The sequence below is a fragment of the Zootoca vivipara genome, chromosome 7 (genome assembly GCF_965207765.1).
Source record: "Zootoca vivipara chromosome 7, rZooViv2.hap1.1, whole genome shotgun sequence".
NCBI lineage: Eukaryota > Metazoa > Chordata > Lepidosauria > Squamata > Lacertidae > Zootoca > Zootoca vivipara.
The window spans coordinates 79,709,708-79,781,796 of NC_142590.1; the positions used below are offsets into that span (position 1 = coordinate 79,709,708).

Genomic DNA, 72,089 nt, shown 5'->3' on the forward strand with positions numbered 1-72,089 from the left:
GCAGGCCACCGGCCATTGACAACGAAATTCTATTAAAGCCCAAATCGATGCATTAGTGCTGGGCTCCTCTGAAGCTGTTAAATTGCACCAAGCCCAGCCTGGGATTATTAAATGAAGTTACGTAATGGGAAGCTCTGCAATGCCGTGAGGCCTGGAGTGTGTGTGGGGGGGGTGCAGGCGGGCAGGGAGAGAGGGAATGAGAAGCAGCACATTTCAGTTTTGGGGAGAAGCGGCGCCCATTTCCAATGCAAAAGGCCTCCCCTCTCATCTTCTCGGCAGAAGCATGATTTGGGAGCCACAAAAAGGCTTTGCAAGGATCGCCAGCCTGCCTTTGAACAGCACACCGAAACCGAGCCCGTTCTGTTTGTTGCTCAATATTCCATGAGCAGCTTATTGTGCAGAACGAGGGTTCAATTCAGCGGGGAGACGTTATGAGCAAGCACCACCGAAACTAATGGGATTTGCACAAGAGGACTTGTATGGAGCCCCTGGAGCACAGCAGCTGGCTGAGAGAACGAGCTACAAATCAGGATTCCCTGGCTCAGGTCTTGCCTTTGCCACGAGATCACTAGGTGACCCCCAAGCTGGTCTCCCTTGGCCTCAGTCCCTGCATCAACAAAATGGGGATAATGAGGCTGACCTGCTCTACAGGTTTCTTGCAAGGATTACAGCAAGTTGTGCTTTCAACACTCTAAGGCACTAGATAAATGCCAAGTATTATTGTTATTATTGAATGATTAGCAGCACTCTCATGTGCAGCCCCTGCTCACTTCCAAAATAACTTCCTGTTGGATTGCACCCTAGATTTGCAAATAGTGGATGTGTTTTAAGAGTTGATAAATTAAATTCTGCTTAACATCATCAGCCATTTTTAACAGCTCGGACACCAGTTTCTGTCCTTTGCAGAGCAATCATCAATGCAGAAAACCAATGACCTTGCGAGAAGTTCCCATATTGCGTTAGTGGGCATGAAGCTGTCCAGGTTTAAAAAGACTGAAATGAATTGGTGGAAACCAGGTGCAAAATTCTCTGAAATCTTGGGGGAATCTTTTTAAACTTCCATGGGCTCAGGAATTAGGGACCTCAGTTCTGCTTCTGCTGGTAAACAATGGGCAGATACTTTCAGGTACAGTATTATGTACACCTTTTGCATTGTACTCCAATATGACATTCTGGGATTATAGCTACTAGGTATAATTCTCTATGTGTGGTGCCCCATTTGGCAGCTGGATAATGCCAACTTTTATTTTTTTTAATTAACTCTGTGAAGTTTCTAGTCCTGGTGGTTGCAGAAAATGTTAAGCAGTGTCTAGTAGTGGCTTAGAAATTAATAGAACCCCATTTGTGCATTCCATTGTAATGACAGTGGTGAGGGAACAACTGAATACTGCTCCTTCAGGGACAAGAGACCATGATTTAATGATCTTGGAACTGGGAAGACCCAAGGTCAAAACCCAGGTAACCAAAAAAATCTCACTGGGACACCTTGGGCTGATCATTCTCTTGCAACCTACCTAACTCATAGGATTGTTGAGAGGATATAAAGAGAAGGAACCCTGCGCACTGCCCTGAGCTTCTTGGAGAAAGAATGAGATATCAAAAATGCAATGCAGTAATACATAATTAGGGACGCGGGTGGCATTGTGGTCTAAACCACTGAGCCTAGGGCTTGCCAATCAGAAGGTCGGTGGTTTGAATCCCCATGACGGGGTGAGCTCCCGTTGCTCGGTCCCAGCTCCTGCCAACCTAGCAGTTCGAAAGCATGTCAAAGTGCAAGTAGATAAATAGGTACCGCTACAGTGGGAAGGTAAATGGTGTTTCCGTGCGCTGCTCTGGTTCACCAGAAGCAGCTTAGTCATGCTGGCCACATGACCTGGAAGCTGTACACCGGCTCCCTCAGCCAATAGAGCGAGATGAGCGCCGCAACCCCAGAATCGGTCACAACTGGATCTAATGGTCAGGGGTCCCTTTACCTTTTAATACATAATAATATTATAAGAAGATGTATAATATAATAAGGTTGTATAGGAAGAGAACATGTGATTCCTCCCAGTGCCAGCATTAGCTAGGTTGTTGTTGTTGTTGTTGTTGTTGTTGTTGTTGTTGTTACTACTGCTTAATGCCAAAATAGGTGTTTAAGCAGTTTCAAAGACTAAAAGCCAAATATGCAAGCATCAAAATATAAAATCCACAATTAAAGTACTGTACACAATAAAACAATGCCCTTAAAATGTGAACACCCATCTGTAAAATACACAAAGCAAACCCCATTAAAACATTTTAAAATATTTACGTCCAAAATTAAAATATGCACCTCAGGTGGAGAATCACCACACCCACTGCTATCTATTCACAGTGGGATCAAAGCCTTCAAGGGTTCCACTGCAAATAGCAGCCACTAGGAGGAATGATTCTGCATTGGGACCGTGGCAGCAGCAAAGGGTTAAAGCCTCCTCTCCTTATGTTGTGGTTGTGACTCAGCTTGCCCCCACCCCACCCCTTCCCACCATCTATTCATTAATTAGAAACAAATGACCCAAAGGCAAAACTAAGGGTTTAGTTTTTGAGGCTTGTCTAGAGTCAGGGTTTGGAAATACCTTTGAAATATGGCAGGGCTGGGTCTCTTGTATATGGGCAGAGCCAAAGCATTTGCACAGGCAGCCACCATGCCAGTTACAACACCACCACCACCCCACTGCCAGACCGTCATGGTTTGGTGGCCTTGGCTGTTTTGAATGCATCCTCAGCGAGGACACAAAGGTAGACCAGTGGGAGTCCTTATATGCGCCTTAAAAGAAGATACACAGGTAGGATCAAACTCTCAGAGAGAACTTATTGAAAAGCTGTCTACAAATTACAATGTTGCACTATTAAATTCTGATAATTTTGACTACGTTGCTCTCCTTTGGGAACATTTTAGGTAAACATTTGAATTAAGTGAGAATACACACACACACACACACACACACACACACACACACACACACACACACCCTTCTTGGTATATAAATCTGGATGAGCTGATAGTTTATCCATCATATAAATCAGGTCACACACACACACACACAATCATTGCCTCTTTTTTCTGTTGCCTGGCCTCAATATTATCACCCTGACTTTTATTCTTATTGGATACCATCAAAACATTAATTAAAAAACCAGTGATCAAACAGCCGAATATTTATGATTTGCATCCCTGCTTATTAACAAGTGGCATATTGATACACACCGTATATCCAGGCTGTTTACTCTCCCACACTGCAATAAAGCAGAAGGAATTGTCATCATCACCTACAGCCTGGAAAGATTTACTTGGAAACATGAGCTCCTTCCCTCCCCCCCCTTTTTTTTACTGGCAGTGCCTAAAAGAAAAAGGTGGGAAATGGAAGATTAAAGTTGTGCCTTTTCCCCTCTACCGCGTATCTTTTCTATAGGTAAGGTGAACTTGACCACCTTGCTGCGGACAGGTTCCTATTGGGCCAAGCAGCTCGGTACTCCTCCAAACGGTGTCCGGTTTAGAGTGCAAAATTCTGATGAGCTACCTAACCAGTGCTTACTAGTCAGTGCAATCTCGTGTGCACATCTGTATATGCTTGCTGCAAAAGAAAAGCTCCAAGATAACTCGAGGCGAACACCCACAGACAACATCCACAGAGCAGCATCATATATCTACAAACACTTCCACTGCAGCCCACATAGCGTGAGTTCCCGGAGCCTGGGGTAGGCGCACACATGCCGGAGGGGTGCGCATGCACGCACGGGGGAGTGGGCGGGTACACCAGGGGGTACATGCACACTGGGGAGGCTGACACGGTTGGAGCGGCCCCACCCCACACCAGAGCCAAGCGGGGCAGCGCTGCACCACCGGGGGGAACCCAGTCAGCGAACGCGGCACATGGCAGGCGTGAACCAGGCACCCCCATGCCGGTGCCCCCAGTGTGGCCCAGCTTGCGGTGCCCAGAACTGGACACAGTATTCCAAGTGTGGTCTGACCAAATTCAGAATAGAGTGGTACTATTACTTTCCTTGATCTGGACACTAGACTTCTGTTGTTGTTGTTGTTCTGCTGCATCACACTGATGACTCGTGTTAACCATTCTTTGGTTCTTCCTGCACAAATAGTCAAAGAAAATGAGATCATAATAAGTTATCTAGTTCTTTTGCGGTTTTCCCTGGTTTCGCACATCATAAGGAAGGGCAACAACAACAACAACAACAACAACAACAACAACAACAACAACAACAACAATTTATTATTATCATTATCATTATCATTATCATTATTATTTATACCCCGCCCATCTGGCTGGGTTTCCCCAGCCACTCTGGGCAGCTTCCTACAGAATATTAAAATACAATAATCTATTAAACATTAAAACATCCTATGACTCTTGAGTCCCTATGCTCAAAGGAACATAGGAATCTGCCTTATACACATACCCTCCAACATTTCTCCAATGAAAATAGGGACATCCTATTCCATAATTTTACTATTTATACCCCACACATCTTACTGGGTTGCCCCAGCCAATCTTGGCAAATTCCAACATATATAAAAACAACATAAAACATTTTTTAAAAGCCTCCCTATACAGGATTGCCTTCAGATGGCTCGAGGGTCAGATAATTCCATACCCTCCAACATTTCTCCATTGAAAATAGGGACATCCTAAGGAAAAAGCAGGACGTTCCAGGATCAAATCAGAAACTGGGTCGGCTTCTCTAAATCAAGGGCGTCTCTGGAAAATAGGGGCACTTGGAGGGTCTACACTGACTCACAGAGGCTTTTCAGGGTTTCAGGCAACAAGTGTCTCCTTGCCCTACCTGCAGATGCCAGAGATTGAACCTGGAGACTTCTAAACTCAAGGCAGATGCTCTACCACAGAGCTACAGCCCCTTCTCCATGGGGGAATCTAATCCAACCTTATGCCTATGCAGAAATCTGCTGTTATGGCATTCCTGACAGGTGGCCACTCGGCCACTGCTTAAAAACTGCAATTGAAAGACAGTACACCACCTCCTGAGAAAGTCTGTCCCACTGTAAACAAATTGTACCATCAATATGTTCTTCTAAACCTTTGACCAAAATGCCCTGGTTCTTGTCATTTGAACCTCGTTCGTTCAGGTCCTAACCACAGGAGTGGGGAGCAAGTGGTGCTGTGGTCTAAACCACTGAGCCTCTTGGGCCTGCCGATCAGAAAGTCAGCAGTTCGAATCCACGCAACGGGGTGAGCTGCCGTTGCTCTGTCCCAGCTCCTGCCAACCTAGCAGTTCAAAAGCACACCAGCGCAAGTAGATAAATAGGTACGGCAGTGACGGGAAGGTAAACGGCATTTCCGTGTGCTCTGGCTTCCATCACGGTGTCCCGTTGCACCAGAAGCAGTTTAGTCATTCTGGCCACATCACCCAGAAAGCTGTCTGTGGACAAATGCCGGCTCCCTCGGCCTGAAAGCAAGATGAGCGCCACAACCCCATAGTCGCCTTTGACTGGACTTAACTGTCCGGGGGTCCTTACTCCTTTACCCTTCTTTTTTTTAACTTACCCACTGGAGCAACAGAAAACAAACTTGCTCCAGGCCTTCAGATATTTGAAGGAGGCTGTCCTCAGTGCTTTTTTTCTGGGGGGACAAAGGGGTACGCATACCCCTAAACATTTTGTGAATCTAAGTTTGGCCTCATTGAGGGGCAGTATTTCAATATGAGTAGGAAAATGAGAGTACCCCTAAACATTTGGGGGGGGCACTGGCTGTCCTTATTGTCTCTTCTGCCCCATGGTCAACTCCTCCAACCTCTCTGCTTTGGGTTTGGCCGTCCCTACCATTAGGATGCGGGTGGCGCTGTGGGTTAAACCAGTGCTCCCCAACCTTTTTATCACCGCGGACCAGTCGGCGTTTGATAATTTTACCGCGGCCCGCTGAGGGGGGGGACATTGATTGTTTATATATTATATAGATTGTTTTGATTTAATAATTTTAATTTAATTGTATTTAAATGTTCCTTGGGCGGCCCGGTACCAATTGATCCACGGACCGGTACCGGTCCGTGGCCCGGGGGTTGAGGACCACTGGGTTAAACCACAGAGCCTAGGGCTTGCCAATCAGAAGGTTGGTGGTTCGAATCCCCGCAACGGGGTGAGCTTCCGTTGCTCAGTCCCTGCGGTACCACTCTGGAGGGAAGGTAAACGGCGTTTCCGTGTGCTGCTCTGGTTCGCCAGAAGCGGCTTTGTCATGCTGGCCACATGACCTGGAAGCTATACGCCGGCTCCCTCGGCCAATAACACGAGATGAGCGCCGCAACCCCAGAGTCAGTCACGACTGGACCTAATGGTCAGGGGTCCCTTTACCTTTTACCATTAGGCAAAGTGAGGAAATCTCCTCAGGCAGCAGACTCCTCATTCCCCACCGACTACCCGGCCACCCTCAAGTTCCATTGTCGGTGTGGGAGTGGCATTCAACTGCCAACCTAGTCAGCAATGGTATGTGGAGTAGGAGATGCCTCAGGCGGCAAAATGTCTTCAGCTGGCCCCGATTTGCTTTCCAGGTGCCCTTCGCCATCTAAGTGCAAAATACCGTAGTATCCCCTGCTTTTATTGTAAAATATTCAAAGGTATGTGGGTATTCTTTGTCAACCTCTCAAGATATTCCTAAACTCAATTCATGCCCTTAGGTTGTTAAAATCCATATCTGGTGCTAGTTTTTGCACTTACTACTACTGCAGAATTTACGAAGCCCTGCTTATGTGACAATGTATTCATTATTTTAAAAGCGTGTTCAAGATTAACACATCTTGTTTCCTTTGAAATCTGAAAGGATATTAAAAGACGTTCTGAAAATCAATAAGTTAACATATTAATGCCTCCCCAAAAGCATTTACAGGAGAACACTGTTAGTCAAAGATATTTCCAGCAGTATAAATGAAGGAGAGCTATCTTTTTTCTTTATTACTTAACAATAAATAAAGCACCATATGTACTAAGATATTACTTAACAATAAATAAAGCACCATGTGTACTGGGATATAAATACTCTAAGCAAAATTAGACTTTTACAGCAAATGTTAATTTCACCTTCCCACACAAATGGATAAAAAAATCCATCAACAAGAAGAATGTCTATATAAGTAAAGTCGTTTTAAAAACTGCTTTAAAACTTATTTCCCTTTAGAATAGATGAGAGAAAATACATGTGATTCCTTGATGTAAGGGTATTTGCATAGTCTGACACATGATGTTGACAATTTGCATTTTAGCATACTAATGAACCTTTTACCTTTCTGAATTCCAACTTCTGTTGCCATTAAAAACATTTTGTCTGACCCCTTCGTTTCCCAGACTTCTGAAAGTTTCAGTAGATGAAAAGACTGGAGGGGAAACCTTCAAAGCTGTAATTTTCTGACAAGAGAACGGATGTTAATTTTAAAAAATGATTACCAACAAACATTATATTTAGATTTTAAAAAAATAAATCTTCCAAGCACCCAATCAAACAAGAAATTAATATTTGCAGGAAGGAGATTGAAATTTGTGAGCCATAGCTTATTTTTCCAGAGAGCTTGGCTCTGGAACTATATGTGCCTCAAGGTGTAAGGTTCTATATTGCAAAACAATATTTGTTGTCGTCTACAGCATAGGGGAAATGTACACCATATGTTTAAAGCACATCCAACTCACATTTAAAACACATGACTTCCCCCAAAGAATCCTGGGAAATGTAGTTTCTTCAGGGCACTGGGGATCAGAGCTCTGAGAGGGGTAAAACACATTTCCCAGGATTCTTTGGGGCAGGCCATGTGCTTTAAATGTGAGTTGGATGGGCGTTAAATGCATGGTCGGTGTGAATCTGTCCAGCAGCAACAACAATTTAAGGACTAGAATGGGGAGGATGAGAATTCGGGGATAGAGCACATATTTTGAGGGCAGAAAGCATCAAGTTCAGGTGGTAGCATCTCCAGTTAAAGAATCAGGTGGGTGACAATAGTCAAGACTCTTTCATGAGAGACCCCTGGGGAACTTGCAGTGGCTAGAGTGTCAGATTAGGAGCTGGCTAGACCTGGGTTCAAATCCCCCACTGGACGGCCCTTGAGCCAGTCAATGCCTCAGAGCCTAATTAACCTCATGGGGTTGTTGTGGGGATTAAATGAGATGGAGGAGAACAGCGTACACCACCTTGAACTCCTTGGAGGAAAAGGTGCAATATCAATGCAATGCAATGCAATCAATCAATAATACAGTTATGCCTCTGTTTACGTAACCCTCTGGTTATGTAAACTTCGGTATCTACGCACGGTAAACATGGAAATGTTTTACCGGGTTTCGCCACACACGCATGCACAGAAGCAGTCCTCGGGTTGCAGAAATTTCGGGATCCGACTGACCTCCGGAACGGATCCTGTCCACAACTGGAGGTACCACTGTAATTATTAACAACAACAACAACAACAACAACAACAACAACAACAACAACAACAATGTTATGAAGGTTGTAAAGCAGGATGGTGTACCTATTGAATATGACTCATTAATTGTAGATACTATCTCAAGGCTTTGGTGTCTGGACCTCATTGAGCACTCAGGACTGCTAAATCCAGTGTAGGCATTCTTATCAATGCCCCTTGTTGCACAGGAAAGTCTCATAGTCAAGCTGTTTGAGTTGCATTCTGCAATCCCCCAAAGAACAGGAGTGAAAACTCAACGTTGGCAGAAGAATAAAAATAATTTTGATTCAACAGAATTATTTGGAGGTTATGCTTTATCTTTTGCAATATGTATATATATTCCCAAGAAGATGATGTCGTAAGGGCAGGACTATCTTTACAGCAGAATTTTGAAAATGAACAGTCAAATGCTTTGAGGCTTTTTTCTTTTTTTAAATGCAGTTGGTTTTAATCCTTTTTTCCTTGCATCCCAGAAAAAGAGAGAGAGACTAGCAAAGGCAAAAGTTGAATGACTTCTGGTTCAAGCCCACTAAAGCGTTTGGGAGCTTTGCACTACTGTTTCCAGTTCTTGAAAGGCAGCCGTGGGGAACCCATGGGCTGACAGATGTTGTTAGGCTACAACTTCTATCATCCCTAGCCATTGGTGATGCTGGCTGGGTCTGATGGGGGCTGGAGTCCAACAACATCTGGAGAAGCACAGGTTCCCTACCCCTTCTGTAGCATTTGATGTCCTTTGTGGCAGCCGAATAAATGTTTGCTGATGCATTCTGCACCCGATGGGTTGTTGGGGGCTGGAGAGGAATATGTAAGGGTATTATCACGTTGCCTTCAATAACTGTACAGTCCTTGTACCTGTGTACACAATAGCTGAGCTCTCCAAACGAACAAGTGTGCACTTTTTCTTTCACACAAACACGTGAAGAAACAGCTTGTGCCTGTGTTCAGCATAACCTGTGAGCAGCATTACCGTCAACCATTGAATGGCAGTGACTGAGGCCTCTTCCAGATGACTTGCTCATTGAGCATTCATTCTAATTTGTTCATGCAATGTTGCATCAAGCAATTTTGATATCCCATACTTTCCTGTGCATTTCCCCATCACTTTCCTTCCTGCAAAAGCCCAATTTCTACCTTTTTTTGGGGTGTGTGGCTTGGTTGCACAAGAGCACTAAATCCACTTTAATTGCCCAAATTGAATTTACTTCTATGACCGTTAGGTCCAGTCGCGAACGACTCTGGGGTTGTGGCGCTCATCTCGCTTTACTGGCCGGGGGAGCCGGCGTACAGCTTCCGGGTCATGTGGCCACCATGACTAAGCCGCTTCTGGTGAATCAGAGCAGCGTTTACCTTCCCGCCATTTACCTTCCCGCTGTAGTGGTACCTATTTAACTACTTGCACTTTGACATGCTTTCGAACTGCTAGGTGGGCAGGAGCAGGGAGCGAGCAATGGGAGCTCACCCCATCGCAGGGATTCGAACCGCTGACCTTCTGATTGGTAAGTCCTAGGCTCTGTGGTTTAGACCACAGCGCCACCCGCGCTGAACCCCACCTGAAAAATAGCAGGAAGCACCCTCTGTCAGCATCACACAGCCCATACTGTACAGCCCATACTGACAGTTGCCATCCCACCAGCAACTCTTTGCATACGTGGTTCTTACCACCCCCTGTCTCCCCTGCCACTGTCTAGCATTTGCTGCTAAGGACTATTTCCCTCATTCCCACTGATCATCCCTCCACAGTGGGAAGTTATGATCTACAACATACCACCTCACTTGTACCACTAGATCTCCCTGTAGCCTGTTGCGTATATGGAATTGCTACTTTTATTGACAGCAGAAGCCAGCCTGATCAAGTCCATGTGTGAGGCTCTGAACTGGGACAGCTGCGCCAAACACCATCACTCCATAATACAACACAGATGATGTATCTTATCTCGACATATTGGCTGTGTACACATTACCACTTACTCTGGCTGCAGCACGCTCCCACCCCGGGTGCGCGAAGCTGAGTACACATGGGTTCAGCCACAATCCATCAGTATCCTGTAGCTTCTTGATAAATACTCATGCATGTGCAGACGACAGCTTCATTGAATTGGAGTTGGGCTCAGGGGAAACCATCAGGTAATGGGGATCGTGGGAAGACATCCCTGCCCCCTTTCTGGTGTGAACAGCATCCTTTTTTCTTTTCTTTTTTTAAAAATGGCTTTTCACATGCACGAGAGATGAACTTGCTGGGTTTCAAGCCACTAATGTGTACATAGCCATTGTCTTCTATACGAAGCTTCACAGTTCTCTGTGATGCAGAACACTGCTTCCTCCTTTAAAAGCTGGTCTGTTGATCAAACTGTTGATACTCTTAAAAGTCATTTACATTTAAAATGACTGAGAAGTCACTCTGGACTCAGCTACATTAGTTAAAAAAACAGCATTTTGAAGGCATTATAAACATGTAACACCAGATGGCACTGGAGAGCAAAAAAAATTATTTGTGATTTTCCATAGCGTTTTTCTTTTCTTTTGTTATAATGATTTAATTTCTGACTTATTGATAGCATCCCCACCCCTGTGTGTAGATCCACCCTCTATCTCCAGGGCAGTTGAGGCTGGATGGAAGCGTTATGCTTTTCGCACCAGGCGCCTCTCCAGTACTTTTTCTTAGTGAAAAAAGCTTTTCAGCTGGTTTTACTAGAGAATAAGAAATCTAAGTCATAGGCTCTGTTTGAGTTGGCATATGGACCAGGCTTGGGAAAACAGATTTAGTGCTGCTCCCGACGTGCACTTTTTATTGAGTCCTTAATTCTGCAAATTGTATATCGTTAAAATGAGCCAGCAACAACAACATCAACAAAAATGCTTCTTGAAAATCCCAACACAGATCCATCCATCCCAAACAGGAAATATATGTTTCACTATTCAGGGATGGGAAGGTATGTGTGGAATCCTTTCAAAATATCCCCACCTACCAGGCTGCCGGGGAAGGGACAGATTCTTCTTGAAAGAAATCTGAACTAATCTCTTGAAGAGCACTTCTGAAATTAGACCAAGGTCCTTCCCACCCATTTTATAACACTGTGACTTAATTAACAAGGGGTGGGGCTCAAATTCGAGAGCAGAGTCTCAGCTGAGAAACTGCCATTTAGTTATGCCTCTGTTGTAGAAAGTCCTACGTGGAAGTGTTTTCAGTAGCTCAATGATCCATATTATAGGCTGGGAGTGACTTATGAATTGACGTGCTCCTATGTTATCTGCGAATACATATACAATGTTAGAGGTAGAAGAAATGCTTTGAGTCACATCAGGGATACCCAACTGTTGGTCCAGGCACTGAATCCAAATTCCCAGAAAGATCTTTGTAGTTGTCTTCTGGAGACTCAGAAAATTTAAATGGAGGTGTGTTGTTTTTTTAAAAAATGCACAAATTTTACACAGATTCTTCCTACTATCCAGTAAACAAACACCACATTTCTTTTTGGGGTTGTATCTAATGCCACGGGGCAGTATAACCAACAAAGTTATGGGTCTCCAACTCCCTCCCTCCCTGACCATTGGCCATAATGGTTGGGGTTGCTGGGAGTTATAGCCCAACATTTGGAGGGCACTACATTGGCTACCCTAGTCCTAGCGAGGCCTAATTTCATGGTCTTTACCACAAAGGGGCAACAACTTTATTACCATGGAGCCGTGAAACGGGCCCGTTGTGAAGCAAAATTCCCTTCCAGCACACACTATCTGGAGGCCTCTGAGAACACAGAAGTTCATCATTCTTACCCAGCAACAGACAAAGCTTCTTGCTCCCCATTAGGGTTTAAAGTTCAGTGTTTGGATTTATACTTCAGTATAGACACAAACGGCGGCAACTTGAGTTCAGGGTTCTTAACCCTTGCATAACCTCTCATACCATATGGCCTTTTGTCAAGCACATGGGTATATCGCACGTAATTATTTTAAGTTCTTTTATTTCCCTCTACCCTCATCTCGTTCTTCATTCTTGTCTTAAACATCTCACAGTATGAATCATAAAATTAAAAAAACCCTTTCTTGTTTAAAACAACAGAGCCTCGCTGGAGAAAGCCCAGTAAAAACAGTCAGTCCTTTCCAGCGGGGCACAAAACGCCTGCGGTCTTGTCAGCCAGCATGTTCTCTGTTGCACCTTCAGGATGCTTTCGACGACTTCTTCGGGCAGTGCTGGTAGAAGAGTGAGTTCTCAAAAGAGCAGTCCTCTTTGATCAGGTGGACAAGTCTGGGCCGCTCTCTCTCTCTCTCTCTCTCTCTCTCTCTCTCTCTCTCTCTCTCACACACACACACACACACACACACACAGAGAGAGAGAGAGAGAGAGAGAGAGAGCTGTACAACTGTCCCACCCAAGACTCCTTCCACACCCCCACTGAGAAATTACAGCAACTGTACCTGTAAGAATGTTTTGGTGTGTCTGCACTACTTTTGTTACAAACTGCATGCTGTATAGATTATATTGCTTGTATAATTGGGGCAATGTGTTCAGGGTGGAACGGGTAGGGTGGAGGGTTTTGCGGGGAGGGGAGGGGGCAAAAGGACCGGGAAGAAGGAAAAGCAAGCTGCTTTCCTGTGTGCACTGCAGCTTGGCTGGGCGGGAAACTGAAGCCTTTGATGCATTTTTTATACTGTACATATTTGTATATAATTAACTATATTGCCATGTTAATGAACACAGATCCGCCCCCCCCACGCCCCCCGGTCGCCTTATATTTGCTTGTTTCCATTTCCTACAAACCACAAAGTCGGGGGGGGGAGAGAGAACACCCCACCCTACCCTTCAACAAACCCTGGGCCATTCTGCCTGCTCTTTCCGTTTTGTCACAGTTGTGTTGTTTTCTTCGCTCATCATCTCTTAATTCCGCCATGAGGAATTGAAATGGAGCTTGCAGAGGAAGGATGGAGAAAACAAGCCTGTGTATGCATGAAACCTGCCCGGTTCTGGGGACAGGAGGGGAAATAATGATAATAAAAATAAAAACGGCGTCCAAGTTTCGCTTTGAAGGCATGCTAAACCCCCCATGAGAAAACTCATACTCATGTACAATTACCCTCTTTGTATTTTATCTAATAGTGCCTGAATTTATTTTATTTTATTTTCCTTAAAAAAGAAGGGGGGGAGGGAGGGAGGGAGTCTTCTCCGAAGAACAATTCGTAATTGTCAAAATTTGAAACATTAGCTTAATTTTGTTTTCATGACCTCACAGTCCTTCTTCTTATTTATTTTGTAGCTGTTCTAATGGGCCCCAAGGCCAGAGCTGACATTGTAGTACTGTTCCTCCACATTAAGGATGTTTTTAAAATTACGAAGATTATTGAGCCAACAGGCTGTTTTAATCAAAACCATGTTTCACTTGTTTTTGATGATTATGAATGGTCCTTACAGTTAAAATAAAAGAAAGAAAGAAAGAAAATGAAACCATAGGGCTCCCACGTTTAGGAGTACAGCACCACCTAGTGTTTGCAAATAAAATCATCTTGGATCTGAATCTTCCCAACATAAAATCTTTTTTTTCCTTTTCAAACCAAGGAAATTGTGTAAGAGTAGTGCCCTGTTCAGCTATTATAGGTGGCAAATCTCTATACACCTGCGCTACAGCCAACTGAATGGGATTCAACAATATTTTCTAATATGCCAGCAACTTTTGGAGAGGGCAGGGTCGATTGCTTGGCAGATTCCTTACAGATTCTTCTCTTTTTCTTTTTCTTTAAAATGCTTTTTACAAAACAAAATTATTCTCAGTGCCGATAAATCAGACCCAAATTTATCTAGGCTGCCTATTTGCAGGAGGACCCGTTTTCCCAATTAAAAAAGAAAACCCCTGACTATTGACAGAAGTATTTCTGCATATGATTTCAGCAGACTGTTCTATCGAGGGAATACCGTAATATGCAATGACTTTGCAGCCTCAATTAACTTGGAGGTGGGTAAAGGTCTGTAGCTGGATCACCGAAAACACACTGGGGTTCCCCTCCCCACCCACACTGAAAATAAAATTGTTCAAGTTCTACTGTAGCAATTAAAGTCCACACCAACCTGCAGATCACACATCTTTAACCATTGCGTTCAGAAAGAGGAGCAGTAATTCTCATACTATGCATATAATCCTGAATGCCTCATTTCCATTAGAAAAGGTTTCTATACATATATTATTTACATTTTTTTAAAAGAAACATAGCAATTCTTTGCTCTGTGGCAGGGGGTAGAGAAAATAAAACCCACATCTCTTTCTCACCGCAGTTATTGGAAAGCAACCATTCCCATCTGAAATGTTATCATAATTTGCATCAGGAAACCCAACTGCAGACATTAAGGGCTTGGGTGTGTTCAATTATGATTTTGCTGGAGGCTGTCCCTCATTTTAATGCCTTCCTCATTGAACTACCTTTCTGAAATCTAGCTGATACGGTTTGCCATAGACATGCTTCGCAACATCATTTGCTTTGCAAATAGCTTCATTTCAGTCAAGGCAGGCTTCAGTTTTGGCCAATTGTAAAATGGAAATTTGAAGAGGGAATAATAATTAAAAAAAAACAGATGCACTTAAAAACATGAAAAGAATTATTTATATGATAAAAATATATTTAGATTTTCAAAGCACAAGACTGAACAGAAGTGCTCTTTTTATGCTTTCTGGAGATGTTAAAAGTCTTTATACATCAGGCTTAATAAATCTGTAATGACATTTGATGGATTGATTTCTCCCTCTGTGTGTGTGTGTATTTTTTTCCTCCGCATTAGAGACCAGGGAGGGGAAGGGAGGGGGTTCATATGACCTCAAGAGGAAATAAGCCCCACAGACAGTAGCTCTTTCTACAAGAGGCTTACATTATTCTTTTCCCTGCGGTTCTTGTATTTGTGCAGTAACACCAGACATTTCGCAGGCCTCCTCAGATATCAACCTTATATATATATATATATATAAAAATCTTAGAAATGTCATGGCCACTATTTTCAAGTGCAGGAGAGGGTGCACCATCAAAAGAGCACAGGAGTTATTTTGCACTTTGGAAAGAAAGGCTTCACAAAAAACTGTCTCCAAGGCCAATATCGCACTCCAGCCAGCGTTTACAAGCAGATGACTGAGCGCACTCACCATCTAGAGCACAAATAGAGAAACACCAGAATTTGTTTCTCAAAATGAGCTCATGCACATTGGGGAAGGGTCATCACTCAGGGATACAGCAGCTGTTTTGGGTGCAGAAGGTCCCTATTGCATGTTGTTGAAGGTTTTGTCCCACACTGCACAGGAGACTGTTCTGTGGTGATTTAAAGGAGGACAAGTCTTTGGGTTTAGTTTGTTCACAATAATATCCTTGGGGAATAAACAAAATTACTGTCAACTCCAGCATCTGCAATATGTTACATTGCACTTTGGTGTTCATGTGAATGAACCATACAGATATTCTCACACGCACATGTTTAACTACTAGAGACTCTGGGGAGGGAGCTGGGCTTTGCAGAATGACAGCTCCTGCAGCTCAAAAAGGTATCGCAGGAAGGTGGGGAGAATAGCAAACAATATCCTGGAAAAAACAAAAATACTGCTACACTTTGCCGTTCAGATATTCCAGGGGTTCCTCCTTTGGAGGAAGACCACTGGAGACTTGGAGAGGTTTGTAATATTTGAGTTTATTTACAGTTATACGGGTTGAGAGTAAGTAGAGAGGAACAGCTAAAAGATACCAGCAAATAGCTGAATCCATAACCCAACACCAGATCTCTAGAGGTGCCTAAAAAGGTAAAGGGACCCTTGACCATTAGGTCCAGTCGCGACCGACTCTGGGGTTGTGCGCTCATCTCGCATTATTGGCCGAGGGAGCCGGCGTATAGCTTCCAGGTCATGTGGCCAGCATGACAAAGCCGCTTCTGGCAAACCAGAGCAGCACATGGAAACGCCGTTTACCTTCCTGCTGTAGCGGTTCCTATTTATCTACTTGCATTTTGACGTGCTTTCGAACTGCTAGGTTGGCAGGAGCTGGGACCAAGCAATGGGAGCTCACCCCGTCACTGGGATTCAAACCGCCGACCTTCTGATCAGCAAGCCCTAGGCTCAGTGGTTTAACCCACAGGGCCACCTGGGTCCCTTAGAGCAGTGTTTCCCAACCTTGTGCCTCCAGCTGTTTTCGGACTACAATTCCCATCATTCCTGACCACTGGTCTTGCTAGCTAGGGATTGTGGGAATTGTAGTCTCAAAACATCTGGAGGCACAAGGTTGGGAAACACTGCCTTAGAGGTGCCTAGCATCCCAGAAATTTAAGTTCCAAGGGCCCCAAACTGCTCCCTTCCCTCTCTCTGACACTCCCTGACTCAAATAGTAGGAGGGGGGAGGCTTCCTTGGGGGACCTTCCAAGTATTTCCTAGCCTTTTAGAAAGCTCCCACAGGACATTCTGCCAAGGACCTCCTTAGTAAAAGATGTGCCTGGCTGCTTTGCCAATGACTATTAAGGAGCATTAGCTGTTAGCATGGCCCAATAAGCATATCCTGTCTTCCCCTCTTCCAATCTATAGGAACTGCAATTTCCCAGGAGCATTTCCCAGAAAATCAGGACTAGACTGCCCATGTGCCATATGTTACAGAGGTCAGTCCTCTGTTTGAAGGACTGTCCAGTCCAGATCCAGTTTATAGATAAAGAAGCATCAGGCACAAGACCGCAGCAGAAAAGCTGAACTTTTCCATCAAGGGAGCCCTGGGAGACCAGACTAAGGTGGCACCCTTGTGCCTTGGTTATAGTCTTCCCCACCATGGTGAGATGGAGTGTATTTCTATTTAGATTTTATCAGTTATTTCTATAGGTATGTATAAACTGCCACATACAAATTTCATCCAAATGAAAAGTGTCCTCTTGCAGGGTGATTGCCAAAAGTGTTAGTCAAACACAGATTTGACTAGCATAAAAAGGGACCCATGAAATAGACTGAACCTTATCGGATGAATTCCAGATGGATTTTTGCCATATTGCATTCTGCGTGAACAATATTCACCAACAGGAGAAAGAAAGCTGCGTTAAGAGGCATTAGCAGTGCCGTTTGTGAATGTGGCCTGTGTTTGACTCGCACTTTCCCCATCCCTTCCTGTCTTTACTTATAAAAAAAACCTAAAAAAGACTCAAGGTAACTCGCTGCTCTGCTACCGTACTCACTCTTTGTTTCTACATCTCTTTTTCCTTTCTCTCATTTAGATTCTCTGACCACTGCGGACTTGGGTTATTTATGATGCAATCTATGTAAGCCACTGGATTGCTGTCACACAAATTCAAGGATTGTAGGCCATAAACCAGCCATGATTGAGACATCAAGTACTCTCTTCTCCCCTGCTCTGCCCCAGACGGATGGCCCTGTTTAACACTTAGTTTCCCTAAGCACTCCCTCGTTTCCTTTAATGTTCTCTGCGAATTGGGCGATGCTTCACATCCTGAAGTTCTGAAGCAGAAGCCAATACTCTGAAAGGAATAATTTAAGTGTGAGTCCCCCCGCCACACACACACCTCCCCTTCTCCTCACTGGAGCAGTAGCAGGTACAGAGGCTTCCAAAGCCCTCTCGTCAATAAATAAGAAAGATAATGCTTGTTGTAGCCTGCAGGGCAGTCTTTGCCAACCCAGTGCCCTCCAGGTGTTTTGGAGCACAACTCCCATCGGGTCCACCCAGAATGCCAATCGGGGCAGTTCTACTACGAAACTAATGAAGCTTAAGCTTCAGGGCCCCTAATCCTGGGAGCCTGAAAAGAGACTTTAGTCCACTTTGCTTTTAAAAAAAGAAGGGTTTAGTAGACTCTATTTGTGTCACTTAACTCAAATTGATCAATTCGGGTTGTACTGTATATATTTCAAAAATCCCAAAGTCTGAGAGTCAATACCACAGATGTTGTAAAGGTAGAGCATTGTGGTAAAGTGGTTGTTCTGCTGTGGCTAATGTATCCCCCCCCTCCTTTTTTAACAGAGGTCAAGACGCTAGAGCAGTGGTTTTCAACCAGTGTGCCGTGGCACCTTGGAGTGCCTTGAATGATTGTCAGGGGTGCCGCAGGCAACACTGGCCTCCATCTCTCTTTTCCTCCTTCCCTCCTCTGATGCCCTGTTGCATCTCTGCCTCCCAAAGGCTTGTGTGGCTGTATGTTGCAGTGGCCCTGACTACAAGCTCCCCAGGCGAATGGTGCCTCTGGGGCTGGCCAAGGGGTGTTGGTTACCAGGAATGAGGTGGCCTTGGAGTAAACAAGCAAGTGGGTGAGGGAGCCCAGCCAGCCAGTGTTGCTGGGAATGTACAGTCAAGTGGGAGGCCAGCCAGCCAGGCAGGCAGTGCGCTGGCCTTTTTTGCGCTTGCTGTGTGCAATGCCTGCCTGGGAGTGCCCGGTGCCGAAGGGGAGCCTTTGCACCATGTAGGCCCAGCGACACCTGCTGCTGCCACTGTTGCCTCCCAACATGAGTAAGATGCTAGCCTCACATTCACCTTCAGCCAGTCTCCATCAAGGAGGCACCTCTATTGAGGGCATGGGGTGGTGGCTCAGAGACCAGGGGTAGTGGATGCGGTTGTCTGGAGGATTCACAAGGAGACATAACTGGGCTTCTGAGGCTCTGAGCAAGTTTCCCCACAGGGGAGCCACAGAAATAATGTAGTTAGTCAAGAGAGACATGGGCTGAGAAAAGTTGAAAACCTCTGCCCTAGAGGAAGAACAATGAGTTGACGAAAAGTGCTTAAGTGGATACCAAAAACGCAAACTCGCAGAAAAATTGCGATCTGTTGTAGAAAAACTCCATTGAAGAAGATGACAGTGGTTACCCAGACCTCATTGCTGGTTGTGAAGGGGCCCTCATAACAGTTTGAGCTTCAGGGCCCTTGAAATGTCAGTCCACCACTGATGCCAATCCAGAACCCCCACTGGTGCAACTAAACAACACACCATCTCTCCCCTTGCTCCCTCTCCCAACAGGTGGCAGTGACTCTGCTGCTGGGAGGTCAGGTGCACAGCTCTGGCCCTCCCTGCCAGCTGCTCAGGGCCGGTGCGTCCATTAAGGCGAACTAGGCAGCTGCCTAGGGCGCCAAAATGGAGGGGGCGCTGACCAGCCTGACCGCCGCCTGCCACCCGCCGGTGCTGCCTGGGGCCGCCTCCACTGCGCCTCTCAGCTGTTGAGCGGCTTCAGGCTCATGCTCCGGAGGCGCGTGGGGAGCGCGAGCCTGGAACTGCCGCGCCTCTCAGCTGTTCAGCGGAGGCAGCCCCAGGCCCGCGGTCCCCGCACGCCTCCAGAGAGCTGCCTGAAGCTGCTGAGTTCGGCGCCCCTGATGGCCAGGCACCCTGGCGCCTTGCACTACCCAGCCCGGGCCTAGGGACGGCCCTGGAGGCGCCCTCTCCACTCGCTCACTCGAGCCGAGCCTACCCCTCCAGCAGCTAGCACGCAGAGATCAGGCTCCAGAGGAAGCAGGGGAAGGCTGCGCCAGAAACAGGGAAGGCCGCTAGCTGACAAGGTAAAGAGATTGCTTTTTACCCCTTCAGCTCACCAACAACCAAGGAACTCTCTTTTTATTTATTTATTTTATTTTTATTTTTTCTCCTTTTTATTTTTTTCTATTTTCTATTTTTATTTATTTATTGCTACTGGTCCTACATGCATACCCCCTGCCCATGTTTGTGTTTCTTGTGCACATGGAAGTGTGGGGCAGCAACACCTTCTGCCGGCATGCAGCCCCTAGAGGTTTCGCCAAGGATGAATGTAGCCTTTGGTCCAAGTAAGATGAGCGATCATGGGCAGACCAGCTCTCCTGGTTCACCCCTGCAGCACCAGTATCCCCACTGCCTCATTCTCTCCCTCCCAGTAAGTGGCAGCAAACTTCCTGTCAAGAAGTCAGTAGTAGCCCCTCCTTGCTACTACTGCTACTCCAGAGGAACAGAGGATAGGAAACGGATTGCAGAGGCTGGTTGGAGAAAAGACAGGGCAAGCTAACAACAGGTTGAGCTAGGGGGAAGGCATAGCCCAGAAGTCATGACAGGAAGAGCTCAGTTGTTCCAAATGAATTACAGAGTGCCCTGCCAAACAAACAAAGAGAAGCCTCTTTCACAGGGGGAAGAAAACCTTTAAGAACTTGAAGTAGAGGGTCTGGCAGAGCACAAGCACAAGCGCGCACACACACCACCACATACAGGTTTTACCCTTTTATGCCATCAAGGAGATGAAATGCTTTTCGGAAGAGCTGTGTGATTAAGAGGAACAAAAGGGGAAAGACACTTTCAAGCTCACTTTGCAGCCCTGAAACCCACTTCACATACTCTAAAATACTCAATTTATGGTCCATTTTGAATCCCCGTTGGTAATTTACTGCCCTAAGTGCAGAGGATATTTTAATACAACCCAGTTTTCCCTGCTTTTTACTAGCTCCCTCCCCCTTGTTGCTCTCCGTTCTGTGGAGAAGGTGAACAAACAAATATTTCAAGAGAGAATCCAAGGCCGTGTTTTTAAGTGATACGGTCTTCTTCTATCTCCCATAAGAAAAGGGAAGTCCCCCCTCTCCTCTTCTTTTCTGTTAACACATTTCTCTCCTAGAGAGGCTGCTGGGTTGAGAGTTCACAAGTTTAAAAATCCGATTAACCCAATTTGCAACATTGCCTAGGATTTTCTTTAGGTTCGTTCAGATTTTTGAGAAGAGTGGATAGCCCTAGGGTTTCTTTAGGTTTGCAGGCATTTGATGAGATATTATTTGCTGGGCCTCTCTGCCCAGGGTTGTTATCCCCACCTGTGGTGGCTCCTCCTTTTCATGCACGTAAGGGCAAGATCACAAGTGATTTGTGACAGCTGCTAGGATCAGTAGTCATTGCATGCTTTCCTGCCCACTACCTCTGGGCAGCATATGTCTACCCTAACAGCCATTTGCTGGTATTCAACTAAATATTTGCACTAACTCAATGGCTTTCCCTCCTCGCCTTCCCAGGATTGCCCCCAAATCTGCTCTGGGGGGTGGGGAGTGGACTCCTAGAACAATTTAGGGGTGCACGGAGGAAGGAGAGGAAGAGAACAAGGATAAATCTTTGGAGGAAAGGTGGGTTTGGAATTAAATAAAAAGTGTATTTTGCCTCCAGACTACTCATTCTGTTCCTGTTTAATTTTGCGCATCTTTTCTCCCCTGCCCATCTTTACAAAGAGAAATGCCAGTTCCCAATATAGTAGAAGGAAAAAATGGAGAGAGGAGATGGGATACAAACAAGCTGTTGTGCAAGTAGAATGAGGTCCATTTGCACAATGGGACTTTCCTCCCCCCTCTTTTTCCTCCCCCCTGCACATCCTAAATCCGTTCGGGATGGGGGTGTTTTTTTTGGGGGGGGGGGAGCCCAGAACAGCTTTACGCATGTGTGGGGAGACTGCAGCAGAGCAGGGAAGTCCCATTGTGCAAGTGAACTCACGGCACTCATGCATACCCTGCTTAACATGAAGTTTAATTCCACCCAACATAACAAGATTGAATTTGTGTATTTGAAACCCCCTGTTGAAGCAGCAGGGAGATCCAAAATGTATTGGATATTAGTATTGGATATTAAACTTTCCCCCCTACCCCTTTGGTTTCTGATCCTCTCCCCACAGCCCACAGACCTTCATTTCAAAATGATTATATATATATATATATATATATATATATATATATATATATATATATATTGAGAGAGAGAGAGAGAGAGAATGAATATGATGGTGGTGCTGGCATTTCCTTTCACTTTAAGCTTTATTGATCAGCTCAAGCAATATATTAAAATTGTTCAGAAGTGGCATGCATTAATTAATTCTTCAAATCACCCTTCGAATCAATCAGTATAGATTATATCAAAGATTAATATCATCAGTACAGATTACAGTATCGCAAACAGCCCTATACCTCTGAACTGCCTATGCTCCTTTCGCTGGTTAACGTCCGGCCAGTTTAGCCCTGTGTGAGCTCTAAATGGCTCAGCACTTCAAATAAAAGGGAAAGGGGAAATATCACTGAGTAGTGCTTGATGTGTGGGGAGAAAGCCCCTTCTGTGCTCTGCTTGCTGCTAGGTGGAGGTAACTTTGCAGTTGGTATCTAAGCACTCAAGTTAATATTTTCCCATTCTTTACTTTGTGTGCATTTCAGGTGCTAACATGAGCTCACACTGTCACCTTGTGGTCGCATGACTCACAGCACATTTGAAAACCAAAACATGCTGCTGTTGATTTTAAAAGGAATACTTAATCCACCTAAATCTCCATGGAACAAGTTAGCTAAACTAGAGAATATTTAGCTGGGATAGGTAATTAAATAACCGGGCTTAAATCAGGTTCAGAATGGGTGACAGCTACAGATTTTATTAACCTGTTTGAAAGCGTTTTTGTAACTCTCTCCTTAAGAGAGAGGAAGGAAATTGAACTCCTCTAACTTTTGCATAGATCATGTGAGAAGTGGAAAATTTGGGGCATCAATAGTTATCATTTTAGGTCTCTTGTTTCACCTGGTACATTTTACAGGACTCTAGTACCATCTTAAAATAAGCATGGTTGTCAGTCACCTGGCAGATTATGAGACAAACACAGGGCTCTCAATCCCCATGTTTGTCTCATTTTGCTTAACAAACTTTATATACTGCTTACTATGAATTTTAAAGTGTTTTATTTATTTATATTTATTGCATTTATATCCCACATTTTTCAAGGCGGTCTCCCCCTTGTTTAACCCCATCAACCCTGTGAGGTAGGCTCGATTGAGAGGCAACGATTGACCCCAGGGCACCCAGTTAAACTCATGGCTGAGAGTAGAATTTGAACCCTGGTCTCCCAGGTCCTAGTCCAATACACCAATCACTACTCTGCACAGGCTCTCGTGCTGCCACACTGAATGACTGGTTCCTTGCATGTGCGGAGGAATCATAATGCTAGTATGTTGAGGGACTGAGAGAGCCAATTGATGGGGAAAGAATGAGGCAGGGAGCTGTGGCTCATGGGTAGAGCAAGCGTTTTGCATCCAGGTTTGGTATCTCCAGGCAAGGCTGGGAGGAGCCCCTGTAAACCACCTGTAGGAAATCTACAACATATAGACCAGTGTTTCCCAATCTTGGGGCTCCAGCTATTTTTGGACTACAAATCCCATCATCCCTGACCACTGGTCCTGCTAGTTAGGGATTATGGGGGTTGTAGTCCCAAAACAGCTAGAGACCCAAGATTGGGAAACACTGGTATAGACTGAATTAGCCAGCAAAACTGTTTTTGATCAACACCACTCACTCACCTGACATCAGGCAAGGGATATGTAGTCTTGGCACACATGTAAAGCACACAGCTTAGAGCGCACCACTGTTCCTTTGCAGCAGAGCTCTAAATAGCAGCGCTAGTTAAACTTTGGTGCAGAATGCAAGCCCCATTTTCAGCAGGGATGCAATCCACCTACTGTCATGTGGCAACCAATGTTTGTACATATGCCCACTTGTTCCGTTTGGACCATAGAAGGCCGGTCAACTTTTTGACCCAGCCTACCGGCTGAAAGTGGTTACCCAGCCCCTGGTGCAAACAATACTGAAGCACATGAAGCAATGGGCTAACAGCTTCCTATGTCCCCAGGTGCTTGTCTCTTCCTTTACAGGAGTCTCTCTCCCCCCCCAAAAAAACTGGCTCTTTAACCCTTGCCTCTCCCATAGAACCTTGCAAGTAAAGCAGTTTACATCATAAATATATTTACGGCACCTGAATCTGTAGTCAAGGCTCAACAGAACAGAGACAACCACACACCTGGGAGTTGCCACTGAGCAGGGGTGACAACAGGACTGGCTCTCTGCTTTGGGGGCAGCCACTCCCTGCTATCCTCAAGCTTTTTGTTTTTAAAGCTGCCCTCCAGGGATGAGGAGCCAGTGGTTCACCAGCCGATCTTTGTCTCCCGATTCCCATCAGCTGCAGTCAGAAAGGAGCACAGGTCCCCCATTCCTGATTTATTGTAAAGCTGCTGTGGCAAGGCTGTCAGGGGGTGAATGGGAGTACTTGCCTGTAGTCTGGTCTGATTTGGCATGAACTACTTTCATCTGTTTGGTGTGAGCATTAATCAGGCAGTAGTCAATGCTCACGGTGCCAATACTTGCTTTAGAAGAAACTGATGTGTACACTTGTAGTGTGTGTAAAACTGCTTGTATGAAGCAGCTCTTGGATACAGTAGTCACATTAGTCCTCTGGGTTTCTTTTTGGCAGCGATCCAAACAGCTGCAAGGAGACCTTCTTCACCTGAGAAATATGCATAACCAACTCCAGCAGAAGCAAAAGCCTCTAGGAAGATTTTGCTTCCCAAATTGCTACCTAATTTTGCGAGGGTGCCTGTCAGAGACAAAAAGCGATACTTTCATGTTTCTGTATGGAAGAGATGTATCCTGTTTTTTTTAAAGCTACTTTAATGTACAAGTTTGTGGCCTTTTGCTGATCAGACATGCATGTTCCATTTGTGAATCACACTCGGAAGAAACTGCAGCGGAAGCTTCAAACTGCCTTTGTACGATACGGATTGGCTCATTGCAACCCCAATAAGTTTTTCAATCTTTTTTCCAGCTGATTGTACTTTAAAAAAAATGTGCCAAATTGCTTTTTAAAAAATATAAATATGTGCTTAATTCTTATTTTTAAGGCAGATTGCCTGCATGGCACACAGGAGACACAAGAACCAAATCTGCATTGGAATCACAGATTATAAGATTAACATCATAGCAAAAGTGGGAGGAAATCAAACTCAGCTCCATGTGATAATTCTTTTGAGACTGCTCTTTTTGGATACTGTTTCTTGGTACTTGCCTGGCACCTTCATGACATATCTTTATAATAATAATTTATTATTTGTACCCAGCCCATTTGGCTAGGTTTCCCCAGCCACTCTGGGCGGCTTCCAACAATATTAAAATGCATTAAAATGGCACACATTGAAAACTTCCCTAAACAGGGCTGTTTTCTAAATGTTAGGTAGTTGTTTATCTCTTTGACATCTGATGGGAGGGCATTCCACAGGGCAGGTGCCACTACCGAGAAGGCCCTCTGCCTAGTTCCCTGTAGCTTTGCTTCTCACAGTGAGGGAACCACCAGAAGGCCCTCGGCGCTGGACCTCAGTGTCCGGTCAGAACAATGGGAGTGGAGACACTCCTTCAGGTATACTGGGCCGGGGGCATTTAGGGCTTTAAAGGTCAGCACCAACACTTTGAATTGTGCTCGGAAACATACTGGGAGCCAACGTAGGTCTTTCAGGACCGGTGTTATATGGTCTCGGCGGCCGCTCCCAGTCACCAGTCTAGCTGCCGCTTTCTGAATTAGTTGTTTCCAGGTCACCTTCAAAGGTAGCCCCACAGAGCACATTGCAGTAGTCTAAGCGGGAGATAACTAGAGCATGTACCATTCTGGCGAGACAGTCCACGGGCAGGTAGGGTCTCAGCCTGTGTACCAGATGGAGCTGGTAGACAGGTGCCCTGGACACAGAACTGACCTGCGCCTCCATGGACAGCTGTGAGTCCAAAATGACTCCCAGGCTGCAAACCTGGTCCTTCAGGGGCACTGTTACCCCATTCAGGACCAGGGAGTGCTCCACACCAGCCTGCCCCGTCCCCCAAGAACAGTACTGCTGTCTTGGTCAGGATTCAACCTCAATCCATTAGCCGCCATCCATCCTCCAACTGCCTCCAGGCACTAACACAGGAGCTTCACTGGTTCCGATTTAAAAGAGAGGTAGAGCTGGGTATCATCCGCATATTGATGGACACCCAGCCCAACCCCCCGATGATCTCTCCTAGCGGCTTCATGTAGATGTTAAAAAGCATGGGGGAGAGGACGGAACCCAAGTGAGAGCCCAGGGGTCTGAACACTCATCCCCCCACCACTTTCTCGACACGGCCCAGGAGGAAGGAGTGGAACCACTGTATAACAGTGCTCCCAGCTCCTCTAGACGGTCCAGAAGGATGTTATGATCGATGGTATCAAAGGCCGCTGAGAGATGCAGCAGAACTAGAAAACAGCTCTCACCTTTGTCCCTAGCCCGCTGGAGATCATCAACCAGCGCGACAAAGGCAGTTTCAGTCCCATGATGAGTCCTGAATCCCGATTGGAAGGGATCCAAATGGTCTGCATCCTCCAGGCGTGCCTAGAGTTGTTCAGCAACCACTCTTCAGCAAGACAATCCTCAGTAATTCTCTTGCTTTAGTCCTCTTGCAGCATGACGGTTCAGTGCTTGGAATTTTTTATGCAACCAGCGTTCAAACAAAAACCACACAACCACCCAGTAAAATTTTGTCTGTCTAGTGTTCAGAAAGTGAAACGAGGACAAGAGTATTTGCAAAAAAACACACCAAGTTGTATTTACATCCACATGTAATAACATATTCCACTAAACTGAAAACACATCATAAATAAAATGACTTGAATGGTGTCTACAGCCTGACAACTTAAGGGAAGTTCCACAATTAAAACAAATCAAGAGTGTAGGAAATAAATACAACAAATTGATAATTTGTACCAGTATACTCATTGCTATTGCAAAACAAAAACAACCCAGTAGTATCCCATAGTTAATACTGATGGGCAAAACCTACTTTGGAGACCAGGGCTGCAATCTACAAAGCACTGCGGCTGCAGATCTCCTGTTTGTTTTGACAGGGCTTGCATGGAAATGTTTGGGTGTACAGCTGCAATTGAGGGCATCTCTTGTGTTAACTTCACAATATATGAGCTGCTTTGTTTTGTGCTGCAAAAGGAGCACTGGAAACTCCAGACCACGGGGAAAGGGTCAACCCACACCATGACTCCTGACCTCACCAGTGTCTCCCCTTCCGGAAACCAACCCAGCAAGTGCAGGACTTATATTATTTCTGCAGGGAAGAAGGAAGCTTGTGCTGGAGCAGCTCCTGTGACATAATAAAGGTAACACGAGAGAGATGTCCTGAGTCAAATTTGAAAGTGTTCTTTGTTCTCTTCCAAACTGAAGAGAGACAAGAGTTTTAGAACTGCACCAAAACAAAGAGGAAGAGGAAGATTCTTTAAAAAACACACATACAAACTATAGTTAAACATAGCCCTGGTCTTTTATATTTTAAGATTCATTACTTGAAAAAAAAGGATACAGACAAGTTATTTTACACATCCTATAAGACTCGTTGAAGGGTAAGGCAAAAATAGAATAACCATCTTCCACGCAAATTTATCTTCAAAAAATAGGCTATAAAAGTGCAAAACTAGGAAAACAAATCTAGATTTTATGTACATATGGCTCAGCTTATGAACAGGAAAACGGTAAATTGTGTACAATTTCCTGATACACAGCACTTCATTACATTGCCAGTTTTACAGAGACATCAAAATTACATATCCCTTAATACACAGGAAGTAAGAAATTAATTTAAAAGGTCTCAAAGTTGCATATGGGGTTGTGGGGGAATCGCCAAGAAAGTCTGTGTTCTGCCGTTTTACATTTGATAAGAAACACACAATCAACAGTGCAAAAAAATATTTTTGAAACCATTTGTTTCCTGGAAATGTTTGACATCCAAACCCAAAGAAAAGAATGAGTTAGTCATTAAAGGCTTCACATGCTGTATCATCCATATGCACAGCACCATGGCTGATAACAAGACAGCTCTTCCATTCATTATTGTCATGTCCAATGGAAAAAATATTGGGTTCACACACACACACACACACACACACACACAACCCAACAGTTCCTTGACAAGCCTATCAAACCAACTTGGGGCTGCACTGCATGCACAGCACACAGTTCCAAATGTAAAGGAGTGGATCCCTAAGTAAAGCCACCACCATTCCCCTTTGCTTTGGTGAACATAGCCCTGGGCACACTGAAATGTGAAGGCCATTGCCTTCAACATGGGAAGGCCCACAGTTGCTCCATATACGTAGATCTGTGGAGGACTGGGGTGAGGTGGGAGGGGGAAGCGAGACAGGCCTTCAGTCGAAAGTAACGGCAGTGCACATGGCATTATATTCTGGCCCCAAATGGACAGGAATGTTGGGGGTGGGGTGGGCGGTGGGGAGTGGAATGGGACTTCATAGTACCACGTGGGAATCTTTTTCCCATGCATACAGCCTACATGAATGGGTGGGTCATGTCCTTGCTTTGGCTGCTGGACAAACAAGGAGTACTATATTTGCAAATATAAAGTTTTGTATCTGGTACAACAAGTTGCATCAGGGTTCAACAGGAATGTTGTTTTCTGCTTCAGGCATATGTACAAAGTATTTTTAAAGCTATGCATTTTTGCAATATGATGCATCTGTGGAGTCAAAACTAAATATTTAGGAGGAAGAGGGGTAAACGGAATCTCTCTCATGCAAGCACAAGTCCCTCTTCAGTAATAGCTTGCAGGCCAGAAAGCATTTTATCTGAATTGTGACTGCATGCCAAGGATGATGAGACGTGTTACTCCCTATTGATAGAAAATAAAGTACACGGTTTCTTTAAAAAGATTGTGGTACTTGTGTTATTATTCTTGCCTTATTCCAGCTGGTATTTAAACTCTGCATAAGATGAAAACAAAAGTATGTTGTTCATTTGGAAACATTTTCAAAAATGTACATAGGTTAAAGCACAAAACAAAATTTGACAAACTACTACCCTTATACAAAAATAATCCCAGTATTTAAACCAGACACACTCAATGCACAGATTTACCTGAGGTGCAAAGGGTTACACACAGCTTCTAAATTGGATCTCTTTTCAGCAGCACTCAAGTATGCAAAAATATACTTTATATTGAATATTTGGTCAATGATAATTCTGAGAAAAAATATTATTCAAGATCAGGAACAGATGCATTTGCCAGTTCTTTGCAAGCTAGTCTTGAGAAGACAGTGTTTAGGTCCACAATGTACAAATGGGGTCAGACCTTCCATTACAGAACTGTAGTGTTTCTCTCTATACAACAGTACAATCACAGCTTAGTTTGGTAGCTTTCACCATTCATTATTCTCAAGAGATGAACTGCAAGGGAAATCAAAATTTGCCATCTTCATACCTGGAACACACAAACAAAAAGGGTTCTATGGCAATGACTCACAACAGATACAAAGTCGTGTCACTCTTCGTGACCCCATGGACCATAGCATGCCAGGCACTCCTGTCTTCTGTAACCACTTAAAAGTGATTACATATGTAGGAAAAACTATATTGAACTTTAGGCTACAGATTATAAACTCTGGTGCCAGAACATGGAAAATAGCATCCCCCCCATGGCAAATTCTCCCCAATTACATAAAGGAATGCTTGATCAGTGACACATTTCCATTGTGTTACCTATTTTCCCCCACTCTTGCCTTACAAGAGTTATATCTTAGTTTTAGTGCACTACCAAGGACCTGAATGTTCCAGTTAAATGGCCTTAACCACATATCCTCTTGTAAACAAGTCAAACTAGGAGGGTCAGACAAGGTAAATGAAGGACTTACACTTAGAAAATGAAGTAAGAAAACATTTCCAGGAAGGTGAGGAGGGGAATCTTCAAGTGAATCATACACTATTTGAGATACGTCAACACACAAACATTGTTGATACTTAAAGAAGTGTGGATACTTAAACTGTTAGGGTCAGCAATATAGGACAACCCTGGCTGCTGGAATATCAAAGCTACTGGGCCAAAGCCATTCATTCAATAAGCCCAGTAAGAGTGCTTGGTAACTCAGACTCATATTTACATAACAGAGCAAATCCTCTCACAGAGCACCCTTTTCTCCTTCAAATGGAGAAACCACACAGCTTAGGACTGCGCCCTAGGTCTGGAACAATCAATTCTCATGACTTTTTTCTGTTCCTCCTCCCAATATGTGAATTGTGGGGAGGGGGAGGGATCCTTATTCCTGAGGTAAATTTTTAAAAAAGTTGTTTACCATTCATTGCAGCAGAATCATGTTCTCTTGTCATTCAGTCGATTATGTGTATTGCCAATAAGCCTCTTGTAACCTCTTTTCTGCAGCATGGTGCTAGACAAGTGTTGATACGACACTGGCCTTTTTCCTAATAATAATAAAAAATCAGCACATTAGGAGACATTGCCAGTAAGGCCAGAAATAGCCACAAAACTAATTTCAAGAACTTAGTGAAATAACCATGGCATTCTTCCTCTGCCCTTGCTCAAATGCATAACTTGTCTATAAACACACTTTTTGCAACATTTTGATTGTTTTCATGAATTCAGCTGGATCAATCTTGAATGCAAAATGCTGGAAGAATTACTTCAGCCGATGATAATAATCTGCATACCTCAACGTAACACAATGGTCAGGACCCAATGAACCATGGAGCTTTTTTGCATAAGCTTGGGGGGGGGTGGCTATACAGTAGCTTTCCCCTCAAAACAGCACCAACTCCTTTTGAAACCATGAAAACATGAATCCAATTGTTTTAAAGCTGGGTGGGAGGTGCAAAAAAAAATGTTACAAGACTAGCACAGGTTCCTTGCACAAGCCAAATCAAGCTCCCATTTTATGTACCCATTTACCAATTTGTTTCCACAAGACAACTGACTTGCTAGTTTTATACCCAAATTTGGTGGTGGCGGGGGGACGGGGGACTTGCGCTGGAATAATAACCATGTGAACGCAGCCTTATTGCAAAACAAGGCAGCATGTTTGTAGAACTGTGGGTTCAAATCACCTAGTGAAAACCCTGGCCTGAGGCAGCAAAGCACTTTAGCTGCTGCTTGTCCCAACTCTTAGCATACATAATTTCCTGAAGTATTCAAAACAAACTCTGTAATAATCTGATTGAGACCACTCTGGTAAAGAGGAATACAGAAGCTGCACAAGAGGGATTTGAACACATGGAGAAAGCCTTGTCACCATTACAGGCCATGAAAATGTAGATGCAGGCACTTCCCACATGCTTCCTTGTGCTTTCTTTATTACTGTACTTCACTGCAGCCAAGGGAGAGTAGCAATTATATCACTAATGTAATTCAGGAACTGCTCCTGTGACATACAGCCACAGTAAGTCCATACCATCCCAGAGATAAAGCTACATGAGCCACTACCATACTACCGCTTCATGTGGTGTATTAGTCACATGATTCAGGCAAGTGCTGAATCAGCACATGGCATGACTGGAAAAATCCCCGGGGTCCTGTAGCTGTTGGTGGCATCCCCCTTTCCTTTCTTAATTTGGGTGGGGGGACCTGTGAAGGGTCCTGTGTGTGGGGGGGGGACCTGTGAAGGGCCAAGCAGCTCCAGTGTCGCCATCTTCAATAAACCCAATGCCCTACGCAAATGTGTAATCCCTCTGCAATTTCAGTTTGCAGCTCTGAAGCATTCTGGGGAAATGAAATCTGCGGCTGCAGCCACCTGACTGAACCTAGTGCTTCCCTGTGCTGAGGAAATATTCCAGGTACCTGGGGCTCCACTACTTTCAGTACTGCATGGCCCCCAACTGCTGTCTGTTCCCACTTGTCCCTGTCGCTGCTCCCCTTGCACCTGGAAAACTATTATTTCGGGAGGGGTAACAAGGCAGCATTTTAGTGAGAGTACTTTGTCCCAGGTACTCTCCAGCCTTGTGCTGGCCCTGGATCTAAGTCCAGGTTGCACATCTTGTGCTAAAGCTTTTTTCTCTGAGTGGGCATACATATACAGGCAGTGACCATTTTGTGTGGGGGTTCCATTCCTGGCCCCCAAGTGCACATAAGCCCATCCTGGATTCTGGATTCAAACAACCCATACATTACTGGTCACGTCAACTGGACATGCGCAAAATGGTCACCACTTGAACCTAAAGACTCAGGCCAGCAGGCGTGGTCACCAGCTATACACATGAATTTGGCATGTCTGCAACCTTCTCCAACCTGGCATAGGGCATAACTCTTCTTTCTAGCTTTAAGAAGTTACAAAGTTTAGAAAAGGAAGCAGGGAGTCCCACACCTAGCCTCCCCCAACCCGCCCAGTGCTGTATAACAAAGGGCAGGAACTAGGGCTGTTCTCTCTCCCTTAATTTTTAATTAATTGTTCTTTTATTCTGCCCCTGCCCTTCCTCCCAAAAGAGCACCCAGGGTGGCTGACATAAAATCTACATGCACAACAGTTTCTGCAAAACAGAAACTATGCAGCTTGAAGGCAGCTGCTCTTAGCAACATGCTGTGTGAAAACATAGTGGGGTGCCAAATCCCTGTCTTCTGGTAATATAACCGCTCAGGGAAGTAAAGGAGGCAGTACGTGATCACTCTCTTTTTTTTTTAAAAAAAGAAATTATTACTGGCGATTGGTCAGAAAAAGAAAAACAGAGTGACCTATCTTACAATGTCTGCATGGGAAATTTTTGGGTTCACAGTGGAAGCCATGTGTTGATCTCCTCTGGGGCAGAAGTCAAAATATCCCACAGAGAAATCCAAGTTTTAACCATAGTTGTGATTGGGCACCACTTTGTAGCAGCAAGTAAATATATGCCTGCTATCCTATTTTCCCCCAGGTACATTTAATAAGCCCAGGATTAATGAGACAACAGCAATCACATGCAAGTTCTTAAATACACACTGAGGATTAGATAAATGGCTGGTAAATTCTAATTTTTTGTGAGCAGTGCAGTCACTTAAAACATGATAATTTGATTCAGCAAGCAGAAAGCATTCGTTTGTTTTTAAAGTGCTGAAACACAGTGTGAATACCTTCTTTTGAAGAGCTGGGGACTTGGCTGCTACTTGATCCACAGGAACTGTAATATGGCCCAGGACCATATGTTTCGTATGGCTTCAGAATAGTCACTGGATTTATAGCATCTACTTCAGAGCTCATGAGCCCTTGTTTGGCTGGGAAGAAAGAGGCAGCAGGTTTGGTGTGTGAATATTCCTGAGGTAGCAGACCTGCATATCTGCCTGCAATATGTAATCTGCCAGCATCGTTCCCTCTCCGAGACAGCGTAGGGTCAATCTGTTCCGGAGCCGAAAGATTAGGCCTCGCTCTTTTAGAAGGCAGTCCATCAAATTCCAAGTTTATATTCCCTGCAGGTCTGTTACTGAGAAACTCTATTCCTCGATTGCTTGACCAAGCAGATTCGTTCAACGGAGTCTCAAGAGAGCCATTTATGTTGCTACTTGCTATGCCTAATTGAGAAGCCAAAACTCTTGCTTTAGGATCCAGCTTTTTCCCTCTATCCTGTACAGGAGTGCTATTAGGGCTGTTGTGGGTTTCATGCTGTTGTCTCGAGCTAGTAATCTGACCTCCAATCACTTGCAGTTTGCATGATTTCAAGTTACTTGGTGCCGAGCTGCTAGAGTTCAACCCTGAAAAAATGGGTGCTTTGCTCCGTAGAGTGGGACAATGTTTAGCCTTCTCCACATGCAGGGATTTTGACTGGGTAGGCAAGGAAGACTTGATTTTCCCAGGGTTAAGAGGCAGAGGGTGCACATCCTTTCCCAGAAGATAAGGTGGGCATCCAGTACGTCTGGCTTTAAGAGCTGCCCTATTTCTGATACTATTTTTATTAGCAGTGTTGGGATTATTGGGGGGCTTATGCATCAATCGCCGGTGCATTATTAGAACCTCTGGATATAGTGTTCGGTAAGTACAAAAGGAGCAGGTGCTGGTTGCTAAGGAGCACTGAGAAGCAGCAGTTACTGAAGCATCCAGAGAACAGCCAGTAGATAAATTTAAGGGCTTTTCTTGAGCTATTAGTCTGCATTTCGAGTTTTCTGAAATGTCGCTTAGAAGAGCCATATTTGTTTCACCTTTCACAGAACCAGAATAAATCACACTTTCTGGCAAAACAGAATTCCTTTTCTCAGACCTATCAACGTGCTTGTTTTCCTGAAGCTCTATTTCAATTTTTTCCAACTTGAAGTTTTCAAGGCATGGAACTGATGCACCATCATTTGAGCCACCATAGTTTGTACCTTTATTTGTGTCCTGAGTGATATTGTTCAGTGCAGTCTGAAAAGAGGAAAGCATTTCTTTCTGCTGTTTTACAGGTGGGCCTCCTTTAGCATCTTTGGCATCTTCCAGGAGCCTTTTCAGATTTTTGGTTTCCGGAGCACAATCGCCGACTGGCAAAAAGCCCATCTCCTGAGAAGACAGCAAACCTTTACTGTCAATTTTCACATCTGCTGCAGCTTCTGTTTGCTTGTCCTTGTGGTGTCTCTCCAAGTGATATCGCAAAGATGTTTTCTGGGCTGCTGCATACTCACAAAATTCACATTTGTATGGTTTTTCACCTGAAAGAGTTGCAAACGAGAAGTCAGAGTTATTTCCCTCTGCTAAAAGAACACAAGAAGGGAATCTATTCTATCCTTCCCCATTTCCACTGAATATGCTGGGGGAATCAATATTTTGCCAAAATCTAACACTGGAGATTCACTAAGTACTAAGATCTCTGATTTAGAGGGAGTTCCAGCTGCAAAAATATTAAAGATGACCATTTTGCTAAACAGAGGGGGAAAGTAAGGCTAAACAACAAAGCATATAGCCAAGGATGTTAATCCTCCCTATAGTTGCATACATTTTCAAGAGGTTCACGTGTGTGAGTCTCTTGGTTAATCAGGATTGAGATATGTAGCAGTAAGCAACTGAAGCTGAACACTAAGGAGTGCCATCACATCCTTCTGGAATAGCAAAAGTATGTCAAGGACCTTCACCACACTCCCCCACCCGCAAGCAAGTGGCAAAGCAACTTGAGAATTTCCACGTCCTTCTACAAGCTATATCTTTGAGGTGGGCTCTGAGCCATCAATGTTGATGAAGATGCTTACATTCCTGGATTGATGCTTACATTCCTGGAGTCAAAATGGATGTGTAATAGCCTCTCCTCCCAACACACTTACAGCTTCTAGCACTGAACATCACAGTTCTCTGGAGTTCACTGAACACTACATACTCTGGAAAGAGACTAAAATCTTAAAAGGCAAGCAGCAGTGCTCTCTTATTTGTAAATCCCTAAATTTCCAATATCCTTTCCAGTTGGCTCACAATTCTGGAAATTTGGAGTCAATAGGAGTTAACCACCTCATCTGTCTAGAGGTCACAAATTTGGAGTTAACCACCTCATTTGTCTAGAGGTCACAACTAGGGGCTACTGTATTTCCTCAACATGCAGCAAGTTGATTCTGGGAAGTGTATCAAACACCAAAGCTGAAATTATCCTAATCATGAAATTTCCTTCAGTTCAGGGACCAACCATCATGAAGAGAGTTCAATTCATTTTACCTGTGTGAGTTCTGAGATGAATATTGAGGTAATAGTTTGAGCGGAAATACTTCCCACAATAGCTGCATTCTCTAGAGGCGCCAAGGTTTTTAACTTTTGCCCTTTCTATGCCATCTTCGTTCTTATCTTTGGACAGAGGAAGAAAAGAAAAAACACACACAAACCATGTTATAAAAGTGAATACAGTGGTACCTCAGTTTTCGAACAGCTTAGTTCCCGAACAACTTAGAAATCAAACACTGCAAACCCGGAAGTCAGTGTTCTGGTTTGTGAACTTTGCTTTGGAAGCCAAACCATTTGTACCGTTGTGCTGCTAATTTGCAAAAAAAAAACCCACGTGATTAAAGCTTCAGGCCTTCCATTTTTACTGTTGTGCTGCTTATTTGCGTCCCCGCCCCCATTGTAACTGAAGCCTTCTGTTTCTGATTGCAGTGTTCTGAGGTGATATTTGGTGCTTTTGTTTTTGCTACTTTTTGCGTTTTTGTTTGTGTGGCTTTTTCGTTTTTGTGACTGTGGCTTGTTCTTCCTTTTATGGGACTCTGACTTGTGACTTCATTTTTGTGACTTGTTTTTGTGACTGGAACACTTGTTGGGGCCCTTTTAAAGGGGGAAAACAGCAGTAGCCACCAGAATGGAGATTAAATACGTTTGTTTGGGGGTTTTGTTGGCTATTACACACACACACACACACACACACACACACACACACACACACACTTCGGCTGGGTTATTGAGCATGCAATAGCAATATGCATGGTTGCTGTATCCCGGCTCCACCCTGAACTAGAAATAATGTTAAGTGGCATGATGTATGTGGGCATAATGAGTTTATTATACTTGTGTTGCTAGTTCAATAGATGTACTGGAAAAACAAAATTTAAAGTTAGACTTCCAAGAGGAACAAACCCAAGTGCACTGCACAAGTTGAAACAAATCTACTGAATCTGTGGGGTACAAATATTATTATTTATTTATTATTACTGGATGTACAGTATTAAAACCAACCCTATGGGAAGTATTTTAGTTCAACAGTAAACAAAATTTTGTTTAAATATTGTAATGCTAGTGTGGGACACCTTCTTAGTTATTTGCTTGTATAAGTCTTTCATAGTATTGGAACAGAAGAATTTCACTTTTTTAAAAAATGAATTGTTTTTGAGTAAAAAAAGTTCACCCTGACAAGTGCATGGTTTTCTGTAATACATTTAAAGGAGGGAAATCTTTTGTTATCTGTTCATCACAGCAGGTTCCAGTTCTTCATTTGATAGTCATATAAACAATTTTCTCTCTCTCTCTCTCCCTCCCCCCCCTCCAGCTTCTACATGCAACTCCCAAGACATAACACTAGAGGGCAGCAAGCACAGTATTATAATCAACAAAGGGCGTTTCAGGTTCTTTCTAATGCCATTGCTTAGAGGTGCAATTTCAGTTACGGCTGCAGAATGGTGGTGCACACAGAAAACATGGACAGGAAATGCACCTAGTCATTTCATAAAATAAGAGTCATTTTTATCTTCTCAAAATTTTCATATTTTAAAAATTAATGAAGTAGCAACTATGCACTAATGACACAACAACCTAAATGATTATGAATATATATGTGTGTGTGTGTGAATGCGCGCACATACAAACTTGTCCCTATAGTGCTTGGAGCTCAGTACCAGTTGGCAAAGAATTGAGAAACAACGAAGTTTCTACAGGTCATTCAGCCATCAACAGAATGGCTAGTGCTCCATTCTACTATCCTGAACTACAGGTCTGCACATTGCTAGAAAGGGCAAGTGTACATGGAACATGCTGTACAAATAGCATTACTAGCAAAAATCTCTTGTCAGTAACTTTTTAAAAAATCAATGTGGTTTAGATAATGTATATGTGAACAAAACAAGTGAGCTAAAAAGGAATCAAACTTCTTAGTAGCTCTTACCTAAGGTCTCTATTAATCCATCCTCTGATCCATCTTCAGAGCCTCCTTCCCCTCGTTCTCCTACTCCATTCTCATCCACAGTCCCGACATCTGTAAGGCATGCTCTTGGCTGTTTTCCTTCAACAGAGCTGGCTTCTAAGTCATTCTTTCGGTCTCTCTTATGTACTCTTGAGTGAAGGACAAGCTGGTGGTAAGTTCGAAAGGCTTTGCCACACTCTGAACAATGTGTGGGCTTGTCTTTGTTCTGGGACAATTTTGAATCCATCTCCATAGAAGGCACTTCACGGCCAGGATATTTGAATTTGTCTTGTGGTATATTACCAATCGCTGTGAAACTTCCACTTTTGCTTGCCTTGATCTTCCCTGTGCTTTCAATCTGGCTCGCTTTGTTTGCATTCCAAATTTCCCCAAGCTCTTCTTTATCAGAAGAGGAGTCATCATTGTCTGTACTTCCTTCATGCCCTGGCTCTTTCACTTGCCCATGGCCAGTAGCAATTTTTCCTTTGGTAGCCAGTTGCCATGCCTGATATGTACTGAATGGATCTAACTCTGCTATCCATTTCACAGGCTTTTCTTGCTTTTTATTGCTAGGAGGCATGCATGGTTTTAAGTTTAAAAACTGCAAAAACTCTTCCCTGGGCGATCCATTTCCTTTGTCACCTGGGTCAGCTTGTGAGCCATCATCACTGGCTACTGAATCTTTGGTATGTACTTTACTGTGCTCAATTAAACTTTCCTTATTCTGAAATAGGAAGCCACAAACCATGCAGATTTTGTAAGGTGATGTAATACTCTCAGTTACTTGGTCTTGTACAACCTCATTTATGGTTATAGGACTCTCTGATCCTTGAGGTGTCTTGCTTCTAGAACCAGGCTTACCAGTATGTGTTCTCATGTGATTTTTGAGGAACCATGGCTCCTTAAATCTCCTCCCACAAACACTGCACCAGTAAGTGAAAGAGTCCTTGTGCTTTCTCATGTGGGCCTCAACATCATATGCCTCCTCAAATGTTTGTCCACAAACCACGCAACTGAAATCTTGGCTATCCTTTTCATTGGCATCTGAGGGTGGCAAATCTGTTTTCACTTGTCCTTTATCAAGATGGCTAAGGTATTCCGCTTCTACACGCAGAACTGCTGGTTCACAGAGTGTTGGCCTGTGCTGCATTAAGACATGCTTACCAAGATCTTCTGGATGCTTGAAAGTCTGATCACAAAACATGCAATCCAAAGGCATGCATCCTTCCCCTTGCATTAAGAACTTGTCTTGCAAGTTCTTGTACGAGATTGTGTTGGCCCCTTTTATAGGCATAGTGGCATCATTGTTCTCCATACGTGAACCAACAGTACTTGCTATGCCATCTGGTCCATCCATATATGCTAAAAGAGGTTGAGTAGGCATATTCCTTTGAAGATGTTAGCATGGATTATAGGCGTTTTTTGCGTTGGAGATTAAGGCCACTTCAATGGCTTCCCACCTGTTTACTTGCAAATGTCCAAGCCCAGAGGACCATCAAGAGATGTTTGTTGAATGTTTTTGCTCATCGGTAGGGGCAGAGATCCTCACGCAATACAAACTATTTATAAAAGTGTCCCATCAGTTCTCTAATGAAGGTATTGGATTGTTTATGCTCTCCGTGAAGCCTTTTCAGTTCATTTAAACTTCAAAGAAACTAGCCTGCATGTATCTCCACATGTAAAAAAATTCAGATCTTCTTAAGCCCAAAGAAATATGGAAATTGTTTAGCAGCACCAAGAAATTCACCACCTATGGAGAGAAGATTTAACACACAAACATTAACTAAGGAAACATGGATATAATAAAATACTTTTGTTTAAAAACAAGAGGTTAAACTAGTATATTTTATATGATTTATTCATGTTTTATATTGCTACCAATATTCAGATTAAGTAATAAACTACTCCCTTAAGTCACCATAGATAACCAGGAATGTCAGGGAGGAAAATGTATGGAATTCCATAAAATAAATTACAGCTTAGAGGAAAATATGTGTATTACTAGCATAGCTGCCAAGTTTTCACTTTTCTCGCGAGGAAGCCTATTCAGCATAAGGGAAAATCCCTGTAAAAAAGGGATAACTTGGCAGCTATGATTACTAGGCGTCTATGCTGGAGAAAGTGAAGGTCATTTCTCCCCACCCAGCATAGAAATGCAGCAGGGCTTATGGAAAAGGGACAGAGTGAAGCATTTCTCCTTGTCCAGTCTACTGCATTTATGAGCTGGCAATAAAGGAGGCAAAGCCCTTTCGTCTGGGACTAGCACAGAAATCAAGCAGGAAGGCAGAGGAGCAGGAAACACTTAATGCCTCCTCAGCCAGTCTGTTGCATTTCATGGCTTTTTACTAGCCTGATTTTTATTCATAAGAGAGGTTGACCATCTATCTATCCTACCAAGCTCCTCTTGCGGAGTTCAAAGTGGGTAGGTATTTCTTTTGTCTTTTTTTTGGCATGCTAGTAACTTTTTATGCCTAATGTTTAAGGCTGTCTTATAAAAAATGACTTCTTCCTTTTAAAATTATTGCAAAACACACACATTTAGTCCAAACAACCTTATTCTTCCTAGATGTCTATGAATACTCATTTAAAAACAACTGCAACTACAGCTAACAGTTTGCCCAGGCAAGTCTAAAAAACAATTTTGTGTATTCCACAATTAAGTAAGTATAACACAGCTATTGAATTCAGATTTCAATACATAGTTATCTTTAAAATGATGCAACCGTCAAAGGAAGTTACTAATTTCTGCGAGGAACCTGCCCTAGGGAGTTACTGTTTAACACTCACATCATGCTTTTATATTCATATGGAAGAAGCTGCTTCAGTGAAAGAAATCTAGTAAGGATTGTTACTAAAGTTCTTTCACCTCCAAAATCCCAGGTCTACATTTTCATTCTGGCTGAAAAAGTCAGGTGAAGCAGAATTCCATTCCACTGTATTACATCCAAACAATTTAGGTTGTTTTATACGAGCCCTCACCTTGCAAGAATGGTTCAACTTTTAAGATTAATTTAAAGTGTGAGTAAAGCTCTTATTCATGACTATAGCCAACATCTGCTGTGGATAGTGCCCATCTGGCAGCCATTTTGAAGCTACACTGTCTGCTGCTACTTCATCAGGCAGCCAACTCAGCAAATGGAGTTCCTACCCTTTGGATTACTTAACAGCACCATCAGCAGCAGACCTACCAGATAAGAGACTAAGACTACGTTAGCCCTAAAATAAAACTCTTCTGAGCAGCTGTGTTTTGGTGATCCATTCTAAGTAATAACATGTTTAAATCTCAAGTGAGAAGCAAGTAGAATAAAAAAATTATTCTAATTTCATTGGTCCAGCACACCTGGTAATCCAGCTTTCAAGGCACACTTATCTCTGATTTAAAAAAGAAAAGAAAGCTCAACAAGTTGTACAGGGCTGCATTTTGGCAGAAATAAAATGGCATTTCAAAGTACTTCGGCTTAATTATTGTCTAAATAGCCCTATAAGATGGGTCAGTATTATTATCACCATTAAATAATGTATTTAAATATTTATAAACTGTACTTTTGTATAAAAAGGGGGGGTGTATGCCACACAAAGGTTACAACTATAAAAGCAAATAAATGGAGAGAGTGGAGGGGCAGAGGTTGGAAAGAATGTCTTCCTGGAGTCCACCTAATGAGTTCATAATGACTGAACAGAAGACTACCAACTTGTCCCCAAGTCACAGTCACCACAATACACCAGCATATGCCATTTAACAGGGACCCCTTTTATCCCTATTTACTAGTATTTATACACAGTTCAGCTTTCTATTCCTCTCCAAGATGGGGAGAGGAGAGTTTTGTGTTACTTTAAAAAGCACCTGCACCCCCTAATAAGACAGGGGTTGGACTAGATGACCCCCATGGTCCCTTCCAGTTCTGTGTTTCATATTCTTTGTAAACCACTTAAAGATGTTATTTGCAGTTAAGCAGTATACAAACTTTGTTAAATAAAGTGAAATGCTGACACAGGACTGGCATAGACACCACAATGTGCAACCACACTACACAATGCATTCCCTCCAGGTTTATGTCTTCACTCACAATCCAAAACATATTAATAAGAAATGCTACATTTATATCACACATTTCCTCCAAGGAGCTCAAGGTACTTGGTTCTTTCACCCTTGCTTCATCCTCACAACCACCCTCTTAGGATATGAGAGTTTGACCCAAGTCAAGGGTGAGCTTCATGACTTGACCAGAGATCTGAACCCATGACTCCCAAGTCCTAGTCGAACATTTCTAAGCACACCACCACAGATTAAACCAAGAGATGTCAGTTGTCAATAGCATTATGTCTACCAAGTATTGTGGATGGGGAAACTGTGGCCTTCCAGATGTGGTTGGACTCCCTGGATTGGCATGGATTGGTGAATGAAGTTTTAGTCCTGTAACCCCTTGAAGAACACAGGTTCCCCATCCTTGTGCAGCTAGAATTTATTTGTCAGTACTGTATTAAAAATTGGTAGACACTGTAACAATTTCCAAATCTAAAATGACCTTGCCAAACATGCAGGCACACCACAAATTCCTTGTGGTTTGAAATCCAAATGTTCTAGTTACTACAGAAGCAACACCCAAGGCACCTGGAGTTTCACAACTCGTTTCAGTGTCTTCTGAACCCACAACTCATAAATCCTTGATCAGATTTTCCACATGGGGTACTGGATGTAACTCTAGGGTTCAGAAGCTCCATTCTTGCAAACAAAGAAGTCAGCATGACAAGCCAAAGCCCTTTAAAACCAAACTGCCACTTCAAAAAGTTAGTAAAGGTAAAAGTAGAGGACCCCTAGATGGTTAAGTCCAGTCAAACGTGACAATGGGGTTGTGGCACTCATCTCGCTTTCAGGCTGAGGGAGCTGGTGTCTGTCCATAGACAGCTTTCCAGGCAGGGGCGTTACAATGGGGGGTGATGGGGGCAGTCCGCCCTGGGTTCCACTCTGCGGGGGTGCCACTTGGCACCCCCACCCCCGCGACTCCCAAGCCAAGCCTCCAGCCTCCCGGTAAAAAGTCCACATCCGGAATTTTTACCGGGAGGCTGGAGGCTCGGCTTGGGAGTGGCAAGTGACACCCCCCCGCCGCACGGATTGGAGTCACTGGGGGGCGGTGATACCCCGCTACATAACACGCATGTGCAGTGGGATGCTGCGCATGCGTCGTTACGTGGCGGGGTATCGCCGCCACCCCACGCCTCCAAAGCCACGCGGCTCCAGCTACAAAACTCCAGGTAGAAGGCGCACCCACCGCGCTGAGCGGGCTTTTTACCTGGAATTTGTAGCTGGAGGCACGCAGCTTTGGAGGCATGGGGGCGGCGATACCCTGCCACATAACGATGGATGCACCGTTATGTAACACGCATGCGTCGTTACGTAGAGACGCTGCGCCCCCCGGGTGCATGGCAATTTGCCACCCCGGGTGGTGCGGCGCCTCGCTACACCCGTTTCCGGGTCATGTCGCCAACATGACTAAGCCGCTTCTGGCGCAAACCGCTTCATTTTAACACCGAGCAGATGACAATTCATAAAGAGAGAAGATATGATGAATGAAATGATCAGACAGTGACCCCAGATCCTCTCCCACACTTTCCAGACAGGAAGCTTTTAGGAGCAGGAACTGAGCTTTTTATGCGGAAATGACACCCAAGCATACCACGGACTGTACTGAAAATTGACCATAGAAAATAAATCAACATGAAAATTTATTGTGGCTTCAGGATCCAGTGTTCACTTTAAGCATAGTAAACAGGCTTTGGAGAATGATAGAAACCAATGGGAGGTGTCAATCTATATTTGGAAACAGAACAGTCTACAGTGTAGACGGTATACAAAATAAGGAACAAGACTGTACCTTTTTTAAAAAATAATGTTTGTCCACAAAACCACAATTAGGATAAATTTGGATCATCTTCTTCCCTCATATTGTTGATCATTCGCCCATGGAAAAGCTACAGAAGTTTCTTTCTCTAAAGGGAACAGTGCCAAACCACCATCACCATGCAGATAGGTTAAGTTGTTCCTTTTTAAAAACCAGGGAATTTGAGTTAGCGTACCGTATTTAAAACTACAGTATGCCTACTATGTGTCTACTTTCAAGTTAGGAAAGAGTTTGCCTATCACTGGGAATCAAGGCCCACTGAACCTTCAGCAACTATGCTAAGCATCAAGGGTGTGGAGTCAAGATCCGCAAGTTCTCTGAAGGTAGAAGTTCACGTCACTTCATGATGGGAAGTGGCAGAAGCAGCAAGAGAAATCAGCACTGCTTCTTCCTCTCCATAACTTAATTCCAGTACTGTACTGCAGGAGCCTCCAACCCCCACACAAAGGCCTTTGGCACGTATAGGGGAGGGGAAGGGTCTTTCACTTTACACCATGATTTGGAGAACAATAGAAACTAATGCGTTCTAGGAAATACACAAGAAAGGGTGGGTGAGCAGATGGAAAGGAATCCTTGTGCTGTAAATCCTGGGGGTATGATGAGTTGCCCATGCATACATGACATCTGGATTTCTGGACCCACTTAACCTACCTATGTGAGCTTTTTCTACATTACAGGGTCAGTCATGGGAATGCCTTGGGATCATAACCCAAACTGAAAAGTTTCCATGCCCAACTCACTGTATGATGCCCATAAATGTGTGTTTTTTTTAAAGGTGCTATTCAACTAGCTAGAATGGATATAGTTTTGAAAAAAGTTTCACTGCCCCATTTTCATCATACAGTATTCCTGTGTGCACACAAGGCACAGGATCATGCCTATTCCTGTCAATTAAACTCCTGTGTAATACACATTTGTGCGCATACATAAAATGTAGTATGTCTGACATGAAGCTTTTAAAAAACAGTTTGAACTGCTCCTTTTTCCTCACAGGGAACCAATCATTCCTAGTGGTTTTCAGACATGTATCTACAGCAATCCTGTCCAACAGCTAATTCTTGTTTTGTAAAGATTTCCCTTGACTTCACAGCTAACAAACACTTTCGTATATTGAATTCATGTCTGTCCTGTGATAATTGCACATTAAATTCATCATGTATTTAAAAAGCTACCAGCAAATCCTAGTAATGAAAAATATCAATATTTTCTTAATTACTTCATCCAACAAGGATAATGGCTGTTTTTTGTTTCTTAAGTGCAACAAACATTGGCAGATGTGTGCTATATTTTCTCTCTGTACACCAGTCAACTGACTTTTCTTTGTGAACAATATAATTGTGTTTACAGGAATTACCTTAGAAACCATTCATGTCAGAAGGCCCTTAAATCTTAAGCTAGATGCAAAACTACATTGCTCATATTTCTCCGATAGCTGAACAGACCTCTGTGTGCTTCTTTTTGTTGAATAACATGAGCCTGAAAGTCCTCTGCGTAATCTCATGTCTACCATTTGTAGGGCAGGGGGAAGGACAGAAAGAACAAAAATACCTTATGAATTTTCAATTCTATTTGACAGTATTCAAATCTATTTTCTCCCTCACTGGTTGTTAAAAATTATACATACAGTATATGAAGATACATTTTCTTATTCTGATGAGAAGTTACATTTATGCCTTTTATTAACATAATAGTCCAATTGCTAGAAGGCTTTAAATATAGGGTATTTTGTGAAAACAGAAGTGAATCCAGACTGTGGCATCTTCATAAAACATAACCAACTATTGCAGACCACTCCTGTTTGAGAGAGTTCTACAGAGCAGACTGCATTTCTAGTGTAGCTTAATTTTGACCTGGCATTGCAGCACTTCCAGTTTCCCTGTTAAGTGTTAAGGGACCTTGACACCACAATGCATCTTGCAAGAATAATAAGCTTTAATGAAACAACAGCAGTTTTACATTTTACTGTTGCTTCAGTTTAATGAGGAAATATGCTTTACCTCTCTATACTCTCTTCACACGACAGCCTTCCAGACCAAGGCCATTTAGTGCAACATCCTGTTCTTACAAAGGCCAACCAGATGGCAATGGGAAACCTGCAAGCGGAATCTGAATTCTCTCCACTTGTGATTCCTACCGGTAGCAACAGGTGTTCAGTTGCATACTACCTGCAACAGTGGAGGAAGAACAATGGCATTCTTGTAGGACTTCACTTTTTCATAAAAAAGGAACACGGAAGTTGCCTCCTGACCATTTTCCTTCCCTGTTGGCTCCTGTATGAACAGCAAGCAAAGCAGCTGGCTTCAGAAAGCAAAATAGCTGGAAGTCAACTCCCTTGTGCTTCTCAGCAAGAAAAGATGAGGCTACTTTGGAGTGAGTAGGCAGCAGCCAACACTCCAAGTTCTGGGTGGCTTCTGCACAGGTGCTGACTCACTGAGATGCCATGTGTGAACAGAGCAAGTATCTACAGTATATGGATTCAGATGTTTAATTAGAAGTTCAACTGTGTAGATAAAGAATGTCAGTTGGGAAAACTCATCACATTAGTCGAACACTCAACTCTGTTGTGTATTAAGGCTCTGTCCTTATTAAACAAACTCCAAGACCAATTAAGAGGCATTTGTAAAAAGGTAGCCAAATTGCAAGGAACAGTACAACAACTTCACACAGCTCATTCAAAATTCTTGGTGTTCCACACAAAAATGGAACAAATGCAAACTGATAATCTATTTTGCACTCTGCATTGGATGAGCACACGATCATCTATTCAAATTCCTGTTTAAATTTGAGATGCTACAATTTTTAAATACCTGATTAGTAATCAGAATTGAGTTTCTTCTTATAGAAAAGAAACAAAGAATCTTCATATCATCATATAATTTTTAAAGATCTATTTCTGGGTAATGGTATCAGAGAACATTTGAAAAACCACTTGAAGTAGAAGTTTATAAACCAACTGAAAGTTTTCCTTCCATTTTATCAACCTAGTATTTTGTATAATAACATACCTAGATTGTAGGTATGATCCATGATTCAGAGAAGGTATCTTTAAATACACACAAATAAAAGGGAGAAACATTTAAATTGGATTTTGTGTATTAACAGCCTATGATTTATTTATGGAATATATGCTGCCCAATGTTGGAACTGTTTAACTCCTGTGTATGTATAGGAAACAAAGTATACTTGATTCAAAAGATTAAAATCAGTAGGACACAAAGCATAACTATTTTGTGAGAAAAAGAACTCCCTACATATTGTTTCAGCTGCAGAAGAGATCAAAATAAAATAATCTAGAAGTTTGGGCATTTGACCCTAACTCGCATGTAAATAAAATAGAAAAATTCCTTTCAGTAGCCCCTTAGAGACCAACTAAGTTTGTCATTGGTATGAGCTTTCGTGTGCATGCACACTTCTTCAGATGCATGCACACGAAAGCTCATACCAATGACAAACTTAGTTGGTCTCTAAGTTGCTACTGGAAGGAATTTTTCTATTTTATTTTTGTTTTGTTTTGACGGCAGACCAACCTACCTGTAACTATCCCATGTAAATGTTTCCAACAGCTGCATAGTTTTAGCATCAAAATTATTTTAAAATGTACAGGACTGTACTGATCTTACAAGTAAGCTGGAAAAGTCATGTATCACTACAGGCACAAATTTTACAGCCATGAGGAGCTACAGCCAATTGAGAATCAGATATTTTGTATCAATTGTTCACTGTCTTCATTAGAAAAAGCTACATTCCTTTTCTTTACAAAGCATGTCCATAAAACAGTGAATGCTGGTACTTAAGGACATTTTCAGGTTTTGCCACAAGAAAATTTTACATGTTAATTAATAGGTTGCCAATGTACATCTCCATACACAAGTTCCATAAGGGTTCCATAAGGGTATCAGAACTGGAAAGGGCCTTTTTTTGCTGTAACATATTGAGGGCACAATCATATGGTCCATGGGAAAGTGTCTTAAGGTCTGTAGGATTTTGAGAATCTCTCCCCCGGCAGTCAACCCTCCCAGGAGCCACAGAAAGGAGCACCGCTGCTGTTCCCTCTACTACACACACTATTTGGCTAAATGCAAACACTTTAAATGAATTATTTCTACAAGTATTACCACCACTTGAGCCAATTCAATCTACACAGTATCCGAGCTGTCTCAGTCTGGCACATTCATGCTTTTTAGTGTAGTGGTCAGGATTCAAAGAAGTCACTCAGTTTGCTTCACATGCCCAAGGGGTTTTGGGATTAATCTTTCTAGAAGGGCACCCTCTGGGCTGCTTAGCAAACAACTTTTAATGCTGATGCAGAATTACAGAAAATAATCTGAGATATATCTCAAGGGCCTATTATTTGAGAGGGAGGGAACCAAAATCCCACTAGGACTAGCCCAATTGAAAGAGGTTGCAATCCAAAGAATGACCAACACATGTCACTAAAACCATCAAACATGCAGTAGCTTCCAGTTAACAACGGAAAAATATTCATGGCATGTAATGTGCCTAAGAATTGCCAGACATCTCTAAAAAAAAAAATCTAAGCCCCATTATCCATTATCCTTTATTAATCCCTTTCTATGCTCTCATCTGAAGTTTCAGACAGAAGAGCACTATTACACTGGAGTATCTTTGGGATGGAGAGTTTACCTGTGTCCAGCTTTGAACAAGACACTAAACACATTCTAATTAGTACTGGAAGTTCTAGCACATGCAGAGTAGGGACCAATTAGTTCTGTCAGCCTGACCCAGGGCAGAAACAAAACAGCTGAAACACTCCTTCTGTCTTTTTGTATCTGCCTTTTGTTGGGTGTATGGATTAGCATATTTGAGAGAATTGGAGCCTAGGCTAAAGAGTTCTGCATTTGGAAAAGATACATTATGTGTGAAAACATTAAGACCTACCATTAAAATATTCCAGCTTTGAAAGCGGTGCTTTTTAAAAGTACCTTAGTCTAAGAAAAACAATATCCATTGAAGTGATGGGGAATGTTTAGTATTTGGTAATCCTTTATATGTAAATGCTACAGGGTTGGCAGAGACAGGGTGGAATGCAGGCTGGCTCCCATTTGAAGAGGTGCTACCCCTTACTGGCATGCACCCTGGTAAATACCCAATGCTCTTTACAGTTTCCTTACGTTGGGGTTCTCATTTTTATATAGGAGCAGGCAGCACTTAAAACATTTCTACCTTATGTCCTCAAAAAAGTTCTCTGACTCTGAATAAATCTATTTTCTCAAAATACTGCTTAATCTAACTCCAACACCTCACTTTATAAAGCAATTTTATTTTAATAATATTAAGATCAAGCTTTAGCCTACCAAGAATAATTCTATAATCAAATACCTCCATGGCGATAATGTGCAGCTATCCTATGTCTCAGAAGTGTTGGATTAAGTACTAAAAATTATTTGTATCAATTTATTGCAGGGTATCAACTTTTATATGATTCAGCCCAGTATTTAAGGCTCTCAAGAGTGAAAAGGATTTTAAAGAAACCCCAAACTAGCAAATAGTATCTAATTTCTTTCTGAAATCCTACTACTGCTGCCATTACTATTTAAGCCTACCATGTATAAAATACCAGATTTTGATATTTCTACCAGGCTTACATCACTTAAGGTAGAAAAGCTGTGAGAATTATAAATTGCATGGCAGAAAGTTACTCGGACTGTACCATTTTTAAACTCCGGACGGTATTGTACATTCAAATGTTCTTCAGAATGAAATGAAAAGGAATGAAACACCAACTTCTTGCTGCTTTCCATATACTGGAATGTGTTTAGTTTTGTTTAATATGGGCAGCATATAAACACATGATGCAACACCTGCAGGAAGAACTGGTTAATTCCCAGAGTTTCATTCCATTTTATTCATCTGAATGTGTGAACTTTCTCAGAGTCAATGCTTCAGCGGGCCTGATAAGACTGTAGCCAATAGATGAGTTTTCATTCAGAGCCAAGTGATCAGAAGCCCCCCCCCCCCAAAAATAATAATAATAATAATCTGCTGCTAAATTATACTACATCACACTGCAGGTGGGAAAATCAAATGTTTGAATACTTCACCTGTAGTTTGAACTCTTCGCCTGCAACTTTAGTGTAAGAGAATGAATAAGAAGTGGCTCCCTACAGCTACAAAAGCTAGCAACTTTTTATACATGGATAAAAGATTCAACCATTTGATTCCCCCACCTGCAGTCTGAAGAGATACACTCCAGCAGAACATTCATAATGCAGGCCTCTAGCTGATAAGAGTGTGTCTTTGAGTGTACCACTTGAAGTGGCAAACATTCACACATTATATGACACCTAGGAATTTCTACCATTTTGTGCTGACTGCAGAATGCAGCAAGCACAGAAATAGTGTAGCTATAAAATCAAGACACACCGAACTCTTCCTTCTGAATATATATACAGTACTCTCAAGTTTCTTCTATCTCACCCTAGCAAGCACAGAGTCTTACTTGTTCATGGCCAACATATAACCCAAATTAACCACTTCTATAGAAATTGTTAATATAGAACAATTTCTATGATTAACCACAGCTCTGAAAGATTATTGCTATTCTGATTAGCTGCAACTCTTCAAATAAAAACTAAACCTATCACCGAGGTTTTACTAAAAAAAGAAAAGAAAAAAGAAGTAACTCCCAGGTGTTTATAATTCACTACCCTAAGCATCATTGCAGTACTTGCAGTACAACTAATATTTAGCAATACAGCTGGTTTCTTCTTTGTAAAGACTACTATGACCAATCCAACAATACATGAGACATAATGGAGCTAGGTAAGAAGGCAATGGTTGGTATCTGTGTTTTTTGACCAAACAACCAACATTTGTTAAAATAGTCACCAACCCTGATTTACCCAGCATATGCTATAACCAACTTATCAAGCAGCATGATTTCAAGTTATATAGTTACAATCACTCAGCCTTAATAAGAACAAAAATTATATTTAGTTAAACAACCAATAATATGATCACTTCACGGCATCTGTGCAGCTCAGGAGCCCAAAAATCCTTGAAAGTATAGGCCAAAGATTTCCCAGTGGGTAAATTTATTTACTCCATTCAAATGCATTTGAGGATCATGTGAAAGTATGTTGCAACAAGTTTGGTTTTATTCCAAGTATTTTTTCTACAGTTTAAATGTGACACCTACAAACAAAATGTTTTCACCAGTAAGGAAAAATCACATGCTAATTTGCTTTCAGAGTACTGTAGATGTTTACATAATAAAACTGTATCAGAGAACTAGATGATGTCTTCTGATATGTAGTATTGGGGAGGAAACACAAGTCATTGTCCCTGCCCTAGATTTAGTGGTGCTGTGGGTTAAACCACTGTGCCGCTTGGGCTTGCCAATCGAAAGGTCAGCGGTTCGAACCCCCACGACGGGATGAGCTCCGGTTGTTCGGTCCCAGCTCCTGCCAACCTAGCAGTTCGAAAGCACATCAAAGTGCAAGTAGATAAATACCGCTCCGGCGGGAACGTAAACAGCATTTCTGTGTGCTGCTCTGGCTTTGCCAGAAGCGGGAAAACTGTCTGCAGAAGCGGACAATCACTGGCACCCTCGGCCTGTAAAGCGAGATCAGTGCTGCAACCCCAGAGTTGTTCACGACTGGACTTAATTGTCAGGGGTCCCTTTACCTTTACCAACTCTGGAGATCTCTGCTTCTTTTTAGGAAGTCAATCCTACATTTAATGTTTAGAAGTTTCTATCCCTCAGGATTTACTGGACACCAAGCCAATATGTCTGAAGCAAAACTAGAAGACTCTAACAGCGCAATCCTATGCATGTGTAAAAGGTAAAGGGACCCCTGACCATTAGGTCCAGTCGCGACCGACTCTGGGGTTGCAGCGCTCATCTCGTGTTATTGGCCGAGGGAGCTGGCATACAGCTTCCATGTCATGTGGCCAGCATGGCGAACCAGAGCAGCACACGGAAACGCCGTTTACCTTCCTGCTGTAGCGGTACCTATTTATCTACTTGCACTTTGACGTGCTTTCAAACTGCTAGGTTGGCAGCAGCTGGGACCAAGCAACAGGAGCTCACCCCTTCGCAGGGATTCGAACTGCCGACCTTCTGATCAGCAAGCCCTAGGCTCTGTAGTTTAACCCACAGCGCCACCCGCATACTTCACTGTATTAAATGGAATTCACAGCTATTTAAGTGTTGTTCCCATGTAAGTGTGCATAGCATTGCAACCTAAATACATACCAGATGCAAGATCTATGCTTTCTAAACCTGGACTGTTATTTTCAATATTTAAAGTTGACAATATGAGGTCCTTTTGATCAACCTAACTGACTAAGAGACTCATCTGGCAAAAAGGGATTTGTAATATTATCCAAAGTGCCAGAAATTGTTCCCCCAAAAGTGGAATGCCCTCATGAGCCAATTTATGTGCTAACCCCCCCTCAGTTTTCTAACATACACAAACAGGCAACACAAAATGCTATTTACTAACCTCTTTTGCTATGTCATTCAAGGATGCTACCGTAATTAAAGCTGCTGATATAGTTGATGTGAACAGTTCAGGAGGTTTAAAAAAAGGGAGAAAATTCCTACTTGTGGAATTCTTCCAATTCTTGGACAGACATAAGATTCCTTGCTTAGAGCAGAACGTTATTTAACTTTATTATGAACCAATTTTAAAAAGGTTAAACCAAGAATTCAGCTAACTGCTGATAAACTACAAAACGTACTTTAAAAGAACAACCACATGTGGCCCTAGATTGGGAACAAGAATATAAATGCTACCAGCTCACTAGCTTTGGGCTAGTAAACTTCTATTTACAATTGTTAATTCACATTTACACACACAAGCTGCACAGATTACTCACCCAATTTCTAAGGTCCAAAAACTTGATTACACAAGGCATTATACAAACATATTTTCTCCAATTCAAATACTGTAAGTGGTTACAAATCTCCATTGATAGGATCCAACCTTTTTATACTTTTCTGTATTATTCATCTGCTAATTTTTATTTGCTGGAGCCTTACACAGATTTGAGCGTCATTAAAAATGCTCAAAAAGTGTTCATAATGAATGAATATCTTTTATGCCAAAGGCGTAGCAAATGTAATTATGTGAAGGGGGGCAATTGTATTGGACTCCTGATGTTCTAATCAAGAGAATGAGAATAAAGGAGGGCTTGTAAGCTTAGTAATGGCAGTCCTGCTGTGGCAGAAATTTTGCTGATTTTCTACATTTAAATAGTAGGTTGAATTGGAAAGGATGACATGAGATAAATAAGTAAATGACAGTCCAATAGCCTTATTTATTTAATCATCTGAATCTCTGTGGAAGCAAGTAAACTCAAAGGTCAAGCTCCTCTTTCAAATTTGCCTAAAGATAGGAAAGCTTAGTCATTTTAACTATAGGTAAAGAGCAGAGAGAAGTCCTTCATTCGCCAATAGAGTGTTTGTGTGTGTGTTTGTGTGTGGTATGAATAACAGTTCACCATACCTGGCATAGAAGTTGTGAGAATTTTCTCTTTTAGATATTTTTAAAACTAGGCCATATGTATCACTACAGTACTTCCCTGGCCTATAAAAGCCTAATTACAAAGTCTCAGTTTTGCACAGCTGCTACCATACTGAAAGTCAAATGAGATCTGTAATTTCATTTTCAACTATTTTTCCAAGCAAACATGCAATAATTTGCACCTTGATGCTGAACATACTGCTTGGAATTATACCACACTAATAGCAGTAGGACTTACTTTCAAGCAACATGATTAGGATCAGGGACATGCTTTTCACTTTGATCTTGCACATATAGGAGGCAAATAAAATCTTCAACCATGCAATTTCATTTATGCAAAGTATAGCAACACTCTTAAGTAATGCAGCTAAGTATTTGAGAGGCAGAGAGTTTTTCAAAGAAGCCCTAAATGAAACAAACAAATGTGAAATAGTGCAGAGTACCTTTTTCCCAGTCATATCGCCACCCCCTCCCCTTGCCAGTCTCCACCAAAACAAAGGAGATATTCCAAGCTATCCAATAGCTCTCCATCTGGAATCTAATGCAATTTCTGTTGAAGGAGTCAGTAGCAATCCTCTTAAACCCCCTATAAATATAGCCTCCCTTTGCTATGGCACTTTTTAAGAACCACAAATTTATAAATAACACTGCTTAATTAAAACAAATCCAGGAAATGGCTTCCCATCTACTCTAAAATGGGTTACCATTATAAGACATGCTGTGGTTTGGAACAACCCCAACCAGAAAACTCCAACATCTATAGGTCATAAGAAAGTTATTTATGTAGAACCTATATAGAAAAGACACCCATACTTTAAAATATGTATGCTGTACAGTATATGTAACTTGGGAGGAGGTTTTCAGTACTGGTCTTTATTTGCTTTAAGGAAGAGCTATTCAGTGGGCAATATAAAATCTCTCTTTTTTTTCCCTTTAAAGGGGACATTCAATGTTGCAATTTTTGCCTCACATAGAATTTCCATAGAGACACGTACCAAAAATAAGACTTGTTTCTCAGCAAGAATCGTCAGCTGCCATTAAAGCCACACCTTAAAAAGTTCTTACCACACAGCAGCCAAGCAAGTACAAACTAGTGGTGGCTCTTTTCAGAGCCAAAAAATAAGTTGAGCTAAAAGTTGGGATGATTTGGTATTTTAACATCAGATCTTAAACAGGCTGCGGTAAAGGCAGAAATATAAGCCATCCTTCTTTTTTTAAAGGCTCTAGTAAATGCATGATTTGTGTGTGCTTTTCTTTTTTTTTTACAAACAAGTGTAGTCTAACAACCTTTCACAGGAATATAAATATTTAACATTTAAACCTGACAACACAGCACTAAAAGATAAAATGCCTTCCTGCTAAGAGCAATAGTGCCTCAGAACTGGAAGGCAGCTGCTGTTCCCCTGCCTTCTCTTTTGTTGCACCTAATCTCATGTCAAGTCATTCAACCAGCTCCAAAGCGTATGAAGACATAATTGAATCAACCTTATACATTTTTATTTTATATTTTAAAAAAGCCACTATTATCAAATAGCTATATGTACATGCTAAGTTTTTCCAAAGAGGCTAACACTCTTCTCTCTCTCCAAACACCAAAAAAACAAAAATCCAATGCATGCACACACAACCACAGTGAAACTGAAATCAACGACTTAAACTTTGCAGAAGGGAATATAACTTGGTATGTCAGATCAATCAATAATCCACTGAAATATTTTCTCAGCTACAGCTGTTTGTTATGTATCTGAATAAAGCCTCAACAGTAGCATCACTTCAAAAAAACCAAGGGAATTCTCCTCTCTCTTCCCCTCACCCCAAGATTTATTATCTATGCAACATATATATTTTAGTATTCTCTCAAGTGGGAGTTCTTAATAAAAAGAAGTAACTGATGTCCCATCACAAGCTGGCATGCCTATTGCACATCTTAAATACTGACTCATCAATTCACATAAAACTAGGGGGGGGAAGAGACAAGAGAGGATCAAACTCCACCTACTTTCCCTCCCCCACCTCCAAAGAAAGCAGTTTAACCTACTTATGTGAGCCAATCCTTTCATAATGATCCAGAAAACAACTAATCATGGTCATAACATTTTTTTTTAAAAAAAATGCATCTCAAGTCCCAAATCTACAGAAGACCCCCTGAAGTGTAACAAAACATGGCGAGAGAAAATATTTGCAAGCCATTGTTATAAGAGCACTGTGCTCAGATACCTTTGCAGACACAAAAACCGGCCCCTAGCTGCCAACAGAAGTGGTCAGCAAGTCAATGCCTGCTATTCAGTATGTAGTTAGGCGTTTTATTTCTCTGCCTTCCTGATCATATCAGGCAAGCTTTTCAAGGCCTAATAGATTGAGAAGAATGATATGACTCTTCTCCCCCCCCCCCACGACATATTTGTAAGTGTGCTATTTCCTTCTGTTCCCTTCACATGCAGAAACTTCCCTTTTCACATTCTTCTGCAAAAGATTTCACTTCATCTACATGATTAAGTGCCTATTTCTGCTTTTCGCTATATGCTAGATTCTTTCTTCTACTCGCCCCTCACCCCCCCACCCTTTCCACCCATCAGAAGCTATGTGTATATTTTAGCTTTCAAGGTCATTTTAGGAAGGACAAAAAAATAACCACAAGGAACCTTTTCGTTTTGTTTTCCTTTGCAAACACTCCATCTGAACCACAATGCCGAAGTTATTTGAACATCCAAAAGCCCTTCAAGCTAGAAACCAAAGACAGAAATTTTGCTGGCCACCACTTCAGAAACTCTTTTTCAACACTTCGATTCTGATACTCACAAGGCGATTCACACACAGCATACATTATAATGGGGGAGGGGAGGGGAGGGGTGGGCACACGGGACTGCGTGTCGAATGACTGCTTTTGGCGAATAGGTTTTTGTTTATTTCAACTGCAGAAACCCTAACACACCCAAAGTGAGCCGATTAGCCAATAATTAATGTCTCCCCATATATAGGTAAGGTATCAGTATACGGAAGTCAATTCACATCACCAAACACACTTTAATGAATTTGTATTCTCTTCCTCTCCTAGCAAAGTCTATTGTTGTTGAAGAGCCACAGCTCTTCCTTTTCCACTCCCCCTTTTTTTTAAAAAAAAAATAAATTGTGTATACAAAAATATATATATACACACACAATTTGAGGTGGGGGAGAAATAACTCTGCAACGCCCCGGGGCAGATTAGATTCCGCAGAAGCAGCATTCAAAATGAAACTGACAAAAACGGATCAATAAAGTTTTCATTAGCAAATCTGAAGCCCCCCCCCTCCACCCGCGCACCCCCTCCTCAAACCATGAGCAAAACACATTGCAAACCTTTCCTCCAGGAACATCCCTGACTCACAAAGAAGATCCTTCCTCTCCCCCCACCTCCTCCTCCTTAAAATCGACATATCGAGTATTGAAAACAAATACCTATGTCTCTAATGGAAGTTTCAAACCTCTACTTGGATGGCAGAGAAAGGAGGGAGGGAGAGAGAGAGAGGCTGCAAGCCAGAAGAGACGAGGCAGAAATCACACACAGCAAGAACTTTAGAGGAAGCGAGGCTAATCTTCCCCTTCCTCATCTATTTATCTTCCTCCCTTTTGGTGGGTGGGAGGGGTGGAAAGAAAGAGGAAGAAATATAGCATAACGACGAGACCTTTAAAATGGGGTGTTTTTTGAGGGGGGAGGAAGGTTTCTTTTACCTGCTGCTGATCTTCCTCTGCCTAGTGGTGGCTGTTGGTGGTGGTAGGAAGAAGATAAAAACTGACACAACAGGAGTTGCTGCGTTTGAATGAGAAAGAAGAGAGGGAGGAGGGATTCTTGTGGGAGGAGGAAGGAGGGCTATTGGGAGTTAGCTTTTTTTTTTTAAGGCTGGTTGCGTGAGCTACCGCCACACACACACACACACACACACACACACACACACACACACACACCTGATCCTTTTGGCTTTTCTCTTCCTGATACCATTTGGGGAAAAGGAGGATTTGGAAGAAAGGTTAAGGGAGGGCATTTCCCAACAAAAGTCATGGGAGGAGGAGAGATGCTGCAATGAGGGCACTGCTGAAAACCACCAGTCTTGAAAAGGGATGGGTGGGAGGAGAGTTAGGTGTATGCAAGCACACACCTGTCCACTTTTACTGGGGAGGGGGAGATTCCTCCCCAATTTAACGGTGGAGATGAATTCATGTGCCAGCTTTTATGTCCCAGGGTTTAGCAAGGATGCTTGCGAAAGGACATTTCATTTGCTTATTTTACATTGAACATGTATACACTGCCTTAGCTCCAAAAGGAATGAAAGAGGAACATGAAAACACAATCGCACACTAAAATACTGATTAAAGAGTACATATAGTACACATGATCATCCCGTTGCCATAGTTTTCACCTTAATTCCCTACAAAATTTCAGGACAGGATTATGACCCCCCCTCCCATATAAAATGCTTTTTAAAATGTCTACATGCCCTCCCCAATTATTTTAAATTGTAAACATCAACATCATCTTATTTGTATGCCACCTTTCCATAGTTAAAACAATGCTCAAGGCGGCTTACAACATGACAAGATTTACATGCAGTCATACCTCATGTTATGTCCGCTGCGGGTTATGTCTTTTCAGGTTACGGAAACGCCGAACCCGGAAGTCCCAGAACGGGTTACTTCTGGGTTTGGTGTGAGCGCATGCACAGAAGTGCTAAATTGGGCTTTGCGCATGCGCAGAAGTGCCGATTTGCGTCACGTGCATACGCAGATGCGCCGCTTCAGGATGTGGCCTTTTCATGTTGTGAACGGGCCTCCGGAACGGATCCTGTTCGCAACCAGAGGTACCACTGTAGTTACCAACATAACAAAAGTCATAAGCAATAAATAAAACACATCAAAAAGTACACAACCAAATGGAAAACAATTTCCACATAAATCATAAAATCTAAAACTATGAATACTTCTTGAAGCAATGAATATTATTATTAAAATTAGTAAGCCACTTTCCCATGTAAATATGCTTACGACAGAACAACTAAAATGAGAATCAATGCATCATTACCATAACAATCAAATACTAAGCCATTTCAAAACTTATCTAGGATGCTGTTAAGCGCCATACCCACTGCCATGTCGCAAGGCTTTGCTGAGATCCACTGAGGCCCTGTGTAGCGAACAGTCCTTGGCACAACTACTAAGAAGTTAAAAAAAAAAACCCACAGAACACAATGGGATTTGTGGGTGCATGCGCCCAAAGGTTGCAGCCTAAACCCCTAATCCCATAACTCAACACCTCCTTCCAGAGATGCATCGTTCCTCGTCAAACACATTTGAGCAACAACAAAATAGTAGGATTATAACATATATTGAGGCACCAGGCAAAACGTTTCTGTATAACCAGGGCCTTTGGCTGAAAGAAATATTCTAAAGTGGTGTTTGTGGGAGGTAGGGGGGTGTGTGTGTGTTGGTTCGTTACACATTTTGTGTTCCCCTTTTGTATTTTGAAGTTGCCACCCGCCCTGGGATCTTTGGATGAAGGGGCGGAATACAAATTTAATAAATGATGATAGCAACAATTCCCCAACGCAAAGTGCCAGCTCTGAAGGCAGCAATTCTGTTATTCTAATCTAATCCCTCTGGATGGAAGCGGTGGGGGGAGGGAATCCTTAATGCGCAGTCCTATCCCGGTCTACTCAGATGTAAACCCCATTGAGTTCAGTGGCATTTACTCCCGGGGCAGTGGTTACAAAAGCGCGGCCTAACGTTTAGTAGTTTGCCCATGGGCACATCCTCTGGAGAAGGGGGGTGGGGAGGAGGCTAGTCACCTTCGAGAGGAAAAATCACCCTCGAGCCATAATCCCATTTCCAAACCGTCCCCCCCCCCAAGAGTCGCGCTCACAAAACCCCACACGGAAAGGGGCTATTTCAGTGGCCTTGCAGGTTTCGCTGCACAGTGACTCGCCCGAGCTGAGGAGCTGGCTTGTCGCCATGGCAGCTCACTCGGCTAGGCCCGGCCTCGTCGTCTACCCCGCAGCGGGCAAGGCGCTTCGGCCTCCCCGCAGCCCTCCCACCCCCATCGCTCTTCCCTTGCCCTCGTGGCGCCTCAGCCCCAACAGCTCGGAGGAGGGAAACGAGAGGGGAGGCCGCTGCGGCCTGAGGAGATCAAGGCACGCGCGCGCGCCAAGGAAGGCAGTTGGGCCTGAGGGGTGGGAAGGAGAAGAAGGGGTTGTTGGTGATGGGGCTCTTTCATCTAGGGCGGAGAGGGGGGCATTTTAAGAAAGTTTCCAGAGAGAGAGAGAGAGAGACCCCCTTCCTCCTTAGTCTGTGAGAGCAGAGAACAACGAAGGGGTCTTGGGGGGCACCTTAAAAGATTCAGCAAAATTTACCGTGGCGTCGGCTTCCACGCGCTGCAGGTCGCTTCGTCAGGCGCTCCTGCCGTGGGGGATGCGGCGAGTGGCGACAAAGAAAAAGCGTTACAGCGAACCCTGAAATAAAGAAAAATGCCATTTCTCACCCCCCACGATAAATTTGGGGAGAAAATATGTGGGTTTATTTTGGGGGGCGGGCCAAAGATTTCAGACATGGAATGAAGAACAGGGAAGTGAGGAAGTTATGAGGCTAAGAAAAAGTGCTTTCTGTTTAGCTTTGGGAGGCAGATACGTTTGTTTTATATTTATTTGCTGGTCAGTGTTGTCCCACTCCGCACTATGTGCAGTCACACACGCACGCCCTGAATCTGGCACATTGAGTTGTGCATGGGGCCGCACCCTCACAGGCTCACAGCCTTGTGACATACGTTAGGCCTGCTGTGGGGAACCATTGCCCCCCAGATGCTGCGGGGTGTGTGTGTGTGTGTGTGTGTGTGTGTGTGTGCAAATGTTCCCTATTCATCTGCGAAGCCAAAAACTAGTGTCTTATTGGTCACTTATCCAGGTCATGGGGGTGAATCTCCCCAGCGTTACCTGCAACCCTCTGGCTCTCTGATATATTATTTAATAGTTATAAAACTCTATTTGAGCATTTGAAACGCCTCGCATTATCTCGGTAAGGCAGGCTAGCATTATTATTTCCAAATGGCAGATGAGGTCCTCAGGTTGCGTGATAGAGGTTTGTCTAATAGCATGGCTTCATTTGCCCCAACTGCAATATAACATGTCTCTCCCATGTTGGTCTCTACAGCTTCTACAGCGCTGTAATTTGCCAACGGTTTGACTTTACCCCTGATGGCGCACTCTTCCATTGTCTCGAGACAGACAGATGGCAACCATGACTTAGGTGAGATTTGAACTCTGGACTGCCACATAAAGTGCAGCAAAACAAAATACTATCACTGTATGGGGTGGGGGTGGGGTCTCTCAATGCAGCAGAGAACCCAGCATGGTGCCGTTTAAAATTGGTGCATCTGAATCAAAAAAGGCACTGCTAGTATGGTACTTCTTTAAATGTGTCCCCATTTATTCAGTGCATTTTAAGTGGTGTAAGAATTTATTTAAAAACAATTTCATCATTATTAGGAGCTTTTAAAAATCGGCACAGGAGGATTTTCATAGACAGCAAGGGTTATTATGTCGTTTGTGCCTAACAGAAGGACTTGCTCTATTGTGGGGATCTGATGGGGTATTAAAGGCTTTAAACAAGGCAATGAAGGACCAGCAAGAATAAAGGGACTGAAGAACATGTAGGAGAAATAATGGTCACAACTGTGATGAGAAGAATGGAGTTCTGTAATTTACTCCTTACTCTGACAATTTGGTTAGATAGAGCAGTACATTTCTAGAGCAGACCATGCATTGGGCCTGATATGTTGTACCTCATCAATCAAAACAATAGCTTTCAAGGTTGCTTTGGAATAGTGGCTAAGGTTATTAACAAAAGTTGAGTTGTTTCTTTATCAGTGCAAGTACATTTTGAGCAAACTCTTTTTCTCTCTGTGTATGTAAATTTCTTCTTTAAATAGTGAAGAGGACACTACAGTTATTTTACTTTGTTTCTTCTATCTGATTTCCTTTGGTATAGCTTAGGTTAACATGCACCCAACAACTGCAGCATTCTGTAAATTTGAAATAATGGGTATTGTTGTTTTGATATGTCCTCCAAGGCTACTGGAGCGGCAATAAACAGCAGATGTGCAGTTTTGGAAGACTATGTTTTATGGTAATCTTGAATCCAACACTGTTACTGTCTTTACCTATTGGAATCTTGGAAGTGTGGCAGTCAGGCTGCATTTATTTAGAATAGATTAACAGTTTCCCACACATATCAATGTAAGGATGAAACAAAAGGAGCAAAGACAGGTATTTTCCTGATGACTGCCTAGCTTTAGATCTTTAAATGCAGGTCTACCCACTCAGTAAGGTGAGGCTGCACTTTAAAAAAACAAGCTGGTATTTGTACTGCACTCGTCCCATTTTTCCAGCAGCCCATCCCCATACATTTTCCCAGCCAGGCTCACTTCTGGCATTAGAAGCCACAAGGCCAAAGCTCAGATAGGCAGATAGAAGCTGTTTTGATGCACACCAAAATATATATCTGTGCTTTCCAGCTGTTTGACAATGGCATGGACTTACGGTACTTGGGAGGTTGTGTATTCCCCTTCATTGGAGGTTTTTAAGCAGAGGACAGATGATCATCTGTCAGGGATTCTTTTGTTGTGATTCCTGCATTGCAGGGGGTTGGACTAGATCAGGCATAGGCAAACTTGGGCCTCCAGATGTTTTGGAACTACATTTCCCATCATCCCTGACCACTGGTCCTGTTAGCTATGGATGATGGGAGTTGTAGTCCCAAAACATCTGGAGGGCCATGCTTGGACTAGATGATCCTTGGTATCCCTTCCAACTCTACAGTTCTATGAAGATGATGATGGTGATGATGATATACGGTAGATGCTATGCTGCCTTAAGACAGCTGTGGTAGGCAGTACTGTATAGAAATATTTTAATAAAAAATAATTAAATAAGGCACTTTGCTCCCAGTTCCATGTAGAGACACCTGCTAGACTGGCAGCTGAACTGTAATTCAACACTAGCAACAGGACAGTATTGTCCACTGAATCTGAGGGCAGCAGGTTGCGGCTTAATGGGTACATCTTACTCTGCTTAATGGTAGTTCTGACTTGGAAGCCACCTGGGAGAAAAGCTCCTGTCCAGGATGACTGCAGAGAGAAGGGTTGAAAGATTAGTGGCATCCCTTTAGCATTTCCCCTCCAAACCAACTTCAATCCAAATTAGAAATAAAGAATGACTTGGCTATGTTTTAAGCCAGTAATGTGTACACAGCCTATGTGCCCTGCATATTAAAGCATATTATCCTCATTGGCGTCCTTCTCTGTGCAACCAGGTCACTGGCACTGGCTGAGTGTGCATGTTTTGTCCGCACTGGAATGTCGTCTCCAAGCGCCTCACGATAGGTCCCCACCCCCCCCAGAAATGAATGTCATCCATTAATTTCTAATCTAATGGATAACGTGCACACTCAGAGTCATTGTGAGGTTTTGCTAATGTGCTGTGATGTAACAGAATTCAGTGGGAACCATTGAGATCTGAGCCAACTCTCTGAGCAGAACTCCACCCTGCCACCTGCACATCCCTGGTTATGTTTCTTAGCAGTGTTACCAGATACATAACAATTCCTGTTCATATATAATACTGTTTGATTGATTGATGTCCTGCTCTTCAGCCAAAAGGGCACCTAGTCTATTGCAAGACAGTCCCTGTCCTCAGCCTTGCATTTCAGATGACACAACAAAAAAGGGAAAAGGGATGTGGAGGGAAGAGGGAGGAGGACGAAAGCAATCTCAGACACCCATTCTCAGAATTTCAGTTCTTATAAGGACTAGCCGCAATGGAAACTTCTTGTTGAGGAATAGCTGCAGGCAGATGGTCTCTTAGCACAATTATTCAGGGCTTCTTAGTGAAAAAAGCAGCACAGAAGGAATTTCCTCTTGTGTACAGGAAGACTCAGGCAAGATCATTGCATGGGAGAATGTGCTGGAGACTGTTATTTTTTCCTAATTTGCTACTGACATTGCCCCAAGCAGGGACAAAGGAGAGTTCTGATCCTGTGTTCTTTCTCCCCTAACCACCCACGATATTTACATTCCTCTCTTTAGTGGAGGAAAAAGTTCACCAAAAATGAATTTAAAATTAGCATAAGAAACCTAAAAAGAATACATAAAAACCAGAATTTGGTGTATGTAAGACAACAGCAAACCCTTAAGACACTATGCTCCCCAAATATCCAACGGATTTTTAAAAATATATGCATTTGCCTCTATTTGAAAAACAGCAAAAGAAAAAGAGAAGTGGACCTCCAGTGGGTAACCACTGAGAAAGCCCTAGATTGGAGAGCAGAATGTAGATCAAAATCTACTGCTAGATTTCTGGGAGCTTTGCAGTAGATCAGCAAGGAATTTGCAGTAGATGTAGCAGTACTGCTAGGAAAGTGATGAATGAAAAGTTAAAGTCTCCACCCCCACCCACAGAGAGATATAAAAGAACATAGAAGGAGGGAGCAGCTTGTGGTCACAAAGAAGAGGGGAATAGAAGGAAACTAAAATTGGTGAGTGAGTGTGTATGAGGTTCTAGCTATGAGAAAACAAGAATCTGTAGGCTTTGGGATAAATATCTAATATCAGTAATCTGGCAACACTGGAGTGTGACAGTATCTTGGGTGATAAAGAATGTGAGAAAGAGAGAATGCTGGGAACTGCACTTATGTAGACAGATAAGAGTGCTCCCCTGAATTTGGGAGGACTGCCTTGGACTACCAACAGCACTAAACCATGCAGTATGAGAAGCTGCACAGCGCACAGGCAGGGGCTGTGAGTGAGGCACAACCATGTATCTTCAGGCAGGAACAAAAGGATCCTGTGTGACTCAGTAAAAAAGGGAACCATTTTATATCCTTAGCTTTGAGATCAACACAGCGCTCATCCTTGACTATGCAATGTTTTTCATAGTATCCCTGCCCTGTTCCTGCAAATACAGTTTATCATTTCATTAGCAATTTATAACTAGTGCCAACTAAGCCTTGCATAGCCTTTGCCTGCTTGCTTTTGGATGTTAAAATGTGGGTTAAGGAGAAACTCAGCAGCTTCAGGGTTATCCTTTGTCAAGTTGTAGCTTGGGCACACTACAGATTGCACCATGGAAACCTTGTTTATGCTTGCATATCTTTACATGGACTCAGAACTCAGAAGACACACATAATTTTGATCACTCGGGTAGTGTGGTGCAAATGAATGCTGCTGTTAGTAGTACTATGCAAATGGAATGTTTTGGTCACGGGATTAAACCTGACATACCTGTTCTTGGAAAACTGTGTTCAGCTTTGAATCACCATTCAGAGTGGTCAGTAGGAAATGTGACTTATCATGCAAACCCCACATAATTTTACTATCTCACTTATATACTTTCCCCTTTGTAGTTTTAGCTCATGGATTCATGAGATCCTTGGCTTTCATGCAGCTTAAAGACTCATGGTGATTGCATTCCTGACTGAGGAAACAAATTTGGAAATATTGTTTAAAATCTGCAGCTTTCTCCTCTAGATCACATCACACATTCTGGCTACTATATTTATTGATAGATATATATATATAGATATATAGATATATATATTTCAACCAGTCTTCCAACAGGTATTTGAGTGTAAGTTGCTTTATGAAAATGAGCAGGACTCCAGCTACCTAAATGACACAAGTTAAGAGCTACATATGGCAAGCCACCACATATCTTTAAGGCATTTCTAGGATGAAGAGTCCCCATTAAACATGCTTTGCTGTTTAATAAAAAATGCACTTTACATATTCAGAGGATAGGGGATATTGTTGCTACACTCTTAAAATATATCACAGATATCACATTGATTGCAATAATTAATCCTATTTGGTGGTATTCAACTAAGTTTTACCCAGAGCAGACCCAATAAAGTTAAGGTTCATTAATTTCAATAGGTCCACTCTTGAGTAAAACTTACCGGTAGTTGAATACCACCTATTATGTTTTGCTGATTGATTCCATTAGTCATGGAGATGCACAGGGCTTCATAGTTCTGCTCATCTTAATACATGGGAGGCATCAGTATGTACAAATATGCTAGTTCTCTTCTTTTGCCTTCCTTTTGTACCCACCTTTTAACAGTTGTTGCTGCAACTTATTTCTTCAGTATAAATAAGAATTATGCACAGAAGGGACAGAGAGGGCAAACTTTGTGCTGTTATTTCTCAGATCAGCCCACCACTTCCAACTTATAACCAAGTCAGGAGAGTAGAACAGTACAGTACTGTAGCTTAAGGGCCGGGAGAATCTTCTTATCTGTCCTGCTTACTAATAGGTATTTTAAATTACTACTTGCCCTTTAAACTTATACATAAGTACAATAAGTGCATATAGGAATTTCAGTTTATAGTTTGAAAGATCAAAGGAAATTTAATGACTTATATTAGTATATTTATATAGAATTTAATGACATTCCAAAGTGTTTCACAATGATTAAAGAAATCATATTCCTGGGGGGAAAGGTTTTCCCTCTCCTCTACACCCTTAAGGTTTATATGTATATTAGTAAAAGTATTGTTTAAATACTATTAATGCATGTCCAAGTTATATACATTTATTACTGCCCATGTAATTACAGGTTGTTGCCCATTGACATGATTTTTTTAAAGAACCCAAGCATAATTTAAAAAATAGTATTAAGGTGTTGACGTACATAGGGTAGCAAAATTAGGTGGGGGGGGGTCAAATATTTTAACAAATAAGTAACTTGCCTGAGGGTCCTCTAAAACTGGGATAAAAGTGAATGTGATAAAACTGTAAATGGAATATGCTTAAGTATTAATACTGATTTGGAACTGGTATTGCTCCTTACTTTGCAAATCCCGAGTGAGGCTGCTTAGTACTTCCAAAGTTCACCAACTTGTGCAGACAAGAACTTCCTTCCACCCACCCACTTTCCCCAAGCCACTAGTTTCAGGGGGTGGGTATTTATACCATTTGCAGGCTGATGTGGATGGTAGGGGGTGGGCCCAGTGGGCCCTGATCCTGGGGACTCACTCGCCAGAGAATGTCGGGATTGAAGGCCACTTCTGTCCCACCTCTCATAAGACCACATTACAAAGCCTAATGCCAGCTACCGCTTGCACTAAAGCTAAGCCCAGGGAGCTTCTCTCTGCTAGTTGTGGGGCACTTCTGCACAATCCTGATTGCCCCCAGCCAGCATATCTGGGGGTTAGGATTGTTCTGATAGGAACACTAAATGTCACAGTGTGCCTGTGTGTGTGCTTTTTATATATTAAATACAGTACATGACCATTATTGTAAAAACAGCCTATTCCAAAAGTTCCATAGAACATATTGTTCAGAACTCTGCAGCTGCACCAGGAAATGTGTGTGTGTGTGTGTGTGTGTGTGTGTGTGTGTGTGTAAAGAGAGACTCTGCCCCAGATACCTGTGTTAATTAATCTCACATGCCTATTAGTATGACCAAAAGATAGGAGGATAAAAAAGATTCTGTTTGAAGAAGTCTACTGTATTAAAGTCTTCTAGGTAGAAATGATCTTCATTTGCAGTTCTCAGGAAGACTGGGGGATTCTTCGCTTGTTTCTGAACTGCTTCAATGTTAACTCAGTGGCAAGCAAAATAAGGAAATGCAAGCACACAGGTTGGTTGAGTCCTGCAGATTTCTTTCTTTCTTTTTAAGGATATACACAGTAGTATGTTTACAGGAAGTGATTGCTATGCAGACAGTTTGCCATTCTTGATGTGGTAGCAGATTTGACTAATAGACTCACATGATTACATTTACAAAACTGTAGACAAGAGCTCTGATGAGAAGGCTCCAAGTCACTGCATTCTTGAACCATCAGCTAATCACATGATTAACTGCTTTTCCCTCTGTATTATGCTCTTCTTTCATGGTGATCAGTAAACACGCATAGGACTTTCAAAACCCTCCCTACTGCTGGAATGTGATCCACAATTTCATAAATGCTGTGCCAAAATCTGCCCTACAATTACTCAATAGTTATCTTCCCTTGCACACAAAAAAGTCTTCGATTTTTCTGCCTCACTTTCAGGATGCTTTAGGATTTCAATAGATGTTGTGTTTTGAGTTTACCTTAGCATTGCAAAGTGGCACAGGATTGTGGGTTGTGCTTTTTTCGTTCCAGGGAATGGTTCTCCAAGACTTAGCAGCATACCAGGCTGCCCATGCTTGCAGATGTGAAAACAGCCCCAGGGGAGCAGCTACCTCCCTGTCTCCCTCTGCACATTCATTTACTTAAACATGTTAATTAATTGTATTTTTTAAAAAAAAAATTATGTTGTTGTACACAGCTCTTAACGTTTTGGGAAAGAGCAGTAGATTAATGAATACTTGTATAAATAAATAAATAAATAAATAAACCCACTCTTCATTGTTCACACAATCCCAGAGCAGGGGCCACCATATTTGCCAAATGTTTTAGTTACTCTAGCCCTGTTTTTACTCTCTTTTTGAACTCCAGGGTGAATAATATATTAATCTATTATTTACTGCTTAATTGTAATAAAACCTCAAAGCTGTTTGCCTCCCCTCCCATTAAATAAATAAAACAATAAAATTGTCAGTAAAATAGGCAGTTAAAAACAAGTATTTAAAACATCAAACCCCCACACCACCACCACCACCACAACTCAGTAAACTAAAACCAGAGTATAACACATGATAGCTTCTACATGTCTGGACAGGCTTGCCTAAGTAAAAATGTTTTTAGCAGGTGCTAAAAAGAATACAGTGATGGCGCTACCTGATATCAATAAGCGGGGAGTTCCAAAGTGTGAGTTCTGCCACACTAAAAGTTTGATTTCTGGGAAGGGTTCAGAATGTAGACCTCTGGTGAGATGATGTGTAGGATGAAAGAAAGGTCATATCCACACTGTCCGTTTAAAGCAAACTTATTACAAAATCTCTCAGCTACCTCAAAGATAAATACATAAAAGCAATATTCCTCCCCAACCATAATTTTCTCTCCCATTTGATAATTTTCAAATGCAGTTTTTTTAATTAATTGCTGGGAAATGGTCCCCCAAACATCCCCACAGGGGAAAAAATCACCACAGCACTATTCTCATACAGCTATCACTATTGTTTAGTTTATTATAAATAAAAAGGAAGTGCAACAGATATCTTCTATTTCACGACCACCCTGAAAGGTAGATTCAGTGAGATTTATTTACTACTGTATCATCATCATCATCCATCATCATTATTACCATTATTATGTCCTTCACCCTAGGGTTCCAGAGCAGGTCACAAGGCTTTGAATCACAACATTAAAAACAGTTTAAAACAAATTACAATCACAAGATCTCAAGAATAGGGTAGGTCCTAAAAATAAAGATCTCAAGGATCAAAGACCAGGATAAAGAGGTGCATCTTCACAATTTGCTGTGGGGAGAGAATTTCACAGCTTAGGGTCTGCTACCCCAGAGTCTCTTGGGGGTGCGGGGGGTGCTGTGGTCTAAACCACAGAGCCTAGGGCTTGCCGATTGGAAGGTTGGCAGTTTGAATCCCCGTGATGAGGTGAGCTCCTGTTGCTCGGTCCCTGCTCCTGCCCACCTAGCAGTTCGAAAGCAAGTCAAAGTGCAAGTAGATAAATAGGTACTGCTCTGGTGGGAAGGTAAACGGTGTTTCCGTGTGCTGCTCTGGTTCGCCAGAAGTGGCTTAGTCATGCTGGCCACATGACCCGGAAGCTGTCCGCAACCCCAGAATCATTTGTGACTGGACCTAACAGTCAAGGGTACCTTTACCTCAGAGTCTAAGGGGAGTGGAACTATCAAGAAGGCCCCCCTCTGGTGAGTGAATTTTATGGCAGCACAGGATTTGGACTTGGATCCCAATGTAATCACAAACATGCTAACCATTACACCAACTTGTTCACTTCTCTTTGGATCCCCCTGTAATATACAGCAGAATTCTTGTTCTCCTCCCCTCTGTAGCTTCCTTGAATCATCTGTGTCTTTTACAAAATGTGTGAACTGTGGAAGAAAGTCCATGCTTTGTTTTTAAAGGGCTGTACACTTTACAAACATGTAGTTATCAAATTTTGGCAGCAGTGGTACAGTCTAATGTACTCTAGGTTTAATGATTGTCACATGCTCTCTTCTCGCAGCTGATAGGGGAATCATTCCAGTTATGTCTTGTTTGCTCATTACAGCAGAGCCAATGGCAAGAAAGGTAAAGGTAAAGGGACCCCTGACCATTAGGTCCAGTCGTGACCGACTCTGGGGTTGCGCACTCATCTCGCATTATTGGCCGAGGGAGCCGGCGTATAGCTTCCGGTCATGTGGCCAGCATGACAAAGCCGCTTCTGGTGAACCAAAGCAGCACACGGAAACACCGTTTACCTTCCCACCAGAGCGGTACCTATTTATCTACTTGCACTTTGACTTGCTTTCGAACTGCTAGGTTGGCAGGAGCTGGGACCGAGCAACAGGAGCTCACCTCATCACGGGGTGCTGATAAATTTACTTCTAGTACTTCCTCTGCCAGTGCATTGGCTTTAAAAAGGAGACTTCGAAAAACTGCTTTGCTCCTGCAGGAGATTCCAAACTTTGAGGATTAACAGGGCTCAGCAAGTGTGTGCTTCATTCCGTTTCTGCTTTGTATAATTGGTATTTTTTTAAAAAATAATAATAAACAAATCCAAACCAGATAATCTAATTTAGAGAGCAATCCTGACCCACATGGATGTTAATGGCTGGGGTGGGGGTTAGGATGAAGCACTGCTGGTGGAGGACTGTGCTGCTGCTGCAGAGGCAGGACCTCCACCAGAGTAGATGGAAAGCTACTAATTTAGCCAGAACTGGGTCCCAAAATGGGACAGAATTAGGCTGGCTAGCTAGACCCTTCCGCCTGGAGGCGGCACAGCAAAAATTCCCAAGACTTGCCCTCCCCTCAAAAGAAGCTCTGTCACCATGACCAGCAGGAGCCAACACTGTTTTCAATACATTATTAACTCTTCACTCTGATCACCCCATGGCACTGTTTGAATAGTTTAAAGAATAAAGCAGTTCAAAGTAAGTATCAGTATTCACTTGGATAGTCTCCAAATTATTGTGCATGCTGATATTTTTGCCTCTGCAAGTTTGCTGAAAACCTTTTCCTGACTAAAATATCTATCTTTCTTTCTAATATCTTTCTAATACACCAGTTTGGTGGTTTAAAGCAATACAGGAACAGTTTTACCATACGTTTATATGCCTTTTCTTTCCTTGAACTAGGACAAGGGTTCCCAAATTGTGGTCTTCAAGCTATATTCAGGTGGGCTGTTGCATGTCTGCATTAAGCAATAATATTGATTTTTAATTGTCTTTTAATTGTTTATTTTATTTCCTAGTTCCTAGTTCCTAGTTCTCGCTCCGGCGGGAAGGTAAACGGCATTTCTGTGTGCTGCTCTGGTTTCACCAGAAGCGGCTTAGTCATGCTGGCCACATGACCCGGAAAAAACTGCAGACAAACGTCGGCTCCCTCGGCCAGTAAAGCGAGATGAGTGCGCAACCCCAGAGTCGTTCATGACTGGTCTTAACTGTCAGGGGTCCTTTACCTTTTATTATTATTATTATTATTATTATTATTATTAATAATAACCTTTAAAGATCTGGGGTTATTTCCCTTTTGTGCAACACTACGCAACCCCAGAGTCGTCTGCAACTGGACCTAATGATCAGGGGTACCTTTACCTACCATATGCTTGTAGAAGATGGAGCATGCCTATATTTATACTAGGCAATGATGTATTTTAACACAGTATCCTCAGTGGTTCCGCTCAACGGCATTCAATGCCATTGGCCACAATGGCCAGTGTTTCTTGTCTCTACAAACTGAAACAAGGGGTAAAATAATTCTCCCTTCTCCATTACTTGTCCATTGTTTTCAGATGAAGCAATGCATAGGCTCATGTTCACCCAGAAATAATGCTGGAAGAAAATATTTCACATTTTAAAAGAAAGCTAAAGTTTCGAACGCTGACTGCTTCACACAAAAATCCAAAACCTGTTCTGCTCCTATGGAGGTTAATGACAGCTTGAGTATCGGCTTTGGAGCATTAAAATATAAAGGTGAAGACAGGCTGGTAAATGAAGAAATGTTATTGCATAAGAAGAAGCAAATCTGGTTGAAACAATCCATTCTCTTATTCTCAAGACATCTGTTAGTGGTATTAGTTGATAATTTTAGCCAATAAAATCCTTGCCCCTATTGATATTTTGTAGGAGGAATCAGATTCTTAGGACACCTATTCAGTTTTCTCCACCTCACCCTAAAAAAACCACCTCATTCAGAGTCAGCCTAGTAAAAACAGATTTAATTCCAAATTTGTAAACTCCTAGGCTAAGAACTTGTTTGTTTTGAAAGGTAGAGCTGTTTAACACTGCTGAAGCCAATTAACCAAAACAGGAAAGTAGCTTTTCTAAATGACTTTTCCTGTTTAGTTTCAGAAAAAAATATAAGTTGGTAGCTGCAATGAAATGTTGCAGTATGGGTGTCACCTTGTTCAGGGTTCAGTCATAACCTTTTCCAAGATAACCCATTCCCTTCACTTCTCAGTGGGCTCATAGTCACTTATTGTACAATTTTGAGGTCCCTCCCAAATCACCAGTATATACCTACTGATTGATTTGTTTATTTAAGGCAAAGTTAGCAAAGACAAGTAGAACCTGCAAAATGCTGAAGGCAGGATAGGTGTGGAAGGATCTGTCAGTTTGGTTCGCTCAGTTTTTCATCTTTCCAATCTTGAATTCCATTTTCCACATTTCTGTAACAATCTATAAATAAATTCTCATGAAAATTATTGAGCATTTTAATACGAATTTCTCCTAATGGACACATTTTTGTATGCAGTTTTGACAAATGCGCATATTTTTGCAAACCTCTACTAAGATAACCCATTTTTGTATCTTCTTTTCACTAATATATTCATTCATTTTTAGGCACACTTTCCCCTAATATGTGCATTTTTGTTAACATCATTTGGTTGGAGAAGCTGCACTGAAAAAAATAGGGATTTTGAAGTATGACTGTGTTTCAGTTCACATTTTGTTTTGAAAAGTTGGAATATGATAAATTAAGCTTTAAATGTGAACTGAATTGAATTCCTCATTCCATCGGCTGGAGTTTCAGCCAACCAGCCATG

The 72,089-nt window shown here is 42.6% G+C and overlaps 1 protein-coding gene across 2 annotated transcripts; it reads right to left on the reverse strand.

Annotated features, from left to right (window-relative positions):
• Window positions 1–26,729: 26,729 nt before the first annotated feature.
• On the reverse strand, window positions 26,730–56,742 carry ZNF217 (zinc finger protein 217). 2 transcript variants are annotated; one of them, XM_035122934.3, is made up of 6 exons: window positions 56,630–56,742; window positions 37,510–39,277; window positions 35,583–35,708; window positions 33,053–34,594; window positions 30,294–30,420; window positions 26,730–29,425 (listed from the first exon to the last, which is right to left on the reverse strand). In XM_035122934.3, exons 2-5 carry the CDS (start codon window positions 38,909–38,911, stop codon window positions 30,311–30,313), a joined length of 3,180 nt encoding a protein of 1,059 aa, XP_034978825.2. In that variant the 5' UTR covers window positions 38,912–39,277; window positions 56,630–56,742; the 3' UTR covers window positions 26,730–29,425; window positions 30,294–30,310. The 2 variants fall into 2 exon arrangements, with proteins under 2 accessions (XP_034978825.2, XP_034978826.2); XM_035122935.3 differs by lacking the exon at window positions 56,630–56,742 and adding an exon at window positions 56,357–56,524.
• Between the last annotated feature and the right edge of the window lie 15,347 nt (window positions 56,743–72,089).

Coding starts and splice junctions, on each gene's coding strand:
- ZNF217 (XM_035122934.3), bottom strand. CDS start 38,911: ATGCCTACTCAACCTCTTTTAGCATATATGGATGGACCAGATGGCATA. Junction 34,595..35,582: donor TCATCTCAGAACTCACACAG/GTAAAATGAATT, acceptor CAACTCTTTCAG/GTGAAAAACCATACAAATGT. Junction 30,421..33,052: donor CCCCAGCTCTTCAAAAGAAG/GTATTCACACTG, acceptor TATTATTATTAG/GAAAAAGGCCAGTGTCGTAT.